At 43.9% G+C, this 72089-nt stretch overlaps 1 protein-coding gene across 1 annotated transcript; it reads left to right on the top strand.

Moving 5' to 3' along the window:
- The first annotated feature begins 35103 nt into the window (after positions 1 to 35103).
- On the top strand, positions 35104 to 55838 carry SOD1 (superoxide dismutase 1). Its single transcript, XM_073617112.1, has 5 exons — positions 35104 to 35264; positions 45489 to 45581; positions 51011 to 51080; positions 53888 to 54002; positions 55571 to 55838. Exons 1-5 carry the CDS (start codon positions 35198 to 35200, stop codon positions 55676 to 55678), a joined length of 453 nt encoding a protein of 150 aa, XP_073473213.1. The 5' UTR covers positions 35104 to 35197; the 3' UTR covers positions 55679 to 55838.
- Positions 55839 to 72089: the final 16251 nt, after the last annotated feature.

Consider the following 72089-nt stretch of genomic DNA (forward strand, 5'->3'; position numbering starts at 1 on the left):
TATTTACCAAGTGATAGTTGCCTCGGCCAATTGATAGGATGTCAATTGATTTCACCCTAATTGTGGAATTGCTGCACCTCTCTCTTCTGTCATAAGATGGCCGGGTATCTGGTGACATTAGATAAGACAAGGGCATTGCAAGGACAGATTAGGAATGAATGGGGTGTCTCGGCCAATGGGCAGGGATTTTCTTGGTCCCTTGGCCTGCTGGGAGAGCCTATTTATTTGGGTGAGGTCAGGTGATCGGGGTTCTGTGCTACCTGGATGGCTGGCTGGGTGGACGTGTGTTGTGCTGCCCTGGGCTGCTAGGCCAGAGCCTGAGGCCTATCCTGGGGACATCTGGCTGTTAGGCTGTCTGAAGGCCTATCCAGAAGCAAGAGAGCAGCATAGGGTTGGGATTGCGGCTTGCAATCCAACCAGAAGTGATGGTTCTGCCAGCCGGAGAACCTGTCATGGTCGAGGTAGAGAGAAAGCTGTCGCCACTAAGGGTCAAATGACGGAGCGGTCACATGTAAACAAACCGGCGTCATCTCATGACGCCGGTTCCTCTACTCCCCTCTCTGTACCGATCGGTACACTGTAAGTGGAGAGGGGGATGGATGGATCCATCCATCCATGCTCAGCCATCCCTAATGCTCTGCAATACCCCACAACACTGTGCAATACTCTGCAATACCCCACAACACTGTGCAATACTCTGCAATACCCCGCAATACTCTGCAATACACTGAAATACTCTGAAATACCCCACAATACTCTGCAATACCCTGAAATAATCTGCAATACCCCGCAATACTCTGCAATACCCCACAATACTGTGCAATACTCTGCAATACCCCACAACACTGTGCAATACTCTGCAATACCCCGCAATACTCTGCAATACCCCACAACACTGTGCAATACTCTGCAATACCCCGAAATACTCTGAAATATCCCACAACACTGTGCAATACTCTGCAATACTCTGCAATACCCCACAACACTGTGCAATACTCTGCAATACCCTGCAATACTCTGCAATACCCCACAACACTGTGCAATACTCTGCAATACCCCGCAATACTCTGCAATACCCCACAACACTGTGCAATACTCTGCAATACCCCGAAATACTCTGAAATATCCCACAACACTGTGCAATACTCTGCAATACTCTGCAATACCCCACAACACTGTGCAATACTCTGCAATACCCTGCAATACTCTGCAATACCCCACAACACTGTGCAATACTCTGCAATACCCCACAATACTCTGCAATACCCCACAACACTGTGCAATACTCTGCAATACCCCACAACACTGTGCAATACTCTGCAATACCCCGAAATAGTCTGCAATACCCCACAACACTGTGCAATACTCTGCAATACCCCACAACACTCTGCAATATCCCACAACACTGTGCAATACTCTGCAATACCGTGCAATACTCTGCAATACCCCGCAATACCCTGCAATACCCCGCAATACCCCGCAATACCCTGCAATACTCTGCCATACCCAGCCATACTCTGCAATACTCGGTGATACCCAGTCATACTCGGCGATACCCTGCAATACCATGCCATACCCAGCCATGCTCAGCCATACTCTGCAATACCCCGCCAAACTCTGCAATACCCCGCCATACTCTGCCATACCCCGCCATACCCTGCCATATCCAGCCATACTCTGCAATACTCGGTGATACTCAGCCATACCCAGCCATGCTCGGCCATACCCAGCCATGCTCGGCCATACCCTGCCATGCTCGGCCATACTCTGCCATGCTCGGCCATACTCGGCCATGCTCAGCCATACTCGGCCATGCTCAGCCATGCTCAGCCATACTCGGCCATGCTCAGCCATGCTCAGCCATACTTGGCTGTACTCGGCCTCTGTATGTGGACAGGCTGTGGAAGTCTCACACATGTGGTATCGCCGTACTCAGGAGGAGTAGGAGAATCTTTATTTTGGGGTGTCATTTTTGGTATGTACATGCTATGTGTTAGAAGTATTGTATAAATGGACAACTTTATGTTAAAAAAACACTTCCTGCCCGCCGGCTGTCATATGACGTCCTTGACTTTGTGTGGGGATATCTGAATGATGGGTGCAGCTACAGGCATCATTCAGATATCAGCTTTTTCAGCCAGCGATTCTCTACACCATAAGAATGATTATAGTGGCTGTTCCACTGCTTGATCATTCTTACGGGAGGTTAGAGGGGGCGTCCCCCCCTCCCGCCGCCCTCCGGTGCTTCTACCGACTCACTACTACGATCGAAGCCAGGATCGTTTTTTTAATTTTTTTTATTTCAGGCTTCCCAGCCTAGAGGTGAGATGTGGGGTCTTATTGACCCCATATCTCACTGTAAAGAGGACCTGTCATGCCATATTCCTATTACAAGGGATGTTTACATTCCTTGTAATAGGAATAAAAGTGGTCAAAAAAATTTATATGGGGAAAAAAGCATCAAACTAAATTAAATAAAGTAAAATGAACAATAAAAAAAAAAAAAAATTTAAAGCGCCCCTGTCCCTGTGTGCTCGCATGCAGAAGCGAACGCATATGTAAGTCCCGCTCACATATGAAAACGGTGTTCAAACCACACATGTGTGGTATTGCTGCGATCGGTAGAGCGAGAGCAATAATTTTGGCCCTAGACCTCCTCTGTAACTCAAAACATGTAACCAGTAAAAATTTTTAAAGCGTCGCCTATGGGGATTTTTAAGTAGCGAAGTTTGGCGCCATTCCACAAGCGCGTGCAATTTTGAAAGGTGACATGTTGGGTATCTATTTACTTGGCGTAATTTCATCTTTCACGTTATGCAAAAACATTGGGCTAACTTTACTGTTCTGTTTTTTTTTAAAGCACAAAACTGTTTTTTTTTTTAAAAAACGCGTTCGAAAAATTGCTGCGCAAATACCGTGCGAGATAAAAAGTTCCAATGACTGCCATTGTATTCTCTAGGGTCTTTGCTAAAAAAACATACATAATGTTTTGGGGTTCTATGTAATTTTCTAGCAAATAAATGATGATTTTTACATGTAGGAGAGAAATATCAGAATTGGCCTTGGCACTTCAGAACGCCTGAAGGTGCTCCCTGCATGTTGGGCCTCTCTATGTGGCCACCCTGTGTAAAAATCTCACACATGTGGTATCGCCATACTCAGGAGTAATAGCATCATGTGTTTTGGGGTGTAATTTGTGGTATGCATATGCTGTGTGTGAGAAATAACCTGCTAATATGACAATTTTGTGAAAAAAAAACAAGAAAAAAAAAAACTTGATTTTGCAAAGAACTGTGGAAAAAAATGACAACTTCAAAAAACTCACCATGCATCTTTCTAAATATCTTGTAATGTCTTCTTTCCAAAAAGGGGTCATTTGGGGGGTATTTGTACTTTTCTGGCATGTTAGGGTCTCAAGAATATAGATAGGCTGTCAGTAATCCAGGTGTGATCAATTTTCAGATATTGGCACCATAGCTTTTGGACTTTCACAAAGACCAAATAATATCCTCCGATTTGGGTTATTTTTACCAAAGATATGTAGAGGTATAAATTTTGGCCAAAATATATGAAGAAAAATTACTAATTTGCAAAATATTATAACAGAATGAAGAAAAATGCATTTTTTTACAGATTTTTCAGTCTTTTTTCTTTTATAGATTAAAAAAATAAAGAACCCAGCGGTGATTAAATACCACCAAAAGAAAGCTCTATTTGTGTGAAAAAAAAGGACAAAAAATTCATATGGATACAGTGTTGCATGACTGAGTAATTGTCATTCAAAATGTGAGAGCACCAAAAGCTGAAAATTGGTCTGGTTTAAGTGCCCAGTGGTCAAGTGGTTAAAAAAACGGGAGGAGTTTCATTTAAGAAAAGGTTGATGTTCAAAGGTACAGCCATAAGGGGAATATGGGCTGTACTAGGATGCGATTTACTACATATAGGCATACCCCACTTTTAAGTACATAATGGGGTTTATTTACTAAAGCTGGAAAATGCTAAATCAGGCTCACTTCTACATAGAAACCAATGAGCTTCCAGGTTTTATTACCAAAGCATAATTGAACAAGCTGGGGTTAGAAGCTCATTGGTTTCTATGCAGAAGTGAGCCTGATTTTACACTTTCCATCTTTAGTAAATAAACCCCATTGTGTACTTAAAAGTGGGGTATGCCTGTATCCAACATGTCTCATAATCTGATTTTTGTGCATTTGCATCTTTGAACTTCATCAGTAACATTTCAGCTAGAACTGCTGGGAGGACCTTCTTCCAATTGGTATATGTACCTCCAGTGGCCTTCCTGATCTTATCCTTAATGGTTCTGTTCATCCTTTCCACTATACCTGAACTTTGAGGATGATAAGGTATGTGAAACTTCCAGTCAATTTTGAGCATTTTTACTAGATCTTGGCAGACTTTGACCACAAATGCAGGACCATTGTCTGAGTTGATCTGAAGCAGGCCTCCCCATCTGGGAATTGTTTCCTTTGTAAGAATTCTCACCACTGTTTGTGCATCTTCCTTTGTTGTGACAAACATTTCTATCCATCTTGAGAACATGTCCACTATTACAAGCAGGTATTCTTGTCTCTTACCTAACTTAGGCATGTGTGTGAAATCAATTTGTAAATGAGTGAATGGTGTGGATGGATAGATTAAGTGTTCATGTTTTGCCTTGTGAGGGTTCCTGGGATTATTCCAGATGCATGTGATGCATCTGGAAACATATGCCTTAACTAAGGAGGGAAGACCAGGGATGAAAAAATCTCTATCCAAGAGTTCACTTGTAACCTGCCACCCTTTGTGACCTACCCCATGGTATTGTGCAATGAACAAAGGAACACTTGCTACATGAATACATGGTCTCCCCTCATGGCAGACAAGCTCAGATTCTGAGCTTTTCTGTACACCTACTGCATTCCATTGTTGAATGTCTTTGTCTGTAGCATATGTTTGGAGATCATGCAATGTTTGATTTAGGAGTGCAGGTGAGAGCAATGGCATTTGGATGTCTGCTGGCTGTGTGGATGCTGCCTCTCTTGCTGCTTTGTCAGCTAAAGCATTTCCTTTGGCTATGTCATCTTGACCTGTATGTGCCTTATAGTGCAATATAGCAATGGATTTTGGTAGTTGTATGGCTTCTAACAGCCTTGTGACAAGCGTGGAATGTGAGATGGATTTTCCATCTTCTCCTGTGTAGCCCCTTCTTTTCCAAAATCAAAAGTGCCCATTTTGAAGGCTTATATGCAAGTAATTGGGCATACAATGGTTATAGGGGTCCGGGTCCTGTCCTGGGGGACATGTGACAATAAAAAACGTAATTTTTAAATGAGCAGTGATTTTTTTATTTTTAAAGTGAAAGCATAAAAATAAAAAATAAAACTTCCAATATAGTGCCTGGGGGGTCCCCTTAGTCTACCTGTAAAGTGGCAGATCTGTACCATGTCTAGAATCTGCTGCAGCAATAATTGCATTTAGAAAGCGAAAATGACATTTTCCCTGCAAGCTGCCTTTATTTTGCTTAGCAACAGCTGGGGAGCCAATGTGAATGATGAGGCCACAATGTAGTGCACTGGGAACAAGATTAGAGATTTTTTCGATACATTTTGGTGTCACTTTGACTTTGGATAGAAGTAACGGGTGCGTAAAAATTGGTCTTTGGGTGTCGGTGGTGCCTTCCCACAGTAACCCTATAGAGGTAATTGTGATGAAAGCAAGAATTGGCCTTGCTGTAAACAATTGCAATGATATGCACCTGTCAAACAGGTGCAGAAAAATTGGTCTTTGGGTGTTAATTGTGCCCATGAAACCTATACCAAAAACTTTCTTCCAGTTGAAATGATTGAACACCCTCAAAGCTAGGCAGCCTTGAAGTCCTGCAGAGATTCCACATCCTAAAAAGACTTAATCAGTGACATCAGCATCAGGGGCTTCATAGCTGGTAATCCAGGACTGATTCATTTTTATAAAAGTCAAACTGTCCACGGAGTCTGTGGACAGACACGTTCTATGATCAGTAACGAAACCTCCTGCAGCACTGAATGCCCACTCTGAAAGCACACTGGATGCAGGGCAGCCCAACAACTCAGTGGCATACTGGGCAAGTTCTGGCCAGTGGTCTATTCTCATGACCCAGTAAGTCAGTGGATCATCAGCTGGAAAGCTTTCCATTTCTGTTTTGGCCCCAAGGTAATCATCCAACATGTGATACAGACACTGCCGATGGGATGTGGAAGCTGACAGCCCTGGGCGATGAGGACTAAAAAAATTCTGAAATGACTCACTTAGGCGGACGCCTTCTCCAACAGAGGACTCAAAACAACATTTTCCACCACACTGTAACCTACTGGAGTCAGGAAAAACATTCAATAAAATTGTCAGGGACATGTCGGTGGTCGTCGGGCTAACATGCGTGCACGTAGGTGCACGAGAGGCTTTTCCAGAGCAGTTCAGCTGAATTCCCCACTGGGGGGGCGCTGGCACGCTCCCGCGCGCGCCCGCTCGCGCCCGTGCACGTGCCCGGTCGCGCGTGCCCGTTCTGCTAGCGCTGTTTGGCACCAAAGTCCCTTTAAAAGGGTGTCAGTTACTTCCATCAGGTGCTGTTCGTCTGTAGCTCTGCACCTGAGTTCCTGTATCCTGCCTGTTGTTACTATTTGCTATTGACCCGGCTACGTCTGACCATTCTACTGTCTCCTACCCTACCCGGCCTGCCTGACCTTGCTGATATCTTGTGACCCGTTGCCGAACATCTGCCTGCCTGACTATTCTGTGATCATCCTTTCTGCCATATACCTGCCTGATCTCCTGCCAATACGGACTGTTTGACTCACCACCTGCTCTTCCAGCTCCAGGTTCTGCTGCTGCAATATCCTTCACCTGCCGGCTTACGGATCCGCTTCAGCTTACTTGCATCCGCAGTACAGCCACCCCAGAGGAAGTCTCTTCAGCTCCTGTGTTGGCCATCGCAAGGACCTGCATCAGGCACTCCTACCCACTGTGCTCAGGAGACCACTGTTCCCACTCCAGTGGCTCCTGAACCAGTGCTTAAGAGAGGTCTCCTTCTACCATTCGGGCTCAACTACCAGGTACCTAACAGTACAAACAGCCATGACTGAGCCCGCAGGAGAGACCTCTCCTATCAAGGAGATCTGTACGCACTTAGCGGCACTCACACAAGCTGTAAAGACTTTGCAAGACAGTTACACCAGACAGGAGGGTCAAGTCCTGAACCTCAGTGGCCCAGGAGGTGCGTCTCCTGCCTCAGCAGCGGCTCCAGTACAAGCTGCTGTACCTCCCTCTGTGGTTATGCTTCCACCCGAACCGCGGGTCCCCATTCCTGAGAGGTTTTCTGGTGACCGAACGAAGTTCCTGGCTTTCCGCAGCGCCTGTCAGTTATACTTCGCCTTACAGCCACTGACTTTTTCTTTAGAGGCTACTAAAGTGGGATTTGTTACATCCCTCCTACAAGGGGAACCGCAAATCTGGGCCCACCGCCTGCTTGAAACTAACTCTGTGCAGATCCAGTCCTTGCCCTCTTTCTTTGAAGCCATGGCTCAGTTGTACGAGGATCCCCAGCGGACTGCCACCGCTGAGTCAGCTTTGTTATCGCTCCAGCAAGGCCGCAGACTGGCCGAGGACTATGTCACGGACTTTCAACGCTGGAGCGCGGACACACAATGGAACAATGCAGCTTTACGCCATCAATTTTGCATGGGGTTATCAGAGAGTTTCAAGGATGAGCTCGCCCGGATAGGAATGCCTGATACCCTTGAAGAACTTATTGCTTTAACAATTCAGATCGACCGACGTCTTCGTGAACGCCGGTCTGAACGTTCCTCCCAGCAAACGTGCCCCATGTGGATGACTGCAAGAGTTCCGGTGCCCACCTCCCGATACCTGCCTTCTACCTGCTCCAACCCGGCCACTCCAACACCTGATGTTCCTGAACCGATGCAGCTGTGACTAATGCGTTCTACTCTACTCCCAGAAGAGCGGGCATGTAGACGCCAGCCAAACCTCTGCCTCTACTGTGGTGGGGCAGGCCACTATGTGAACAACTGCCCGGCCAAGACCCGTAAGTGTGTTTCCTCTACTCCGGCCAGTCTTTCCGCATTAACTGCCAATGCCACTCAACTTGCTCTCCCTCTCTCGTTACAGCTCCAGGGAAGAACAATCCAGGTCAACACCATTATTGATTCTGGGGCTTGCAGCCGCTTTATTGACTCTGCCTTTGCTGCTCAACAAGATCTTCCCCTGAAAGACAAGACACACAGACTCTCAGTTTTCCTGGCCGATGGGTCCCACATAAAGTCAGGACAAGTCTCTCAAGAAACCCTTCCTCTGTCTGCCACCTGTTCATCTCAGCATAAAGAGATCCTGACTCTGGATGTCATCTCCTCTCCACTGTTCCCGATCATCTTGGGCATGCCCTGGCTTCAGGCCCATAACCCCCACGTTAATTGGACTACCGGTGAAGTCAAGTTTCTATCACACTATTGTCAGAGACATTGTTTACCTGAACCCTCCAAACCGGCTGCCACCTTACTTTGCATGGATGTGGATCCAGATCAGCTCCAAGCCATACCAGAGGCTTATCGGGAATTTGCAGATGTATTCAGCAAAAAGGGAGCGGACTCCCTGCCACCCCATCGCCCCTATGATTGCCCAATCGAGCTGCTCCCTGGGGCCGAGATTCCCTTCGGGCACATCTTTCCGCTATCTGAGAAGGAACAAGAGGCACTTAAAGTATACGTTAATGAAAACCTCAAAAAGGGCTTTATTCGACCTTCTACCTCCCCAGCTGGGGCCGGAATATTTTTTGTTTCTAAAAAAGATCAGACTCTTCGTCCATGTGTGGACTATCGGGAGTTAAACAAGGTCACGGTTAAAAACCGCTATCCGTTGCCCCTGATACCTGAATTATTTCAGAAGTTGAGGTCTGCCATCATCTTCACTAAGTTGGATCTAAGAGGGGCCTACAACCTGGTCCGCATTCGGGCCGGGTATGAATGGAAGACGGCTTTCTGGACCCGTTTCGGACACTATGAGTCTTTAGTCATGCCCTTCGGCCTATGCAATGCCCCTGCCACATTTCAGCATCTGGTCAACGATGTATTCAGAGATTTCCTGGACATCTTTGTGATCGTTTACTTGGATGATATTTAAATTTTCTCTAATTCACTTAACCAACATCGGGAACATGTTTGCAAAGTCTTGGGCCGTCTTCGTTGACACGGACTTTATGCTAAAGCAGAGAAGTGCGAATTCGAACAAAAGGACATTCAGTTTTTGGGGCTAGTGATCTCCCCCACCGGCATTAAAATGGATCCTCAAAAAGTGTCCGCTGTGCTAGATTGGCCAGCTCCCCTGGACAAGAAGGGCGTGCAGCGCTTCATCGGATTCACAAATTTCTATAGAAAATTTATTAAAGGATTCTCTGCCATTATTTCACCCATCAAGCAGTTAACCAAGCAGAACTGTCGTTTTCACTGGAGCTCAGAGGCTCAGGAGGCCTTTGAAGAATTGAAAAGGCGTTTCACTTCAGCCCCAATCCTCAGCCATCCTGACCCATCCCTACCTTTTATTCTGGAGGTGGATGCTTCCGAAGTGGCCATGGGTGCAGTCATCTCTCAACGGCAGGGTAACAAGGATCTGATGCATCCCGTGGGATTTTTCTCCAGGAAACTCTCGCCGGCTGAGCGAAATTATGATGTGGGTGATCGGGAGTTACTGGCCATCTAGGCAGCATTAGAAGAGTGGAGGTACCTGTTAGAGGGCGCAGTCCACCCGGTTCTAATATATACTGATCACAAGAACTTCGAATATTTAAGATCTGCTAAGAGACTGAAACCTCGACAAGCCCGGTGGGCCCTGTTTTTTACACGTTTCTGTTTTCATATTACCTACCGGCCAGGAACTAAGAACGTAAAACCAGACGCGCTATCACGCATGTTTGATCATCCCAAAGAACCTTCCGTACCCGACACCATTCTGCCAGCAAATAGTTTCTTACTCCTTCAGACGGACCTCCTGTGCTTGATCAGAGAAGCATCACCAGAACTTTCAAGTCTTCAGGGACTCACTTTAGCATCTCGAGATGGGTTATTGTGGAAAGGAAGCCAAATATTCATACCAGAAGACTTCCGAGTCAAGGTGCTGACTTTATTGCATGATCATCCACTTGCAGGACATTTTGGGGTTCGTAAGACCCTTGAACTCGTGCAACGCACGTTTTGGTGGCCTAACCTGAAAGAATTTTGCAGGAAGTACGTCAGCTATTGTTCTGTTTGCATTCAAAATAAAACTTCCAGGAACCGAGCTTGGGGACTGTTGAGGCCGTTGCCCATACCAGATAGGCCCTGGAGGATGATAGCAATGGACTTTATAGTTGAATTACCATGCTCGGAAGGATGTTTGGCGATCTTTGTGGTCGTCGATCGTCTGTCTAAAATGGCCCACTTCCTGCCCTTAAAGGGGACACCTTCTGCTGTGGAGACGGCCCGTGTGTTCATAAAAGAGATCGTCAGGCTGCACGGAGTTCCTGCAAATATAGTGTCCGATAGGGGGGTGCAGTTTACTTCATGCTTCTGGAAAGCCCTATGTGAGATCCTGAAAATTGAATTAGCCCTGTCCTCAGCATACCACCCCCAAACGAATGGGCAAACCGAAAGGACAAATCAGACGCTAGAGCAATACATTAGGTGTTTTACCTCATTTGTACAAGACGATTGGGTGTCCCTACTGCCTCTAGCGGAATTCGATTATAATAATGCTAGCCACTCTGCCACGGGTCAGTCCCCGTTCTTTGCCAATTATGGTTTTCATGTATCTTTCTTACCAGATTTTCTTCCAGAATCCCCAGTTCCAGCAGTCCAGGACACAGTACAGTTCCTCAGTCACAACAACCAGATGTTACAGGAAGCGGTATCCAAGGCACAAGCAGACAGTAAGAGGATCTTCGATCAAAAGAGAAGAGGAGATCTAAATCTGCAGATTGGTGATAAGGTATGGCTGTCTACCAATAATATTAAACTAGCTTGTCCTTCCAAAAAGCTTGCTCCTAAGTTTATTGGGCCTTTCCCGGTGAAAAAGAAGATTAACGAAGTGTCTTATGAACTGTGTTTACTTGATTCACTTAAAATCCATCCTGTATTCCATGTGTCGTTGTTGAAGCCTGCTGTAGCCGACCCCTTCCCTAATAGGGGCACCAGGGTCCCTGAACCTGTCTTGGTGGACGGAAACGAGGAATATGAGGTAGAGGCCATCCTCGATTGCAGAAAAAGATTGGGGCAGGTACAGTTTTTGATCAAATGGAAAGGGTATGGTCCGGAGAATAATTCATGGGAACCTAATAGCAATATTCACGCTAAACGTTTGATCCATGCCTATTTTTCTGCTCATCCCGAAAAGAGGAGTTATCTGGGCATCCGGAGGCTGCCCGCTGGGAGGGGGCAATGTCAGGGACATGTCGGTGGTCGTCGGGCTAACATGCGTGCACGTAGGTGCACGAGAGGCTTTTCCAGAGCAGTTCAGCTGAATTCCCCACTGGGGGGGCCCTGGCGCGCTCCCGCGCGCGCCCGTTCACGCGCCCGTTCGCACGCCCGTTCGCGCTAGTGCTGTTTGGCGCCAAAGTCCCTTTAAAAGGGTGTCAGTTACTTTCATCAGGTACTGTTCGTCTGCAGCTCTGCACCTGAGTTCCTGTATCCTGCCTGTTGTTACTATTTGCTATTGACCCGGCTACGTCTGACCATTCTACTGTCTCCTACCCTACCCGTCCTGCCTGGCCTTGCTGATATCTTGTGACCCGTTGCCGAACATCTGCCTGCCTGACTATTCTGTGATCATCCTTTCTGCCATATACCTGCCTGATCTCCTGTTTGACTCTGCTTTGCTTGTGTCCTGTGACGCTGCTCACCACCTGCTCTTCCAGCTCCAGGTTCTGCTGCTGCAATATCCTTCACCTGCCGGCTTACGGATCCGCTTCAGCTTACCTGCATCCGCAGTACAGCCACCCCAGAGGAAGTCTCTTCAGCTCCTGTGTTGGCCATCGCAAGGACCTGCATCAGGCACTCCTACCCACTGTGCTCAGGAGACCACTGTTCCCACTCCAGTGGCTCCTGAACCAGCGCTTAAGAGAGGTCTCCTTCTACCAGTCAGGCTCAACTACCAGGTACCTAACAAAAATCCTCTTCAACATGTCCTCAAGAGATTTTATCTTCTGCACTCTCTGTGGGAACAGGATGAATTCTGAGACTTTCCCCTTATAACGGTGGTCAAGGAGGGTTTCCAACCAGTAATCATCCTTCTCCTTTATGCAACGTATTCTTGGGTCCTTTCGCAGGCTTTGAAGCATGAGGTTGCCCATGCGCCTCAAATTTGCAGAGGCTTGAGAAGCACACTCCTCGGGATCACTCAGGATGACAGCAGCTGGAATTTCCTCCTCCCAGCCACATACTACTCCCAAGGGTCCTGGCGCTGGAAAGCCATCGCTTAAAGATTGACGCATGTCTTCCTCTTCTTCTAAGCCTATGAAAGTGCCAGAATCCTCATCCTCCTCCCCTCTCTCCTCCTTTGTGTTCTGTGACATAGGAATGATGGTGTCTGGATCAAGTGGGCCTTGAGAGGAAAGGAAGTCCTCCTCTTCCTCCTGCTGCTCTGCCTCCAGTGCCCTGTCCATAATGCCACACAGAGTCTGCTCCAGCAGGAACACAACAGGGATTGTGTCACTGATGCATGCACTGTCACTGCTCACCATCCTTGTGGCCTCCTCAAATGGTGACAATACAGTTCATGCATCCTTAATGCTCAGCCATTGGTGTGGGGAAAAAAGCCAAGGCGGCCAGAGCCCGTTGTCGTGCCGTACTGGCACAGGTCCTCGTTGACGGCCCTCTGCTGCATGTATAGCCGCTGCAGCATTGCCAAAGTCGAGTTCCACCTGGTGGGCATGTCACAAATCAGGCGGTTTATGGGAAGGTGGAATTCCCACTGAATTTCAGCCAACTGAGCACTGCCTGTGTGTGTATGACCGCCTGAAATGGCTACAGACTCTTTTGGCGTGTTTTAGTACATCTTGCAACCCTGGGTACGTACTTAGGAAACGCTGCACCACCAAATTGAGGACATGTGCCAGGCATGGCATGTGTCAACTTTCCCTGTCTAAGGGCTGACAGGAGGTTTGAGCCATTATCAGACACCACCATTCCTGGCTCCAGCTGTCATGGTGTGAACCACCTCTGGGCCTGTCCCTGCAGAGCTGCAAGAATCTTTGCTTCGGTTTGGTTCCTGTCCCCTAAACACACCAGCTGAAGCACTGCATGGCACCTTTTAGCCTGACTCATGGAATAACCCTTTGAACGCTTAGGGGGTACCGGATGTTCATAGGACAATTCTACAGAGGAGGGCGTGAAGGTGGCAGAGGAGGAGGGGGTAGAGCTTACAGGTCTGGCATCATCACCACCAGCAGTATGGAGACGTGGGGGTACAACAAGCTGCAGCACCGAGCCCTGTCCTGCATCCTTTTGAGTTGCAAGCAGCATTACCCAGTGTGCTGTGAACTAAATATATCGTCCCTGCCCATGCTTGCTGGACCACGTGTCAGCAGTAAGGTGGATTTTACAGCTGACTGCCTTGCCCAACGATGCCAGAACATTCCCTTCCATGTGATGGTAGAGAGATGGAACGGCCTTACGTGAAAAGTAGTAGCGACTAGGAACCTGCCATTGTGGTACAGCACATTGTGCGAATTCACGGAAGGGGGCAGAATCCACCAGGCTGAAAAGCAGAAGTTGGAGAGCCAACAGCTTTGACAAGCTTGCATTTAGACGCTGGGCATGTGGGTGGCAGGAACTGTATTTTTTTCCGCTGCAGCAGGTGGGGCAGAGAAATTTTCCGGCTACAGTCTACAGTTGGTGGTGTACTGCTGGCAGATGTGCTGCTAGAACCTGGGACACCCTGTGCTATACCATCATCCCTGTCAGTGGAGGTTGCTGAGAGGTAATGACTCGGTATAGCAGGGGCAGACTGAAGTGGGTAAGGAGGAGGAGGAGGACAGATTTGTGCCCCTTTTGTGTGGCTTTTAGGTGCTCTTGCCAATGGGCTGAGTGGTTGGACGTTAAATGCCTTGTTAGGCATGTGATACCCAAATGGTTGGTGTTTTTGCCATGTTTGATGTGCCTGAGACACAGTTTGCAGATAGCAGCAGTGCGATCTGCTGCAGATGTGCTGAAAAAGGCCCACACAGCTGAGCTGTGGGGAGTGGACCAGTAGATAACAGCTGCAGAATGTGATGGAATAGGGTGGCTTCTCTCTACTCTTTCTTGATGTCGGCCTCCTTGGGGTTGTGCCGCCTCACCTTCAGTTTCCTCCTCTGCTCTCTCTGGCACCCAAGTCGCATCAGTGACCTCATCGTCATCATCATCATCTCCATCTCCATCTCCTCCATTTTCATCATTACCACTGGAGACAACTTGGCAATACGCTGTGGCTTGGGGAACATGAATGCCAATTTGTCTACCAGTGTTCCTCCCTCTCTCTAGGCTCATGTTCCTGTCATCCTCAACCTCAGAACCAACATCTGAATCCAGTAATGGCTGGGCATCATTAAAGTGCAAGTGGTTGATGCGGTGGTCAAATAACTCAGCTGACTCCTCAATGGCTGATGTTGGGGCTATGGCAGGAAAAGATGTGGACAAGGAGGCAGGTTTATCCACTCTGGCAACTGCAGGGGACTGCATACTTGTCTCTGCATGACAGAGAATGAGGAGGATGGGGAAGGTTTAGTAAGCCAGTCCACCACCTCCTCTGCATGCTGTGGCTGGATAGCACGGGCAAACTCACTAAACAGAGGAAATGATGCCCTGCCTGAGGAGTGACCACCATGTCCACCTTTGCCTGTGGACTCATTTGTTGCTGGCCCCCTTACAGTGCCAATGGAATGTCTGTCTCTCCTTGTTGTCCTCCCAGACATTATTGGGATGGAGGGGGCGGTGCTTATAAGCAAATGTAAAGAAGAAGTTGAAATCTGTACGTAGATGCACTTTAATAAATGTAAAGAGATGTTTGGTGCACTGTAATTTGAGTACTCAAACTACACAGACACACTCCGCAAATACACTATAATATAATGCGCCAAATGTACAGTGACGCACAGAACTATATGGTGTTAAACTGGCAGTAACGCACGCAAAACGATATGGTGTTAAACTGGCAGTAACGCACACAAAACGATATGGCATTAAACTGTCAGTAACGCACGCAAAACTATATGGTGTTAAACTGGTAGTAACGCACACAGAAGTAAATGGCGTTAAACTGGCAGTAACACATAAAATTATATGGCGTTAAACTGGCAGTAACGCACACAGAACTGTATGGTGTTAAAATGGCAGTAATGCACACAAAACTATATGGCGTTAAACTGGCAGTAATGCACACAGAACTATATGGCATTAAACTAGCAGTAACGCACACAGAACTATATGGCGTTAAACTGTCAGTAACGCATGCAAAACTATATGGCGTTAAACTGGCAGTAACGCAAACAGAAGTAAATGATGTTAAACTGGCAGTAACGCACAAAACTATATGGCGGTAAACTGGCAGTAACGCACACAGAACTGTATGGCGTTAAAATGGCAGTAATGCACACAAAATTATATGGCGTTAAACTGGCAGTAACGCACACAGAACTATATGGCGTTAAACTGGCAGTAACGCACAAAACTATATGGCGTTAAACTGGCAGTAACACACACAGAACTATATGGTGTTAAACTAGCAGTAACGCAAACACAGAAATATATGGGGTTAAACTGGCAGTAATGCACACAGAACTATATGACGTTAAACTGGCAGTAACGCACACAGAACTATATGGCGTTAAACTGGCAGTAACGCACACAGAACTATATCGCGTTAAACTGGCAGTAACACACACAGAATTATATGGCGTTAAACTGGCAGTAAAGCACAAATCTATAGGGCATTAAACTGGCAGTAACGCACGCAAAACAATATGGCGTTAAACTGGTAGTAATGCACACAAAACGATATGGCGTTAAACTGGCAGTAACGCATGTAAAACTATATGGCGTTAAACTGGCAGTAACACACAGAAGTAAATGGAGTTAAACTGGCAGTAACGCCCCAAACTATATGGCGTTAAACTGGCAGTAACACACACAAAACTATATGGCGTTAAACTGCCAGTAATGCACACGGAACTATATGGCGTTAAACTGGCAGTAACGCACGCAAAATGATATGGCATTAAACTGGCAGTAACACACACAGAACTATATGGTGTTAAACTGGCAGTAACGCACGCAAAACAATATGGTGTTAAACTGGCAGTAATGCACACAGAAGTAAATGGCGTTAAACTGGCAGTAACGCAATCAAATAGACGTGTAGCACCCTCTACCATAGGTAGGTGCTAGAGTGAGGATTTTGTAAGGGAAACTGCCAGTGCAGGTAAATTTGGGCAAGCCTATGCTTCAGGCTAGGCCTGCTTATTTTGATATGGAGGGTAGGGAGTGGTTAGTGCAGCAGTGGGTGTGACCACCTGTGCTTTACTTCTAAGCCGCCTCTCCTGCTTCCAGGAAGAATGATCTGAAAGACGGGAGGGCCAGGGACTGGAGTGGCAGGCAGCTCATGTGAGGAGCTCTGACCAATCTCCAACTGGAATTGGCAGGGGGCAGGCCTCCCATATAAGCTGAGGTAACAGCCCACTGAGGGAGAAGTTATTGGCCAGGAGACGTGTAGAATGGAGTACTAGGCAGCAGCAGGGGCCCCATCCCTATCTGGGGGGGGGTGCGAGGCCTAGCGGAGGAACCCGGGAGAGCTGGGAGGGAGCTTCACCTTTACACGGTCATGGATGAAGTGTTCTGGAAAAGGGGCTGGAGAAGCTGTTGGAACGTATGTTCAGTTAAAGTTTTCCATCATGGATTCGGGGCAGAAGAAGGTCGGTGAGTGGACCACAGTGGAGTTCTGGATGAGGCATGCCAAGGGAACTGGGTGCAAGGCCAGAGGAGAGACTGTGGGGAAAGTGTCAAATCGCTGTGACCTGAGGGTGCAGGATTTGCAGGCTGGACTAGCTGGGAGCAGTAGTCCACCAATCAGCACATGCTACTAAATTACTAGGCTGCCGGGGAGAGGTACTGCAGACCTCTGGCCTAGTAACAGTGCAACCAATTGTAGCCAGCGACTGAGACTGTTCAGAGTGGTCTCTTTTGTCAAAAGAGGATGATGTGACAGGAAGAGTAATGATCTACAGTGGAAGTTTGTGCAGGAGGGTGGAAGTCCTGGGAGCAACAGTCTGTAGGAGATACTTAGAGGAGGAGAAATTGTCTGCATGGTGTTATGCAGGGGAAGCGCCTGTAGATATTATGTGTATATCAGTACTTCACGGCTCAACCTTTCGTTCTAATTCTAAAATATGATGGCAAAGCAATTGTTCTATGGGTATCCCATATTTCCTTTCCCTCAACCACGTTTATATTCCCCAATAAACAAAAAAAACAACGCAAATGACTGTTCAGTGTCTCAGAAGTGATAGATGGAGGTCTGGCAGCAGGGTGACATGGTGGATGTTAGTTACTAGTAGCAACCAAGCGCTACAGACGTGTTCAACTACACTGATGCTATGTGAACTGTCCCTACTCTAGCTATACACTAATGTAAAGATTACTGACACGGTCTCACTACACTACAGTGAAACTATCTGAGCTGTTCCTACTCTAGCTGCACACTGTGCAAAGCTCAACGATGGTCCTCCTCACTACACTCACACTATCCCTAGACTGACACTAAACTAATATTCTACACTGACAATTGAAGCAAAATAGCACAGTATAGCACATTAACTAATAGCACTGAACAGAGCCCTGTTCTATCTCTCTCCACGCTGAAATCACATTGAAAATGGCTGCCATTGAAAAAATACTTTTATACTGTGGGGCGGGAATGAGCCATGATTGGACAAAGTCATGATGACAATCAAGTGTCCAATCCTGACTCTGACAGTGCTCTGTGCCCTGATTGGCTTTCACTACTTCAGCCAATCAGGGCTTGTAATGCACTGTTTAGCACCACAATGCATTGTGGTCAGTTTGGGGGCTGAACAAATGGTTGAACTACGCGTTTGTCCGGCTGTTCGTTGAACGTCCTAACAGCTAAAGTTCGGCCCGAACTTTTGCTCGGGCCGCCCCCGTTCGCCCATTCCTACTCACCATACGACAATCTTCATACAACAGAATACAACCTCAGAAGTGATGTAATGTGTAGAATAGTTTTGTATGTCTTCTTTCGTTTCTGAGCATGCTGTTAGAAAAGTTTTAAATGTTTATTGTGTGACTATTAGAAAAACTATTAGAAAAACAATAACCCTGAGACTTTTCTTAAGATGACTTCTGAGCACATTGTTATATTAACTTGCTATATTGTTTGCTTTAACTAACTCTATAGTAAGTTGTAGGATGATTAGGCTTAACCATATATGGTAGAACAAGAATGTACAGGAAACACTAATTAGCGAAATAAAGTACCATTTTGTACCAGGCATGCTATCTGTGTTTCCTCAGCCAATAGAAGCGTTATAGCTATATTATTGTAGGTATTAGGAGGGGGGATGTACATCTCTTTGTATGATTCTTACTGCATCTTTTGGCTTATAAGCATCATCCATTTGTGTGACACATCTGAAATAAATTATCAGCTTTTCAATACATCTGGAGTTCAACTGATTACAAGAGGAGAGTAATCCTAAGATTTTTTGTCCTCCGAGCCAGAACCAATAAGTGCATTTTGGGTCAGATGGTCCAGACAAAAATTTCGGTGAGTATTCGACCTCAAAGCTCACTGAGAATTAAAAGTCCCCCCCACTCGAGGTGCGCATGCGCGGGACTCCCGAGAAGACGCACTAATCGAGAGCTCCGCACCGCTCCGGCCCTTCTTCTCCCCCAGAGCTCTCAGATCGAGCAGAACCGGCACTAATCCTTCCCCTGGGCTCACCGAACCCCCCCAGCTCACTTTTATATGCCGAGCAGGACGCAGAAGAGCGAGGTGAGCCGTCAATTGATCTTTAATCAGGCGGCCCCTGACCCGTCCAAGATGGCGACCGCAGCTTCTCTGAGGGACGGCATGGAAGTCACTGAACACTCACCCCCCTCCCAGCAGCGCGCTGACATGCTGGCAGCAACTGTAAGTCACAGCATCGCTCAAGGGATCCCCCCTGCTAACACAGACTCCTTCCTTAACAGGACCCTGGGCGATATCATTCACCCACCCAGGCTCCATTCTCCTCTAGGCCTAGCAGGGCCCATCCCTCCCTCAGCCTTACAGCAGCCCCAGACCCAGGACATGCAGCTCTTGCTACAGAGCTTTTCAGACATGCTGGCAGCAGGCCTAGCTCAAAATGCTACACAGATTACAGCCGTTATCAAGGCTGATCTACAAAATTTGGGCTCCCGCATAGATGTGATTGAGCAGGTGGTGGACAACACTGCTGCACGCACCAACCAGAACACGGCCTGTATTCAGTCTTTACAAGACCAGCTAGATACTGCCCTATCTAAAATAGACAATTTGGAAAACACAAATAGACGTTACAATTTCCGTATACGTGGAATACCCGAAACAGTAACGGATATACCGAATACCGTCCAATTATTCATCAAAGACCTCATTCCAGACATCCAAAGTCACAGACTTGAACTGGACAGGGCACACAGAGCCCTCCAGCTTCCCCGCCAAGATGGCCTCCCAAGGGACATTGTAGTCAAGCCCCATTTTTATGGTGTAAAGGAGGAGGTCATGAGAAGATCCCACAACATGGATAACCTGTCTTTTCAAGGGCATAAGATTCAAATCTTTGCGGACATCTCGCCAGCCAGGGTTCAAAAACGAAGATCGCTCAAGCCACTGTTGGTAATACTAGCCCAAAACTCCATCAAATATCGCTGGTCATTCCCTTTCCGCCATCAATTTCACTTCAAAGATGTTCCCTACCACTTCTCCAACTTCCAGGACGGGGAGCACCTGCTCCTGCAACTAGGTCTGATCTCACAGACCCTGGCTCCTCTGCATGAATCACTTACCCCGGGTTCTTCCAAGAGCCCCCCCCCCCGGGCAGCCCCTTTACTCCACTGTGGAACAAGCAGCTACCAAAGCGGCTACGGGACTCTCGCTCCACAAGATGAACGTTCCTCCTCACGTCTGGAATGGAATTTCTTCCTCCAACCTACCTGTTGGACCGAGGACCATGTATTTTTTTTTTTGAGTAGGGGCGTCCCTACATTAAACTAACCTTGGCAACCTTCTCAAGCCGGTCTATGCCCACAGTTAGGCCCCTCTAGCCCTATTTATGGCTATGGGGGATCCCTTTTCGGGCTACACTGTATTCTTCCGACGAGGACATCTACCTCACAGCATGTCACAGTAGACTATACAAAGGATACCCTTGTAAAGTCGAAAAAGGAAAGACTATACCTTTTTTTTTTTTTTTTTAACCCCCCCCCACAGTGACTTTCCCCTTCTTTTATTGCATTTTGATCTCGGTTACCTAATTTGTACCTATTGACCTACAAACAACTTGCAATTTAGTTTACACTCCATCCTGGTGACCGATACCACATTTTTTCGCCTTTCATTGGGGGATCCAGACGGCCGGAGCGGCCCTGCATTCCACCCTCTCTGTTGTGACTCGAGGGGACACAGTACCCCTCTGGTGACATCAGGTAGACAACCCTATTTGAGGTTGCCCTCTCCCCCTTTTTTTCCGGGCTCCCCCGCCTAGGGGAATCCGGACTAGGACTAGTAATACTAGTCCGAGTTTTGATTACTTCTTATATATACTGTTTCCTAGTTTTGACCTCATTAACTGTTGGTTTTGCACTTAATGTTTGCGGTATTATTCTGCCTGATTAATCTACTTGTCCTACATTCTTCTCATTCCCTTCTTCTCTCTCCCTTTCCTTTCTCCTCCTCTCCTGTGTCTCCTCCCCACTCCCCTCCCTCTCTATCCCATTCTCTCCAGGAACCCTCGCGGAACATACCTACCTACCCAGCCCTCAGGAAGAATTTTGAATTTATTCCTCTTCAAAGCTGCTGTCCACTTCCGGATGGTGCAGGTAAGCCCCCTTTGCTTCATATCGCTCCAAACTCCTTGCACCCATGGCTGACCCGACTACCCAGACACATTCGTTAAAAATAGCCTCGCATAATGTCCAGGGACTCAACTCCCCCTCTAAACGCCGCAAGGCATTTCAGGGCTACCACTCTAGGGGTCTCGATATTGTTCTACTCCAGGAAACCCATTTCCCAGCCAGTTATAACCCCACCTTTCTACACCGCACGTTCCCGACTTTTTTCCTGGCGAATGCTGACACCAAAAAAAGGGGTGTCGCCATGCTCCTATCTAAAAGTACCCCCTTCACACTCACACACACGATCAAAGACCCAGAGGGCAGGTATAGTTTAATAAAAGGAACTATAGGGGGGATTTTGTACTCTATCATTTCATATTACGCTCCTAACCAAAGACAGGCACGCTTCTTCACCTCTATGCTGTCGACTCTAGCCCCGCATTTGGAAGGCAAGGTGATCATGGGTGGTGACTCCAACATCACTTTTGATCAACTGCTGGATAAGTCCTCCCATGGGAGATCTCGGCTTAAGAATCCGCCCACTCAAAGCCTCAGAATTGCCCGCCTTTTACATGATATGGGCCTGATAGACGTGTGGAGGGAACTAAACCCCACGGCAAAGGACTATACCCATTTCTCAGCACCTCATAATACCTACGCCAGAATTGATCATATATTCCTCCCAAATTCAGATATCCACACAGCATCCCACGCCTCCATACAGGAAGTCCCCTGGTCAGACCACTCCTTAGTGACACTTAAAATCTCCTGCTCCCTTTCACCCTCTGGGCTTCCACAGTGGCGCCTAAGTAAATCTCTACTGTCCAACCCTGTCCACTGCATAATTCTAGAAAAAGAAATCAGGGAATTTTTCCGTCTTAATGATACAGGAGACATCTCTCCTAGTGTGCTATGGGGAGCACACAAGGCTGTCCTTAGAGGGAAAATGATCCAACTGGCGTCTCAACTCAAAAAAGAAAGGAAAGCGGATATTTTGCAAATGGAAAGGGAATTCCATTCCCTCAGTAAATCCCATAAAGCTAACCCATCTTCCACAACCCTAACCAAGCTAGAAGCCTCCCGAGTAGCGCTTAATCTGGCCCTTACATCCAATGCAGACAAACATCTGACCTGGCTCAGTGGCAGATTCTATATCCAAGCAAATAAAATTGGTCCCCAGTTGGCTACTAAACTATCCCCTAAAATAAAAACCTTCTCGCTGCCCAAGATCAGATCCCAGTCGGGAACTCTCACCCAAAATCCCCAAAAGATCTTGGAAACCTTTTCTGGCTTTTTATTCTAAGCTTTACTCAGCCCCCGACCCTCACAACTCAGACTCTATTGATTCCTTCTTGAATAGCCTTGATATTCCTACACTCTCAGACTCCCATAGGTCCATCATGGAATCCCCCTTCAGAGTGGAGGAAATTCATGAAGTCATAAAGAACCTCAAAACAGGATCAGCCCCAGGCCCCGATGGCTTCTCCGCACATTATTATAAAGCTTTTTCAGACGCCCTCTCTCCTTATCTGGCCCGCCTCTTTAACTCACTTCTCGCGGGGTCCCCCTGGAACCGTCAGCAAACTTGGCATACATATCAGTAATCCCCAAACAGGGCAAGGACCCCAGTGACGTTTGCAACTATAGGCCAATCTCGTTGATTAATAATGATTTAAAGATTATGACGAAAATTCTGGCAAACAGACTGGCTTCCTTCATTGCTAACTATATCCACAAGGACCAGGTGGGGTTTATCCCCGGAAGACAGGGGCCGGACCAGATCAGGAGAGCGGTAGACTTAATTTCCACTATGCAATCATCATGGGATGGGGGTCCTTCTCAACCAGGATATGTCCTTTCAATAGACCTCCAAAAGGCCTTCAACACGGTCACCTGGCCATACCTCTTTACTGTTTTACGGAAATGGGGCTTTGGCCCGGACTTCATTACCACCATATCCTCCCTTTACTCCTCCCCTAAAGCACGTATTAAAATACAAGGTCACCTGTCCGAAGAAGTCTCTATCTTGCAGGGGACTAGACAAGGCTGCCCTCTTTCGCCGATCCTATTCACAATAGCGATAGCAACCTTGGCTCTGGCCATAAGACAAAACCCTGACATCCATGGAGTGCAATGTGGCCAGAAGACACATAAATGCGCTCTCTTTGCCGACGATGTCCTCCTGTTTGTCACTTCCCCCCTAATTTCCACCCCCAACATTCTACAACTACTTAACTCATTTGGCGGCATCTCTGGACTCCAGGTTAACATGGCTAAATCAATGGCTCTGAATATTTCCACCCCCCATGAGCTGGTGGAGAGGCTCAAGACCCATTTTCCCTTCACCTGGTGCGACTCCGCCCTACCCTACTTAGGTGTTTTTTTATCAGCAAAAATAGAACGTCTCTACCACCACAATTACCCCCCAATGCTCAAGAAACTCTCCGATGATCTTGCGCATTGGGCCCGGTATAAAATGTCCCTTGGATAGGTAGACTAAATTCGGTCAAAATGACATTACTTCCTAGGATCCTATATCTCTTTCGCTCCCTACCTATCGCAATCCGGAAACACACACTAGACAAACTACAGGCTTCAATCACCAGATTTATCTGGGGGGGGGGAGGGACATTGCTTTTTCCAAACCGGTGCTACCCGTCCAAAGAAAAAAGGGGGCCTAGGGCTCCCTAATTTATGGTGGTATTATCAAGCTGCCCAACTCTGCCAATTCTCAGCTATTTACTCTAAAGGCCCTAGGCCTGATTGGGTTGATATTGAACGCCAGGCCACTCCCAACCACACTCTAGACTTCCTGGTTTGGAGACCACAAAAGGACAGACCCCCGATTCTTTCCCCCTCCTTGTCTCACTCAATGGCCCTGTGTGACACACTATATAAAAAACATTACCTCACCTCCCCATGGTTGCCCCTGGCACACATTTTCCACAACCCACAATTCCAGCCGGGCATGAACATCGAGGCCTTTAAGTGGTGGCTCGACAAGGGCCTTTACAGAATAGGGCAATTCTTCATTAATTCTGGTCCCATTTCACTTAAGTACTGCATCTCTAAATTGGAGATGCCAGCATCAGAAACTTTCCGCTATTACCAATTATCACACTTTTTGCGGGGGTCTGGAAAAGCTCGCCAACCCCACTATCGGTTACTCCCTACGAATTCTGGTGCTCCTCAGCCATGGGTGTAAGGGGAGGAATTTCCCTAATATACTCTGCACTAGCGGAGCCCCGGGAGAAAGCGAATTATATGTTGCAATGGGAGCAGGATCTGCAACTCGACTGGGACATGGATACCTGGCATACTTGTGTCTCCCGATCCTTTAAGGGCATGCTTAGTTCCTCTCTGATGGAGGCGGATCTTAAAGTCATGACCAGGTGGTACCTGGTACCTACCCGAATTACTAAATTTTATCCACATTCATCGCCCCTCTGCTTCAGAGGTTGTGGCCATATAGGTTCCCTACTTCACACATTTTGGGAGTGTCCTAAAATTAGAGAATTTTGGAATGGAATTTTTTATCTCATCCGCAAAACCACAGGCTTTGCAGTCCAACAAAGCCCCACCATAGCTCTACTAAATGACAACATCCCGAAAGTACCTAAATTGTCTCGGTCTCTGATTCACTTCATTCTGCTTGGGGCCAAGATCACGCTAGCTCACGCCTGGAAAAAACCTTCAGTCTCCCTTCGCCAGGCCAAACAGAAAATTTCCTGGATTATGACACAGGAGAAGGTCGCGAGCAGAATTTTAGACACCTCTGATAAATTCAGACTTATTTGAGAGCCCTGGGCTCGTTTCTTGGGCATACCACCTCTTACCTGAATCTGCATAAGGTCTAGGTATTCCCCAGGCTCTGGTCAGCTCCGGGCCCACCTCTTCTTCCGCGAGGGTTCTTGCTCCTAATCTTCTCCTACCTCTTCCTCTCTTCCCCCACTTTACCCCTCTGTTCTTCCTTCTTCTCCCCCTTTCCTCCTACTGGCTTTTTTCTAAAATCCCACTCAATGTGAGACGCAAAGGTTGAGAGTAATGTACCTTGCAGAATTCTCCTTCACTCTTTTTACTTCCATTAATCACATGTTAAGGCTGTACAGTCTAAGAATGGAAAAATCCACAACAGAGTGGTTTAGCATGTACCATCTCTAATTTTTGGGAATAACCCCTGTATAAGTGATACTATCTTTTACTATATTGTTGGGCTCATATCATTGTTAATTATTATGACAGAATTCTTGTTTTTTTTTTTTTAACGACAGGTGGGCCGTGAGTTCAGGACGGGACCAGGGAAGGTCTTTTTGATCCCCCAGCGCTCCGCTCGGTTGGTCTGCGCACAGCAGGTTCCCATTTGGGGTGCGTGGCCTACCCTTGAGGAGCCCTGGTACCTGCGAGCTTTAGATTCCCTGTCCTGACCTCCGGTTGCCACTATCTAGGAGATAGAGTAGTTAATGATGCCCTTGAGACTATAAGTGTTTTTGCCTTTATTTTGAAGATGACTCTGTGGCAGGTACATGCACACCTTGATTCTAATGTTATTGACATTGTTGTGTTACCTCGTTTGGTCTCTGCCAATTTGATACCTTTGTACTGTTATTTATTTTCCAATAAACAGTATTTAAAATGAAAAAAAAAAAAAATAAAAGTCCCCCCACTCAACGTTAGTGATGAAATAGGGGTGGGGGCCTGAGACCCAGATCCACTGTCTGGTTTCGACCTTCGTGATCCAGTCCTCCTGGTGTTTGAGAGGTAAGATAATTTAACTTATTCTTAATTCTCTCTAAGAGTCTTTTCTTCTCTTTCTGTTTGATTCTGGTTTAATGTGTTGTAATTGCCGACACTGGTATTGATTGTATAATATCTTAATAATCCAGTGTGCGAAGACAGAGACACTTGGGAGCGTTGTCTAAGGTAAAAAATTGCATTACCCACTGTCCAGGACAGATAAAAAAAAGAGGTATACCGAACGTCAGAGGGTGAATGCCTGACGTCGTCGTCGGAGATGGATTGCCCGACGATGTAAGCGCTTAAGTGATCTAGAAAGATCACAAGACTAACTTTTTTCTGTGTGTTTAGTTTCTCCTTTCTCATGTTTAACATTTCTGTTGATGCTGTAACCTTATTGAAAAACAAAAAAAACAACAGCACTGCAGAGACAAGTTAATTATTTTTTGATTCCACTATAGTGTGGGGAGTGATGATATTTTTACACTTCTTGTATTCCTATTGTTACCGTGGGCCGAGGGTCACTATACCAGTGTTTTATAGGTAAATGAGAGACCTGTCGGGTGCTGACAATGGGGAAAAGTCTCTGTAAAAGAATGTTTTGTGCCTGCTTATGAGGCTGCTGTGTTCCTAATGTGCCAAGTGGGAGACTGGAACTCCTCTTTAAGGACACAGGGCTTTTTAGGGAAGTTTGGATTCAATAGTAAAAGTGTCAGGATTTGATGGATAAATTTAAATTGTTAGGACCCAAAGATCAAAAAAGGTATGAATTGATAATAGGAGTTTAAATAAACCAGCATAAAATCTTTCTTCACATCTCATGTTCTGTGTGCCTGTAAAACTCGTGTTGTAGCCTGCTTGCCTATCAGTGACAGATTGGGAGCTGGCAGAGAAGCAGAAAAATTTGCAAAGGCTTGAAGAGATACTTGGTTTAATTGTCTTATGGCTTCGCTCTGTAAGGCAGCCAACACCTTGCTAGCCGATGTATTAAGCAGATAAATATGTAAATACCAGGTGACATTGCACTATATGGCCCATGGGGATTGGACCGGAGCCGGCGTCTTGGATTACTGCACCGTCTCAGGTACCACTGGACAACATTGTCTGGGAGACTGTGCTACATCTGGGCTGCCTGCTCGGGAACAACCCTCGGTCGGACTCATAGGAACCAAACAGTTGGAGCTGCAACTTCAGGTAAAGGTGATCCAATAGCCATATCACTGATGGGTCTAGTAAAAGAATTAGACCAGACGCAAGTGTTATCTAAATGTTTAACAAATATTTGAGAAGCAGAAAAATAGCTAAGTATGGCTGAGTAAAAAAATAAATAAATAAGTGCAAGAAATCATCACAGGGAGATTAAAGCCTGCAGTTTTTCTTCACCCCCTCCCCTTGTGGAGAGAGTGAAGTGCTCCTCAGTTTCAAATTCCTGTGTGGGAGATTGTGTCTGTAAAAAAAGTTAACTCTTGACCAGCTATGACAATACAGAAGGGTTATATTGTAAATATTGAAACTGAGCATAAAAAAAGGGAAAGGTACACTGATAACACCAGGGTGCTTTATTATTTTAGCATGCCATGGTGTTAAAGGAAGCACATGGCAGAAATTGTTGATGGTTTTGAGGAGGTAGATGGGAGACATGAAGGTGGATTACATTGTGGAGTGAACAGAATATTGTGGAGTTGTCAAGTGGCTTGATGAATGTGAGAAAAGGAAAGGCTGAGAATGTTTTGATTACTTTAAATGTGTCCAGTCCAGAGACAGTATGTGACTGAGTGCTAATTTTACTGCCATAAGGAAATAGGGATTTGAATGGGCTTTTCTAAGAGAAGCGTGCAGTAGTTTTGAAGCCCAGAGAGAGGAGAGAAGGGAATACAACAGATTTGATGCTTTTATAGCACAAAAATGATGGTCAAGAAGCTGTTTCTCAGAAACAAGAAAATGCAGATTGCCTGACAGACAAAGCAGAAGAGAGAGGGAGATGATGATGGATGACTAGTAGGGAAACATTAACCCTTTGAGCACACAGAGGTTAATTTGTGCATCTGTGAAAATATTAGGATTTTCGGTAGGAAAGAAGGTCCGAATAATAGTCTTAAGTAAATATTTCTTGGATATGTTACTTTTAGAACTCCCAGATTTTCAACTGTAAAGTGTTAATGATGCAATGCTGTTTATATTCGGTACATTTATAAAGTTAAAAGGCTAAGTTCTGAATCAGAATATGTGTTTGGGTTAAATAAAAAAAATGTTTTGGGACCCTGTGGATTTCACTTGGGACCAAAGAATAAGGGGAACAATACAAAAGGGGATTCATGTTTTATTTAATTCTGCTAAAATATCAGGGTCTGAGAAAAATGTTTTTATATATATTAAATATATATGTCAAATAATGTAAATGTCGCTAGGAAACATTTTATGTCTGCATACTTGGTGGACTTATGGACTTTATTTGAATAAATGAAAGAATATTGTTTTTAACAACTCCAAAGTAAGGAAGGCTTTCTTTGGTAGTTTGATCTGTGATCCTGCGCTCATTCATGTTAGATAAAGAGTATCTATTTTCCCCAGCCCCAATTCAAGTGCAGATATGACACCCCCCCCCCCCTCCTCCTTCTACACAACTGAAGAATGAGGCGAGTTCCTTTTTATGGGGTGGGTGTCTAGTGATTACATGAATGGGTACAAAATTGAACCTTTAGAGGTATTTTAGAGTTTAGTACATTAAATTAAGGTATGAAATAATGTAGACTACACAGTCCTTAGAGACAAAGAAACAATATTGGAAAACAAAAGGTTGCACAAGTATAGATAACATCTACATGTCACCTGATTGATAACCGGTATTGCCAAAATCCTTATTTAGGTATGCAGCAGTAGTGACACATGGAGTAACACATGTGTCAAACAGGGGGATGACTGAGATGTTAAATAAGGTATGTACAGCCTATGGCTTCACTAACTACTAAAAAAACTTTTTCCTCTCAATGGATTATATGTGCATAATACAATGCTTAGGGAGGCATAAGACCACGGAAAGGGAAGTTCCCCACACTGCAATATCCATTCCAACACATTTGCATGGATTTTATTGAATTGTACAAATGTGAAAGGAAGAAATATTGTTTGCTAATCATAGACACCCTGACCAAATGGGTGGAGAATTCCCGACAGGAAGTGCAGATGCACAGACAGTGATAATGGACCCTATTTTGTAAATAAAACTATACAACATTTGACAGAAGTGATGGGAATTCAAGTGAAATACCATTGTGCCTATCATCCCCAATCAGCTGGATTGGTGGAAAGACATAATGGCATTCTAAAAGCAAACTGAGGAAAGCTATGGAAGAAACAGGTAAAAATTGGATGTACTGTCTATTAGTAGCTGTGACCAGTATGCATATCACACCCACAATGAAGGTTTAAGCCCATTTGAAATGATACATGGAAGGCCATATAAGATACCCTTACAACCAAATGAAACACCTACTGAGGAGTCTGAGCACACACTAGCAGAATACATGTCTAGGCTGTTAAGACAAAGACTTACTAATGATTTTTGTTCTGTCCTATAAGGTCCAATTCGAGAAGATGAAAAGGTGCAAGTGGGAGATTGGGTCTTAACAAAAAGTAATAAAAAAAAGCAGTGGTACTCCCCGAGGTGGGATGGTCCTGTCAAAGTCCTCCTAACTACCCCTACTGCGATAAGGATTGCAGAGAGGTCTACCTGGATTCACCAGTCCCATTGCAAAAAGGTTTTACAGGTAGAGTAGGGCCAGTTGGCTACAAGAGGTTCAGAAAGTCCGGCTACAAAGGGAGGTCTCACACAAGGTGGGACTTGTCTCAAACCGGTGAAGTCTCCCTCCCCTTCCAACTCCCCTACCCTATCCGCTGGAACTCTGTAGCTGGTTAGGATAAAAGGGACAGTAATTATCCTTGGGTTACTGGTGACTCTAGGAGAGGCATCCATAAGAGGGGTTATACATTATGGAAGAGCAGAGGAACCTTTGGGTTGGGAAAGAACAGGAAAAGCATTGAATCTAACCTTTATAGAGGGAATAACTAGCACTATACTGGTAGACTTCTGTCAGATTGCAGATTGTGGGGATACAACTGGGGCTAGAGGACTTCTATGGGCAGATAAATATATTTGCTGGCTCTGGAATAGGGCAGGATGTCAAGCATGGGATCAAGCCCTGTGGACCACAGCACATCAAGATTGGGGGTATAATCTACCAGGGCCTAAAAAGAATGGAATAAAAGAAAGATTAAATTACAGAAGCGGCCAACTCCCCCTACACACAGTAAGAACTGTAAACAATTATTGATAACATTAAAGGAGTCGAGGAAGGAAGATCAGTGGTTGTACTCTATGGGAGCATGGGTGTCAGGAACTGACCCCTCAGGCAAATTTTTCCTCAAGGTATTACCACCTAATAAAACCTGACAACAGGAAAAGGTAGATTATGGGAGTTTAGACGTGGCGCTATTTCCCTTTAAATTAAATATATATATGTATATGTATATATATGTAAAATATTAGGGGAGGTATGCCTCAAATAAAATGAACTGTGATACATCCTCTGTCTGTTGGTTTCAAAATGTGTTTGAAAAAATAAATAAAAATATATATATAAGTGCCAAACATCTAAACAAATGCAACTAACTTATGTATTAAACCTCTGATGCAGTAAACCACGTTTGTGTTGCACCCCCTGGGGGCAAGAATTAAAAAATAACCTATACAAGTGAGAGTGTTACACCCCCTGTTGATGAATATCAGAGTGTGTGTGTTGAAGGTGCTGAACTTCAGATAGGTTGTCCAACTGGTGTGCTACACCCTCTGGAGTCCGCAAACTAAAATCTATGATCTACAATATCTGGAACTGTAGAAATGCAGTGATCTAATCCCTAGTTGGCAAAGTGATAAATATGGATGTCTGCTGTATCAAAAATCTGGTATGTGAATAAAAATCCAATTATGCCATTAGATAACCTTAAAGCAGAAGTGAAAAATAAATAAAAAAATAATAAACAACAAAAATGTGAATGCACAATTTAATATACGTCTCTGTGTTACACCACAGTAAGACCACATTCAAAACCAAAACAAATGATGAAATTATTGCAAACACTAAATTATTAGTAGATAAGTCCATACAATAAATAAAGTGATGTGCTTAAAAAAAAAAAAGTGTCCAGTGCTTCATCAAAATTTGGTGCTGATTATCCTTTCAAGTGACAGTGGTGCCAGGTGATATTATCCATGTTGATAATGTGATTGCACTCACCAGATGACATTACCCCCCCAGGGGTGTTATGCCTTCACAGTGTGAGCCACTGTGCAGCCCTCTGGAGTTCTGCTGGGCAATCTGAGAAACGTTTTGCTGGCTTTTCCACCGAGATGTCACATAGGGGAAAAAGTAATGCCCATAGTGTGATATTGTTTAAAAAGGCTTTATTTAATAAAAAGTTAAGGAGATATACTCACATGATAAAACAAGAGCCGGCGCTGTGTAAACAACAATCGCCGCTCAGACCGGAAGTGACACCATACTAAAATAGAAGTTCTGAGTAAAACTATAAGGTTTACTAACCTAACAGTAGAAGATGCCATAGCTTTGGAGACAGGATACCAGGGAAAAAATTAGTGGTTAGGCCCCTTTCACACTGGGGCGGTAGGGGGCGTCGGCGGTAAAACAGCGCTATTTTTAGCGCTGTTTTACCGCGGTATTCGCCCGCTAGCGGTGCGGTTTTAACCCCCCGCTGGCGGCCGGAAAAGGGTTAAAACCCCTCGTATAGCGCGGCTATAGCCGCGGTATTACCGTGGTATAGCCGCGCTGTCCCATTGATTTCAATGGGCAGGAGCGGTGAAGGAGCGGTGAATACACCGCTCCTTCCCCGCTCCAAAGATGCGGCTAGCAGGAGATTTTTTTCTTTTCCTGCCAGCACATCGCTTCAGTGTGAAAGCCCTCGGGCTTTCACACTGAACAAACAGCGGAGGCTGTTTAGGGGCGGTTTGCAGGCGCTATTTTTAGCGCAATAACGCCTGCAAACCGCCCCGTGTGAAAGGGGTCTAAGAATGGTTGAGGTACACGGTTAAAACTTTAAAAAAAAAAGGAAAACTGTTTAGTTTGTGCCAGAGCAAGACTACATTTAGCAACTATTCCTTTTCCTCTAGATCACAATACAGATCCAGAAGGTTTAAAATGTATGTTGTGATTGTATAATAAGAGCTATAAACCTGAAACAAATTCTACCTGTCACACGTTGAGTTTGTTGTTTCCCCAGTACAGAGACCTCAGATACCTCCAGCGGTTACTGCTTATCCAGGCAACTTTACTTGTTTTGCACTCCGAGGGAACCGTAGCGGGGTGGATCTTGGGTCGCTACCCGATGACTATTGTGTGGAGAGGATTAACATGGGCAATGGTGACTGGGTTGAACATGACATTCAGAGAGCTGATGTCTGGTGGATGTGTGGGGATAACAAACTGTGAGCTAGGATACTGGCCAATGCCCGAGGGGATTGCGCTATGGTCCAGCTGGCTATGCCCCTGAGGATATTGTCAGAACACCCGTGGACTAAGAGTCACCAACGGTATCGGAGGGACACCTCTCCCATAGGGTCATTTGACTCTCGGATCTACGAAGATGAGATTGGGGTTCATCGCGGGGTGCCGGATGAGTTTAGGGCCAGGAATCAGGTGACAGCTGGGTTTGAGTCTCTTCTCTGGTGGGTGACTATAGATAAAAATGTTGACTGGATTAACTATATATATAACCAACAACGATTTGTAAACTATACTAGGGACGCTGTGAAGGGCCTAACAGAACAGTTGGCCACCACATCTCTAATGGCATGGCAGAACCGAATGGCCTTAGATATGGTCCTAGTTGAAAGAGGAGGGGTATGCAAAAGGTTTGGTAGCATGTGTTGCACCTTTATCTCTAATAATACAGCTCCTGGAGGGACCGTGACCAGAGCCTTGGAAGGACTGACTGCTCTATCGAATGAATTAACAGAAAACTCAGGTATTAATGATCCATTAACAAACTGGCTTGAAGGATGGTTCGGTAAGTGGACTGGACTTATCACATCATGTTTGATCTCAATTGCTGTGGCTTTGGCTGTTTTGGTCACTTGCGGATGCTGCTGCATTCCCTTTATTCGAGGACTTTCACAAAAACTGATTGAAACCGCAGTCTCAAGAACGATGTATCAAGCCCTTCCTACCTCTGAGGAGACCTATGTGGACATTGAAGCTCAACTTAATGACATACAGACCGAAAGTGTACAACACTGGGACTATCATCGAAATGTGTTGAGATAAAATAGTCACACAAGAGGAGGGAATGTTAGAAAAGTTTTAAGTGTTTATTGTGTGACTATTAGAAAAACTATTAGAAAAACAATAACCCTGAGACTTTTCTTAAGATGACTTCTGAGCACATTGTTGTATTAACTTGCTATATCGTTTGCTTTAACTAACTCCATAGTAAGTTGTAGGATGATTAGGCTTAACCATATATGGTAGAACAAGAATGTATACAAAATGTACACAAAAACACTAATTAGCAAAATAAAGTACCATTTTGTACCAGGCACGCTATCTGTGTTTCCTCAGCCAATAGAAGCGTTATAGCTATATTATTGTAGGTATTAGGAGGGGGGATGCACATCTCTTTGTGTGATTCTTACTGCATCTTTTGGCTTGTAAGCATCATCCATTTGTGTGACACATCTGAAATAAATTGTCTGCTTTTCAATACATCTGGAGTTCCACTGATCACAAGAGGAGAGTAATCCTAACACATGCGTAGTCTTGCTCTCACGATTTTTTTTCGTATGAAAACTGTACTGATGAAACGAAAATCAGACATTGAATTCATGTATGACAAAATTATATAGTTTGCACATCCAGCTTTTCTCTGACAAAGAAGTGAAATCGGCTGTCGAAAGCACCATACTAACCATCCGAAAATCGGCAGACAGCTCGTCGCCCAAATTTTTCCATCAGGTTTTCGTATCGTGTGTACGGGCCTTTATTAGTCATGAAGTTTAACCACTTCCGGCCCGGCCCATAGCAAAATGACGGCTGGGCGGTGGTTCAGTTATCCTGACTGGATGTTTTATGACGTCTTTCAGGATAACAGTTGGTGCGCGCCCGTGGGGGCACGCCAGTGGGGGCACGCAGCGCAGTGATTAATGGTGCAGCGTCTCAGTCTTATACACCGCAACACCGATCTCGGTAAAGAGCCTCTGACGGAGGCTCTTCACCACGTGATGAGCCGTGTCCAATCACGGCTGATCACAGTGTAAACAGGAAAAGCCGTTAATCGTCTGACAGACGCGAGTAGAGGAGAGCCGATTGGCTGCTCTCCTGACAGGGGGGTCTGCGCTAATTGATTATCAGTGCAGCCCCCCTGCGGATGTCCGCCCAGGACCACCAGGTATGCAAGTTAGTGCCCAGACATGATGCCAATCAGTGCCCATCAGCAATGCCTATCAATGCCATCTAACAGGGTCCATCAGTGCCACCTATAAGTACTCATCAGTGCAGCCTTTCAGTGCTCATCAATGTCACCTATGAGTGCCCATCTGTGCCATCTATCAATGCCCATCAGTGCCACCTCATTGGTGCCACCTCATCAGTGCCGCCTTATCAGTGCCCGTCAGTGAAGGAAAAAACTTACTTATTTACAGCTTTCTTTTTTAACAGAAACTTTTTATTTTTTTCAAAATTTTAGGTCTTTTTGTTATTTGCTTAGCAAAAAAAAAAAAAAAAACACACCGAGGTGATCAAATACCACCAAAAGAAAGCTCTATTTGTGGGAACAAAATGATAAAAATTCTGTTTGGGTACAGTGATGGATGACTGCACAATTGTCATTTAAAAAGTGACATAGTTGAAAATTGGCCTGGGCAAGAATTGCCTGGTATTGAAGTGGTTGAAAACTTGAAGATTTCATAGGAGTGGGCTAGAAATCCTTGAAATGCCTGTATGACCTCACAGTGTGACCACAGACACACATGAACATGTATGACACTTTTTATTTAGTGTTTACGATTGGTGAGACGTTCATGTTTGATAACCCCTCCCCCCCCCTCTTAAGCCGCTCACTCTGACAGACAACTGTCAGTCTCCACAACGGGTCACCTCACGTGCCCCCTCCCCCCCCCCGGGCGTGGTTCCATTGGTTCGTGCCCCTCGGGAGCTGCGTTTCCATTGGTTGGTACTCCCCGCCGTCTCCGGTGACGTCAGGGTGCTTATATAACAGCGGGACACCCTCCTCTCTTCCTACCGAGCTCTGCAGACATGAAGGCGATCTGTGTGTTGAAGGGAAGCTCTGAGGTGACCGGCGTGGTCCGCTTCGAGCAGGCAAGTATCGCCCTCTGTGCCCGGAGTGTGAGCTCACCTCTGTCCGCTGCGTGTCACGGCCTGTCCGGCCTGCTGCGTCATGTGTGGGGTTGTAGGCCCCGGGTCGGTGTACATTGGGGGCCACTGACGGGTGGAGGGAACTGTCACGTGTTCCACTTATGGTGTCAGTAGTGCTGCGTTGCCTGGCGACGGCGGCGTTGCTGGTATCTGTGGTTCACCTGCGTGTAAGGGCTTGCTGAGATTGTGCTCTTCCATATAGGGGATTGCTGGGATTTGTAGTTCTCTAAAGAAGAAGTTGGCTAGGTCTCTAGTGGCCAACCCCCAAAATAACTGCATACATTTTAGCTTAGGATAGAGGGTGTGTTTTTTTTTTTTTTTTTTTTTTTTTTTTTTTTTTCTTCTCATATGGAGGTCAGGCTACGTTAGTAACAAAACTTTGGAGTGCGATTAGCGGCGATACAAAATGGCTGCAAATTGCGTGTAACTTTAACGGGAATGCAGTGATTCCTGTCTGACTTGCATGCCATTGTCCTCACATTGCGTTCAGCTTAAGCGTTTGTTTACACACCAGAATCACACAGGCCTGCGTTCCCTTGTAGTGTTTTTGTTTTGTTGTTTTTTTGTTTTTGCAGCGCATTCATTTGAATGTGCTGGTATTAAACTGGAATGTACAAAGTCCATGCACTACAAAAAAAACAAAAAAAAACAAAAAAAAAAAACAGCCGCCCCCAAATGCACGTTACTGCGGTACCATGAGTCCGGCTCCAGCAAACACACAGGATTTGCGATCTGCATTTTGGTACCATTGATATATTGGCACCTGCAGCAGGCCGCAAAGGTGTGTGTGTGTGTGTATATGTGTGTGTATGTATATATATATATATATATATATATATATATATATATATATATATATATATTATATATATATATATATATATATATATATTATATATTTTTTTTTTTTTTCCCTCACCAAAACATGCTTAAAGGGGTTGTAAACTCAAGGTTTTTTTACCTTTTATGTATTAAGGTGTAAGACCTCCTGTGATTCAGGAGCCCCCTCTCCCCTCTTCCCTCTCCCCTGGGTTTCCAGTGACGGGGATGAACACACCAGCTCCAGCTGGTGTCTCTGGTCCTGATTGGATAGATTGATAGTAGCACAGCCATTGGCTCCTGCTGCTGTTAATCAAATCGAATGATCTGGGGGTCGGGGCCTGGGTCTGCTGGCTGTCAATAGACGCAGGACAAGGGAGCGCCCCGCACGGGTGCCCCAAGGGAGAGCGGCTCTCTAGAAGAGGATCGGCGCTGAGGGACCCCAGAAGAGGATGATCAGGGCCACTCTGTGCAAAACCAACTGCACGGAGGAGGCATGTTTTTTATAAAAAAAAAAAATAAACTTTAGATGCCCTTTAATTTATGTGCTGGAAAGTGATCTGGGAAAACCTTTCTTCGGTCTTCTCCTCCTCCCCATGGTAATCACTCACCCAGAGTATACACTGTAACCGGGGGCTTGGATGGATTTTACAGACTGCACCCTGTAAAATGTTTAATCCATCTGCAGCAGATTTGGTAGTTATGGTGGGTGTTGGTCACTTTGGCCTGTTGGGTACCTGGTCCCTGGCACTGGGGTTCCTTCTGCTAGTTGGTATGAAGTTACTGGTACCAGTGGCACCTCCCCTGTCTGCAGAAGAGTTAAGATTGACTTTCTAACACACACACTTTCCCTCAAGGTGTTTTTCTTTTACAGGGTGCTTATGTCTTGATCTTACTGTAGCCAGGGGGTCACTTTGGGACGTTCTGTCAGAGGATGATCTTTGAACTTGATGTGACACTTGCCTGCTTTCCAGACTCCCTTTTATTGCACATTGAGAGAGAATTCTGGATGTGTTTACCTGCACTCAGGCACTTGCATAAGCTTCTGCATACACCTTTTGTAATCCGGGGCTGCAGGTTGCATAACCTGGACTGCTTTGTATTTCCTAATCCTCCCTCAGCAAGGAGTCGGCCTCCACCTACTTCAATGTTCTGCTTCAGTTTGCAGAAAGCTTTCACCTGGGAGCCAAACACTTGTAGACTATTTTAGTCCTAAAAGGGTTGCTGTTGACACATTTCTTCTCTGGGTTTGTGTGCTATATGTTAGAAGGTGGCTTCTCTGCCCTTCGCTGCCCCTAGTAGCAGAAGGATTTTATCTCCTTACTGTGAAGGGGGATTACAGAGGACCCTGGCTAGGCCTCTAAGCTTTGCAGAGACCGTAACTTGTCACATGCTGCTCTTTGGACTTTACGTTAAACAAAACTGGGTCAAAGGGACAAAACCAACAGGCAAGAAACACAGGAAGGATCAGATGTGAAAAGCCAAGCTTAGTGTAGCGGTCTCCTATGTGGATCTGCTAAAATGCCTTTTCGTGAATGTGACACGTGTCTATGTTAAAGCTGAATTAAAGTAGGAGTTCAGGCTAAACTAAAATCTGTAAATTGACAGGCATCCACTATCTAAGACTAACCGATCTAACCCTGTAAAGAAGAAATTGCTATACATGCCTTTTCTGAATCTGCTCCGGTCCCATGCTGAGCTGCTGGTGGTGGGTGCAATAGAGGCAGCTGACAATGGGAGCCCCATAAGTTTATGGGTGACGTCACGTCCCGTTAATTTCCCAGCCGTTGTCTGTCTCCTGTACAGAGCTTCTGCTGCTGGAAACTGGACCGCCTAGGAACTTAGAAAAGGTATGTATAGCAATTTTTGCGTTTATAGGGCTAGATAGGTTAGTCTTGGCTTGTAGATTTAGGCCCCTTTCACACTGGGGCGGTGGGGGAGTCGGCGGTACAACAGCGCGGTTTTAACCCCCGCTGGCGGCCGAAAAAGGGTTAAATCCGCTCGTACAGCGCGGCTATAGCTGCGCTGTCCCATTGATTTCAATGGGCAGGAGCGGTGAATACACCGCTCCTTCCCCTCTCCAAAGAAGCGGCTCGCAGGACTTTTTTTACCGTCCTGCGAGCGCACCGCTTCAGTGTGAAAGCCCTCGGGCTTTCACACTGAACAAACAGCGGAGCCTGTTTAGGGGCGGTTTTCAGGCGGTATTTTTAGCGCAATACCGCCTGAAAACCGCTCCAGTGTGAAAGGGGCCTTAGAGATTTTAATTTTAGGGTGAACTTCCATTTTAAAAGTAGTATGAATTTTGCTTTTTGCTTACCTAAGTGGATGTAGCATCGATCTGCCCCCCCCGCTGACTCATACATGGAGAACCGAGCAATCAAACACTGCTGTCAGAGGGCTGAGAACCGTTAGTCACTGGCTCTCTGCTCTAAAACCCAACACCCCCCCCCCTCTCTACGCTCACTGGGCTGTGGCGGGAGTGGGAGTGGGCGCCTCAGGCTTAGAGGCTGGGTTGGGTGCCGGTCCAGGCATGTGGGCAGATCACGACATATGGTCGCAATCCTTCTCAAGCCTTGACTGGTTCTGATGTCAGCAGGCTTCCGCCCACTGTCTGCTGAAAACGGGTCACAGGAGTGCAGAAGGAACTAAAAAAACCTTCAGCCTTTAGAACCACTTTAAGGGGGCAGATTTGAACCACTCCAAGTGCTATACATGCACTTGGTCCCCTGGGGTGTTGAAGGATTAAAACAAGTCAATGCTAGTTCATGAAGATGTCAACATTAGGAATTGACTGCCCAGATAAGTTAAGGTAAGGCTCACACTGTTGTGGTTTCCCTGAGCCCACACATTTGTGTGGGCACAGCAGCCCATTCATTTGAATGGGCTGTGATTATCTATGGAAATCGCAGGGAAAAGGTCTCTGTACCTCTTCTTCTAAAATCATAGATGCAGGGAAACTGCATAATGTTATGTGGTTTCCAGTGCATTAATTCCTAATGGCACCCCCACACGGCAGTGCATTTTTGTGCAGGAAAGTGTGTAATTGCACGGTCATACGCCTGCATATAGTGTGAATCTAGCCTAATTTTAGAGCACAAGAGTTAAATGGTTGCGGTGTTCCAGTGACCTGCAGATGTATTAAAAGGGGTTGTAAACCCTCATTTGTTTAGAAAAGTCATACTTGCCTCCACTGTGCAGTTCGTTTTGCACAGAGTGGCCTTGAACCTCCTCTTGTGGGGTTCCCCAGCGGCGCTGGTGGCTCCTCCCTGCATCAAGTGTCCATGTTGAGGAAGCACCCTCCTTGGTGGACACCTGTGCGTGCACGCTGTCCCGCATCTGTGTCCATTCACACAGAATGCAGGACTGGGCCCCACTGCGCTATCATTGGATTTGATTTACGGCAGCAGGAGCCAATGGCTGCACTGCTATCAATCAGGACACAAGACACCAGCTACAGATGGTGTGGTTGTTCCCAGCCAGAGAAAAGATCCATGTCAGGTAATTAAAACGGGGGGGGGGGGGGGCTGCAGCACTACAGAAGATTTTTCACCTTAATGCATAGAATGCATTAAGGTGAAAAACAATGAGGGTGTACAACTCTTTCAATGGCATGTTGTAAAGGATTCCATAATAGGTTAATGAGTGTCGTGTTCTATGGCAGAGTTGAATTTGCTATGTAATGATGACTTGGCTGTTTGTTTTTTTTTTTTTTTTTTTTTTTTTTTTTTTTTTTCTTTCGTGGCTTGTGCATTGGGAAATGCTTTCTATTAGAGTTCTGTATGTTTGCTTTGAAGGACAAGTTCACCTTTTAAAAAAAAATGCACACTTTTTGCAGGTTAAAGTGCTTTTATTTTTATTGGCAGTCTGGAAAGCCTTGCACCCACTGTCAGCACATCACGGGTGCTAGGCAGGGTTCCTGCGGACTGTCAGTGTATCTGTCTGCTCATAGCGGCAGGCAGTTACACAATGACAGGAATCGTCAAACGACCTAGGGCGTTCACCAGCGCTCTGGTAGTTCATTGAAAACTACAAGCTGACAGGTTTATTTAACTATATAAAGGAAAAAACTGAACCCCGCACTGAGGACCCAGGCGAGTTAACTGCTAAAATAAAGTGTGAAATTGAAGACTTGCCTGCATGTAAGAAGATTTCCGCTGCTGACTTCATGTTCTGTCAGATTAGGAGACCTATTGAACGGCCGTATTGGAATGGATAGCACATGCAATAAGCAATTTTGTTCGCAAAATCACTTCTGTTGCATTTTCTGATGGGTAGTGATATTCTGATAGAACACTGGCTGCTGGAACCCAAGAGGAAGGGGCAGGCCCCGGCTGGTTTGTATTTCTGGTCTTTGCAGGCCGAAAGACTGGGAAGATTTAAAACAGCTGGATGTCCACTGTGCCCTCTGCAAGCATGGAACTGGTGTTGGTGGGAGCAGGCCCAGTTGAGCATGGGCTCCTGTTCCTTTTTGTCCTTCTTTTTTTTTTTTTTTTTTTTTTTTTTTTTAATATATATTTTTTGCAGTCGAAAAATATCTCTCCCATGGGATTTGTTGCATAGAAATCACACAATTACAAAGTGGTGTATAAAAAGTAAGAACTTTTATTGAACAGGTTTTAAAGTTGGCTGGTCTAGACACTTCATGTCCTGATCTTGTACCATTCCTATAATATACATATACTGCAGGGATACATGAAGTTATAAAAAAAATGCATATCCACCAAGTCAACCCAAAACGTTTCAACTTGTATAAAGTCTTCATCAAGGGATAGGGAAGTGGAAGCAATCCTACATTCATAAAATAAATGCATAATGAAATTTACATTAAATTTTAACAGATTGTACATTATTTTGCTATTTTCATGATAATCAAAGCAAGTATAATGCACTTAGAAAGATATGAACTTGACTGGATGTCCAGACCGACAAATGGCTGTGGTGCAGACCACACGGGTCTCAGCCCAACCCAGACCTCAAGCCCCACAGAAGATCAATGGCTATAAAGCAGAAGGCAACAGGCGGCTTGCTTGCATTCACTGAAATGAATCAAAAGATATATACTCTTTAGCTGATCCATAACCTTTTTTGAAAGGTATTATAATTTATAGATTCTTATAGGCGTTTGTTATTTAAGTATTTGTAGTAGTGTATATAAATTTAAAACAATATGGATAGAGGGCACAATATTCTATCAATTCAGAGCCCTCCTTTTTGGACTGTCCTCGGCTCTGAGGATCTTCACCAAGATCATGGTAAAGGCCTTGGCACCTCTGATGCGGGGGACAGCAGTCATGTACAAGCTCTCGCTGTTTACCAGCTCCAAGGAACAGTTGATTGATTTAGAAGATGGGGTCCATATCAACATTGGGCCTCCTTATGTCCTCCATTCCAACAGTTCAATAAGCTTGCCTGCATTCAAAGCAATTTGGAGTCCTTGGAAAAACATATCACAATTTCCTCTTGGGTCAGCAGGTATTTGAGAAGCATTGTGTCCTGTCTTTTTGTTCTAATCCTCAGAATGAGAAAGAAAGTTCTTTCCACTCTTTTAGATGTCAGACGTTGTCTGCTTTATTTGGATGGGGTGAAGGAGTTCAGGAAATCCAATCACCTTTTTTAGTTAGTTTTTTCAGACAGAAAAAGGGTCAGCAAGCTTCCGAAGCAAGATGGATCGAGCAGACCATTACTATAGCCTATGAGTAATCCGGTAGAACGGCTCCCCCAAGCCTCAAGGCACATTCTACTCGGGCTCTGGCGACCTCTTGGGCAGAAAGAGCTGGAGCATCGGCAGAGCAGCTACGTGGTCAAGCCAGAGCACCTTCCTGAGGCACTACAGGGTGGAGTTGCTGTCTCCTCAGGATCTGGCCTTTGGTAGAAAAGTTCTACAGGCTGTTGTCCTGCCCTAAGGTAGGCCTGAGCTACTCGGGGTGCCATCCTGGAAGACGACTTGAGGAAATAACCTGTTACACTTACCGGTAAGAGTATTTCTGGGACGGCAGGCCTACTTCCCACCCATTCTATTGGTGTGGTTGTACTAATATATGAATTAAAGTTCCCAGAAATAGTTACCAGTAAATGTAAAAGGTTCCTTTTTTTTTTTTTTTTTTTTTTTTTTTGCTATAATATCCCAATTTTTTTCCCCTCAGTTTAGGCCAATATGCGTTTTACATATTCTTGGTAAAAAAAAAATCACAATAAGCATATATTGATTTGCGCAAAAGTTATAGCGTCTACAAATGGGATTTATGGCCCCCCCCCCCCCCTTCAGGACTGCGATATTGCAGTGGACAAATCGGACACTTGACACATTTTTTTTGGATCAGTGCTATAAAAATGCACTGATTACTGTATAATTGACACTGGCAGGGAAGGGGTTAACTGTGTTCCCTAGGTGTGTTCTAACTGTAGGGGGATGGGACTGACTAGGAGAGTGAGATCGGTGTCCATACTTAGTATGAACACATGATCTGTCTCTACTCCCCTGAAAGAACTGGAATTTGTGTCTTTACACACATTCTCGTTCTGTAACAAGCAATCGTGGGTGCCCGGCAGTCATCATGCCTGCTGGGCACTTGCATCGGCTCCAGGTACACGCTTCAGGGGCACGTGCTGGCAGAGGCATCTTAAAGAGCCAACCTACAGCTACGACGGCTCGTGCAGGGGAGCCAACCTGCCGCACTATAACTGTGGCGGCTGGTCCAGAAGCAGTTAAAAAAAAATATCATCTCTACAAAAACTTGTGGCAAAAAATAAATCTTCCATGGACTCAACATGCCTCTCAGCAAATACCTTGGTGTTTACATTTCCAAAAGTCATTTGAGGAGTGTTTGAACTGTCCTGGCATTTTAGGGCCTCTAAAAACAGTGTATGGCCAGCGTTAGTAGTGTCTACCACACTCCTAATGTTGGACGTGCAATTTAGCTTCCTCCATTCACATCAATCGATGTGGATAAAAATCTCTGCCAGAAGAAATTATATGCTGAAGCATAGGAACTACTGCCCACTGACCCCATGCATCTAATGCAATAAACTCGGTGTTTTTTGTTTTCTCATCTGCAGAAAAATCTACTGCTGCAGGCACTGACTGATGTATGTATTCTGAGTGTGTAGCCCCATACTACTGTCAGAGTACACAGATCAGTTCTGCAGCTGATTGCCATTTCTACAAAGCAAACGGTTAAAACACAGTAATGTAATAAAATGACTTTAAAGTGTTACCAAACTCAAAGCAGTAAAAGTGTCTATGCAGTAAAGCATACTTGCTATGGAACCTAATGGGTGTATTTTCCACATTGTGCAAGAAGGCTGTTTGATCCTGTCTTCTCTGATCCTCCCCTTCCACAGTCCCCAATCTGCTGATAGAACAATAGAACAGAGCCCTAGGAGGCACTCTACACATGCAAAATTTGGTGTGTGTGTTTTTTTTTTTTTGTTTGTGATCAGCACTGTCCAGACAGAGGGTCAGGGGTCCTGCAGCCTCCTAGGACAGTCAGAACAAACTCCTACAAGCTTCGACAAGTGGATCGACCACTTCAAAAAACACTTGGTAGGCTGTGTACTGAAGAAGCTGTCAGAAGGGGAGGGGGGAAAAAAGGATGGTAACTGAGTACCTAGGCACCAAGGGCCATAAGATAAAGGACCAGGAGAGGATGCCAAGGGCTGTGTAAATTTGGGTAGAGTACAATTCCTACTCTTCTAGGATGAGCCCCATTAAATTAGTGGGTACTATGTCCAACTGGTTAGGTAATGTGACACGGTGCACTTCTTGTGACATGTATGCATTCCTTGAGCATCCAGTTGAGGGTGAATACTGCTGCACAAAATGTAATCGGGTTGCTTCCTTGGAAGCCCAGGTCCTGAATCGAGGGGAGCAGCTGGCAACACTGAGCCCAGGTTCACACCTATGCAAATTAGATGCAGCTTACACCGCATCTAATTCGCAGGACATTTTAAAATGCATTCATATGAATGCATCTGGTTCACATATGTGCGTTGCATTCGCACTGCGCAAAAAACGTGTGCTTTTTTGGGCATTGCGGTGCGAACTACAAGCCTGTTATCTCCTATGGGAATGCATCTGATTCGCAGATACATTGCGTTCTGAACAAGGATTTTCTACTTCTCCTCACTACACCTCCCCCTCTCCCTGCTCTCTGATCCTGAGCTAAAATGCAATGATTCCGTTGAACAGGAGATTTATATCTCCCCAGTGAAACCTGAGCTTCAATTCGCACTGCACATGTGTGAAACCGGGCTGAAGCATCTTCAACCTGAAAGCGTGTTTGGAACATACCCATCAGGTTCTTGAAGGGGCCAGCACAGAGGCAGGTGGAGATACAGGGGTGCAGGCACACAAGCAGAGAAGTTGGGTGACAGGCGGGGTAGAGGGGGGGGGAAAAGCATTAGGGAGGCCAGCTCTGAGTTGGAACATTCCATTAAGTACGCCCTGTTGTGTGATGTGGAGACAAGTCAAGTGGTGGCATTGCTGGAGCAGAGCGATTCCCCTAGCTGCCAGGGGAAAAAACTCCAGACCAGATGTAATGCTAGACAGCAATGAGCAAGGTTCAGCAGGTAATATTGGGGGCATTAGTGGCAGGGTGACTAGTATACCTAAACACAAGGTAAGTTGTCAATTCCCAATTGCAGCCTCAACAACAAACTAAAGTGGCATGCTTGCATAAGTTGACCATGTACAAATAGTACCCCTTTTAACAAGTCTGACTTCAAGTCCATACTATCTTGCCACTGCTCCCCATGTAATCTGGGCATTCAGGGGGGCTCCCCCCCCCCCCCCAGTAAAAGGCCAGTAAAATGTACCAGGGTATATAAAAATCTGCACGATTTTAGGAAAGGTAATCTAAGAGGGGACAAATCAAGTTACAGTTCCTAACCTCGCTGCAAAATTGAAATGTGCTCCAGCGTGCTCATATTTGTGCACTATGGTGTTCTGTAAAGAACTGTGGGGTATTCACAATGAATTACAACGCACTAGTTTAAATGTTCTATATTACAAGGATACTGATGGTTCAGTGCTGTAAGAGCTAGGGTACATTGGTTTTGCCTTGTTCCACCTATGCAAAGCGATCTGACTGACCTTAGTTGAACTTTAAAGCCCATGTACAACAGTCCTAATGGTCTTTGTGTTTTGACTCACTGATTTAAAAGGGTTCTTTTGTAAACTTTACCTCTCCAGGCCAGACAGTTTAGTTGAGTGGTGACCCTGTCACTTGTTAGTAGAGATGGTATAGTGCTCACCAGTGATAGTTTCTCAGTTGTGTATTCATGTCCCATTTCTGATGTGTTATGTATGCTTTGTGGGTTGCATCTTAATCATATTTTCTTTCAATGTAGGAAGAAGATGGACCAGTAACCGTTACCGGTCAAATCACTGGCCTGACTGATGGGAAGCATGGCTTTCATATCCACACATATGGAGATAACACTAATGGTATGTGCGGTTACTTGGATATCACTCTGCCTGCTGTGATTGCTTGCCATTGCTGGATGACTTTCATAATGGGATTTTGGCTTTTACTTGCATATTTACACTGCAGTTTAGTGTGAATGACCAAGGGAAACTCTATAGGTCCATTAATACCTACATGTGTGCTGCATGCGCGCTGAACAGTGAATCATTTTCTAAGCAAGGTTGGTGGAACGGTGTATCAGTTTAAATTTGTGTGGGGTGTTTTTTTTTTTTTTTTTTTTTTTGAGATATGAACAGTTCATACCTGATGATGAGGTTAGTAGTACCTGAATGTATCTGTATTCTGTGCATGTTAAGTGTACAAGCTAAAGAAACAGAGGGGGAGAGACCCCCCCCCCCCCCCCCCCAGCCTTTAAAGTTACCTTACAGATTTACCCACCTCATCAGCACTTTTTCTGCACTTTGCAGTAGGAGGCAAACCTTTCCAGTTAGCCATACTGCCATTTTGGTTTATTCTGTGCCCAGAGTATTCACATCTTGCACCTTGGGGGCATCCAGGTCACAGGGTGCTTTGAGGTCTTCTGAACTAGTTTCCCTGCTATCTGCAAAAGTTCACAAGACCCTTCAGACATCTGGTTGAGTAATCCAAAAATCTGCTCTCCAACCTTCCCTTTGCATGGAATACTTAGGCCTTATTCTAGACACAGCCCAAGCAAAGGTATTCCAGAAAACCAAGCCCACTCCCTCAGACCTTGAGCTGAAAGAAGCTCCCCTCGTTGAGCTTCTCCATAAGTCCTGGGTCTCATGGTGGCCTCCTTTTGGGAATTTGGAACAACCTTATTCCACACAAGGCCTCTCCCAACCAACAGATGTTGGCATGGAACAGAAATACCCTCTTGTCAGTAAAATTCCATTCTCTCACTGATCAGTCAACTCCAGTCATGTTGATTAGAAGACAGATTTATTACAAATGTACCGATACATAGGGGTGAGCTCTGTACACAGCAAGGAGTTTCAGCAGAGTCACACAGGAACCCTTTTACACATTTCATTTTATAGCAGTATTTGGCAAGCTGCCATTGGCTAAGGCACACTGGTGACTCATGGTGCATCGTCAGCTTTATTTGTCAAATCCAGCATGTCTTTACACAATATTTCCTATTATGGTAAACTTTTGCTAGTTCTTGAAATATTGCATAAACAATAAGTCAGCGCCATTTTAGCTAGAAAAAGAGCATATAAGGAACAAGGCAAATGTCGCTATCACCTGTAATTCTTTGCATATTTCTTATCACCTCTCCACCTGCATGTGCCCCTACCCAGCCAGGCAAGTAACTGTTAGCTTGATCTCCAATCCAGCCTTGGCAGTGGGGAATTGGTCTTCACCATACCACTTGAAGCTGATAACAGATGCTAGTTTCTCAGGCTGGGGAGGATTGTTAAATCTTGGCATTTGGGGAACGTGTTCACCTGAGGAGGCCAAACTTCTCAACATCTTGGTGCTCAGAGCAAATAAAATGTTGGTTGTACCCTAATGAGAGGTATAGAGGAAACAGCCTAGTATTGCATAGTGTAAATTCATCGATCCGGGGAGAAATGCAGACTGTGGTCTAGAGAATCGGTGTTGGAGGATAAAGAGACCAGCACACGATGAATAGGGATTAGTCGTCAATGCAGGTGGAGGGGCCATCTGTCCCAAATTTTGTTGTACTTAGACAGCGTGTGTGTGTTGGTTGTGTTTGGTTTTTTTGTGTGGGTGTTTTTTTTTTTTATTTATTTATTTTTTTTTTTTAATATGGGAGGGTGGAGTTGACGGCCTTGATCCACTTGGGGGTGTTGCTTTGATCCAGGTTTTAGCTATTTGCATCCTGACCAAGAACAGTGTTTCCTGCAGAAATATATTAAGATACTTTTCCTCCTTGGGGCTGGAGAGGAGGCCTAGCAAACTTTGGCAGGGGCATATGGTCAGGGGGATCCCATATGGTCATGGATGAACTTCACCTGCGACCAGTATCCTTGGAGGGAGGGGTAGGACCATAGTAGGTGGTAGAATGTTCCCTCTGGGTCTTCACTTTTTGGGGCGGGCTGGTCTATGATCCGGTTTGTATTTGGATAAGCGAGTTGGGTAGTACCTGTGGAGAATGTAAAGGTGGGTGAGGCGGTTGGACAATTTAGGGGACACTTATCTACAAGAGGCCAGTGCCTCTTCCCAGTCCTTATCCACCATGTCTCCCATCTGGATTTCAGATGGGCTGGAGCTGTGGCTGCCGGTAACATGAGGTGGTTGTAGAATACGGAGATTTGTTTTTTAGGATCACGGCCATTGATCGCTTCCACCAGGTACAGTGTTTCAAAGCTGGGGATTGAGTCATGAATTGGGAGTGGCTGAGTTGGAGATAATGGAAGAACATATGATTGGGCACATCGAACCTGTCTTTTAACGCTTGACATGACCTGAACGAGAAATATGACATCTATCTATAGATGATGGTCGGATACAGTTAGCAGTTCGGGCAGAAGTGGGTTGTCCAACAGTGGTGTGTGTGATGCATGGGGAGCCTTGGTGGTGGACATAGCCAATTGCCAGATTTTGCAATGGTATGCAGCTCCTGTTGACTCTCAGTTGTCACATAACAGCACCTGGAAGGGACGGGGCACTGGGCTGGAGATCGAGGCGCAGACAAGTGTGGAGTACCTGTCTCTATCCATTTGGTTGTAGTAAGTGGGATAACTGAGGCAACATAGTACAGGGCCAAATCTGGAAGGGCAGTGCCACCATGTAGACTGGACACTTCAGAGCGTGCCATCATAATTTGTGTCGGGATGGGCCCTAGACAAGTGTTAAGATTAGATTCCATAGATTTAAAGATGCAGGTAGGGATGTACAGGGGGCATACCAAAAATGGTAGAGCAGTTTGGTAAGGAGAATCATTTTCACCAGGTTAATGCACCCCAGGTCTGGGTTTTGGTTTTCAAGAGGTCATATAGGGGTTCTAAATTGAGGCTTGTGTATTCTGTGAGGGATTTGGAAATTTGTACTCCTAAATACTTAATCTTGCTTGCTCTGACCAGGGGGAGCATGGCTTGGTCTGCTGTGGGGGCTTCTACATCCAGTGGAAGGATCTGGGACTTGGACCAATTGATCTGTAGTCCAGATTACTCCCAAAATTGCTTTATAGGCTGCAAAGTCACTTGAAGGGAAGGGCCAGCATCCTCCAGGTAGTGAAGCATGTCGTCTGCATAGACTGAGGACCTCAGACACCCATCCCACGTGGAGTCCTTTACCGCTTCAGCCCCAGAAGATTTTAAACCCTTCCTGACCAGAGCACTGATTTGGCAATGCGTCGCTTTAACTGACAATTGCTCGGTCATGCGACGCTGCACCCAAACAATTTTTTTTTTTTTTTTTTTTTTTTTTATCGGGACTTATGGTGACATTATGGCAGAGACATCGGACAATTTTGACACCTTTTTGGGACCATAGGCATTAATACAGCGATCAGTGCTATAAACTGCATTGATTACTGTAAAAATGTCACTGGCAGTGAAGCAGTTAACACTAGGGGGCAATCAAGGGGTTAATTATGTTCCCTGTTTGTGTTTTTCTAACTGCAAGGGGTGGGACTTTGTAGGGGAAGAGATTGCATTTCATACTCTGTATGAACAGACGATCTGTCACTTCTCCCCACGAGAACAGGGAACTGTTTACACACAGATCCAGGTTCTCTGTCAGCAGTGATCGTGGGAGCCTGGCGGTGATCGTGACTGCTGGGCATAACGTTGCTTCGCCCTGCCATTCTGCTGCAGTACAACGGTGGCTGGTCGGCAAGTGGTTAATGCCTGGGTGTGATGGCAAGGTGGTTCTACAGCCAGGGTGTACAGTAGTGGGGAGATGGGGCAGCCCTGGCAAGTGCCAGGGGAAAGGGCGAACGGGTCTGAAATCCTACCATTAACTTGGATTCGGGCAGCGGGAGCCTGTAGAGGAGTTGGGGCCGAAGCCAAAACTGCAGAGACATTCCCACAGGTAACTCCATTCCACTGAGTCAAACCAAACACCTTGGTGGTGTCCAGGCTGACCACTACGCTGGATCCAATGTTGTGTCGACTGAAGATTCATGAAGAGCCTCTGGGGATTAAACACTATCTTCTTGTTGGGCATGAACCCCGTCTGGTCAGGGTGTATTAGGATGAGAATCACTTTGTTTAGCCGCAGGGCAAGAATTTTGGCTATTTCAACATCTAATTGTAGGAGGCAGATGGGGCGGTATTACTCGGAGTGGATCTTTCCCTGGTTTGGGCATTAAAACCACCAGAGCTTCTCCCATGGATGTTGGGAGGGTGGCTGAGTCAAATATGTGGGTATATGTGGGGGGGGGGGGGGGGGGGGGATAAGGACCTCGCTGAATTGGTCGTAGGGGTAGTCCGTAGGAAACCCGGTGCTTTTGAGGGTGGGAGGTGTGCCATTGCCTCTGCTATGCAGTCAATTGTAATGGGAGCCTCGAGCAGTTTAACCTGGGTGAGGGTGGGAAAGTCCATGTCCTGAAGGATTTCAGTTGGGTTGTCGGAGTGACAGGCAGTGGAGGTATATAGGTTAGAGTAAAACCGCCTACTCATCCGCTACTTGAGAGGGGTCTGATCATATCCCCAGAGGCCCACTGAAGCATAACTACTGGGGTCTATGGTCAAGATGGGCCATGTAAGCGAGCAATTTGCCTGCGTGTTCACTGTGCTCAGATACGTTGTTTACTAAAAAAAAAATTCAGTTTGGCCTTTTCAAAGTGTAAATGGTCAGTGAGCCTAGATTGCAGTCTCACGAGGGAGGCATTGGCTGCTGACGGGTCACTGATAAGTCCAAGGGATCTCAGATATTCCTCCGCTTGTTGAAGTGCAATCTTGGAGGAGGTCTTGTGTCTAATGCATGAGGAGAGGATCATGCGGGCATGTTTGACAGTTTCCCACACCGACTCTGTCCCCTGATTGGTATGAAAAAAGTGGAACCATTCACGCCAGATACTGTCCAGGTCCAACATGGTAGTGAGCCAAAAGGGGTTCAGCTTCCACATACGGACCATAGGGTGAGTAGGCATGCGTAGGCACACCCAGTATGGGGAGTAATCAGAGCACTCTTGACACCAAACCCCACGTCCAGCAGGTCAGGCAAAAAAGCAGGCAAGACTAGGAGCAGGTCAATGCGGGACGTGGGGGGGGGGTAAAGCAAGAGTAGGCAACTGCTAATTAGCAGTTATTCAGTTGCAGCTGGCTGTTGGGCTGACAGCACACACTTTTTGGCACAATAGCCCTTGGATTTACTGACCATATAGTACCAAGGCCTGACTCCTTTAACTTGCCAAAATCATGTAATCAGCGAGGTGTATGGTTAGCTTAAACCCGTTTGTTCTGTATAGCTGGTTTATTGGATCTGTTTTATAATGTGTGTTTTGTGTCTACAGGCTGTGTAAGTGCTGGTCCACATTTCAACCCCCAAGGCAAGACCCATGGAGGTCCAGATGATGAAGTGAGGTAAATATACTTTTTATACAGTTTTTTTACTGGAAGTCATTCAAAATCAAAGTAACAGTAAATGTTAGATGTAAAATAAGAAATTACTTAGTAGTAATCAGTGTTTGCCACACTTCTAGAAAAATCAGATGGCGTAAGGGGTGTCTTTAAAAAAAAAAAAAAAAAAAAAAAATCTATCTCTCCAACATTAGAGGAAGCCTAGATGGTAGATATATATTTTTTTTTTACTGATCAAGGCTAACATGGCATCTCAGCAAAGGCTAACATGTACAATGAGCTGTGCACATTACTGCATGCTGGTGTCTAATCAGTGTTGTGTCTGTCATTACGTCAGCACGAGGACAGATCAAGTTATATGCTGCCTCTGGGCCTGGCAGACTGTGCACTGTTGCATGGAGATGTGATTATAAAACCAAACAAGGAGAGGTGGTGGCATTAGGACCGGGGAAGCCAAACTTCATTAGTTTGCTCAAATTGGCAACTAAAATCCTAAATATTACAACCCTATAGAGGTCATAGTTGATTGAATACAAGTGCAAATAAAGATGACTAGTGCGCTTAATATATTGTGCAGAAATGTTATCAGGCATTAATAATTGATGCTACTACAGTTGGCAGCATCTGGGTGATGTCGCTTCCAGCTGCTACCAAGACTTGAAGTCCTGGTGAGAGGACCGCAGTATATGTTTTCCTAATGTGTGATTCCTTATGAAATATGAGTGTAATATTTAAAGGGGTTGTAAAGGTAATTTTTTTTTTTTTTTTAAAATAACAAACATATCATACTTGCCTTCACTGTGCAGCTCGTTCTGCACAGAGTGGCCCCGAACCTGGTCTTCTGGGGTCCCTCGGCGGCTGTTTCAGCTCCTCCCCGCAAGCATTTACCACCTTAATGCGAGCTCCCTCGCATGGTGGTGAGTGCTTGCGGGCGCGCTCCCGTGATGCAGCCGGCGGCTATAGCCGCTCGCTGTATCACTCGGCCCCGCCCCCCGGCGCGCAGCGTCATCGGATGTGATTGACAGCAGCGTGAGCCAATGGCTGCGCTGCTTTCAATCCATCCACTGCAGCCAATCAGCGACCAGGCTGAGCTGCAATGAGGACGAGCAGCGAAGATTCGAGGCGTCAGGTAAGTAAAACGGGGGGCCTGGGGGCGGCGGTACTGTCAAGTTTTTTCACCTTAATGCATAGAATGCATTAAGGTGAAAAATTTTTTATCTTTACAACCCCTTTAAATTGACTGTTATATTGATTAATGGCCCATACACATGATCCAAATATCATACGACAGATCGTACGACTGCTTTCGCTTGATAGTCGGAAGTAGAAATTGAATAGCTAAAGTCACAAATCCGAAGTGATGTCATGTGTTGTAATGTATTTATTGTATTTTTGGACGACAACTATACTGACTAAACAAATCGTATGAGGAAAATTTTCGGGTATGTCCGATCGAATAATATCTGAACGGTCGTGATCTGCTGTCGGAAGTGTACACACGATCTGAAAATCGTACGATTCTTCCTCGGACGACCGTTTTCATACGATATTTGGATCGTGTGTACGGGCCGTTACACTATGGGAAGCAATCTAATTCTGGTTTACTGTGGAGAGGATTGTGGACATTTGAGGATTGTCCAACTAAGTTCTTATAGACCAGGGATATGCAATTAGCGGACCTCCAGCTGTTGCAAAACTACAAGTCCCATCATGCCTTTGCCTCTGGGTGTCATGCTTGTGCTGTCAGTCTTGCTATGCCTCATGGGACTTGTAGTTCTGGAACAGCTGGAGGTCTGCAAATTGCATATCCCTGCTATAGACCTGTGAGTAGGTCTACACTCAAGGTGAGTGACCATTCTGCATATACAGTAGGTGGAGTCAGTTCACTGACTAATCGGACTAGTCGAGCATGGATTGTGCGTTCAGTGTACTAGTTAACATGATTTGCACTTGTTTTAGGAGTCAACTATAATGTACTATGACTATAATTTATATATCTATATCTCTTATTTTAGTTGCTAATTTGAGCAAGTGCACCAATGGTTTCACTTTTTGTTCACAAGCATACATGTCTTTAAAAACAAAAACAAACACATGATGCATAGTAACTTTTTCATTAAAAATCCCTCTTGGTTTGCTACAAGGGTGGTCTTTGTAGCACATACAATCCATCTCGCTTTGCATACTCCAGCAGTCCCGTTTTTTTATTGCAGAGTCCCATGAGGCATTGCAAGACTAATGGCTGCAACTACTTAGAGGCATGATGGGATTTGTAGTTCTGCAATAGCTGAAGGGCTGAATTTTGCCTACCCCTGCCTTGGGTTAACTTCTGTGAGCTAGTTTTTCTTTTACCACTTGGTGACTTTGCTTGGTTTTCTACCTGGCATTTTTGGAATGGTTTAACATCGACCAATAGAATAAATTAACCAGTGGATGGGCAGAAACCTAACTCCTGCCAGTTGCAAAGTTTATTCAGCTTTGTTTTTTTTAGAATTTCATATGTACTTTGAGATGGTTTGCCACAGCTGCGAACCTACCTCAAGCTCAGGTAAGTGCTCCTACCTCAACCTAAGGACATTGACATGACCTTCAGGTTTATGGAACGCTACCCATTTCAATCACTGTCCTTTAATGTGGTTAGATTGTGCCTACAGGTCCAGCTGCCTTATCTTGCCTATGGGGGGGAACAAACGGCCGGCCTAAACTGTACAGAGAACATTTTCTGTGAATGAAGCCTTTACTCCTGGGTGCTTCTTGCATGTTCAACTATGTAGGTGTCCTTTTTGAGCTGAGCTGTCTTTGTCTTTCAGGCATGTTGGAGACCTTGGAAATGTAACATCAGCTGGTGGCGTTGCTGATATTAATATTAAAGATAAACTAATTAGTTTAAAAGGAGAGCATTCTATCATTGGACGCACAGCAGTGGTAAGTGATACTGCACCTCAAACACTACAGGGTGCAGATACAAACAATATGTACATTGCCTGCAGCAACTTGGGTTTAAAGAGTGTAAACCTTCATACACTATCCTATACCCACAATCAATCTAGAGCACCCCAGGGTTCCTTCTGGGTGTGGGTTTTTTTTTTTTTCTTCCCCAGGGGTGCCTTGGAAAGATGCACAAATTGTCATCAAGCCAGTTGGTGGGTCAAAGCTACTGGTTTACTGTGCAGCATTACAACCTTGGATTGCTGGCCCATATGGTATCCAAATGCTGAAGTCAGTGGTTGATGAAGATGTTGGATGCCTGAGGTTGTCCTTGTTTTCCCCTCTCCGCCAGCACTGGGGCCATGTTGGCTGAGAGAAGGGAAACTGGTTACTAGTCAGTAGCAGTGTGCAAAGGGGTATTTTGCTTTGTAAGCATATATTGTCTCTTATGTTGGGTGTCCTACATGTGTGGGTGTTGCTGCATTGTGTAAAACCTAGTTTACATTTTTTTGAATGGGGTGAGGTTGTACAAAATTGTGAAGGGTGCCTCAATTGAGGTTGAGAATCACTCTTCTGAAGGAAGGCAAACAGAAGCATGGTCCAGTTTGCTACAGCAGGGGGAAAATCCTTCATGATTCCATGGGAGGCAATTTGATATTTTCTGGTTAAACTACACTTTTTTTTTTTTTTTTCCCCTGCATCCACAGGTTGTTTATCGCACACAATCCAGTGGCTGCAGCCACCTGGATTGTGTGTGAAACTGACAAGCGGGCTCCTGCCTGTCACATGACAGCATTTGGGTGGCTCCACTGCTGCCCGATCGCTCACACACCCCTGATACCGGTGGCTCACCATGCTTACCAGACTCCGCTTGCCCATCAGCCTGGGAGCTCCATAATGGGTTGCCGGTGGCTGCAGGGGAAGAGGGACGCACGTCCACTCCTCCCCTTTGTGTGACCTGGAAAGCGATGTTACTTTGGAGTCAAGCTCTCAGTGTTATCAGCTAGCTCAGTCACGAAATGATTTGCAATGTGATTTGCATTGCAAAACATTTTAGTGAAGCACAGGGTAAACATGCAGGGTCTTTTAGACCCTGCATATCTCCAATAGAGTACCTGGCACCTAAAATATCACTTGGACTTTTTGTGAGGAGAAAAAAATCCTCGCATCTTTATTCTAAGCAAAAAAATTGTGATTTTTGATTTTGGCCAGGATCATGCTGCTCTAATGTACACCAGTCTTTCACTATTGAATTGTGTTAAGACTCTTCCCTGAAGTGAAAGTCCCTTAGGGCCAATTCACCTTATTCGGTATGGTGCTTGTCATGTAATAATACTTTCTAGTTTGCAAACCAATATTTTTTATTTGTATGCTAATCTCCATATGCCTTATTGATAACAAGTTTTGCTCTGAGTTTAGTTTTGGGTGTGGATTGGAGAAAAAGGTTGTAGTGGAAAGTCTTTAAAACAATCTATCAAAGTTGGCAAACCTATAAAAAAAAAAAAAAACCGTACTCCTTATTTTATATTCAATGTTATATACTTTTTTTTTTTTTTTTTTTTTAGGTCCATGAGAAGGAAGATGACTTGGGAAAAGGTGGAGACAATGAGAGCCTGATAACTGGCAATGCTGGTGGGCGTTTGGCCTGTGGAGTCATTGGAATTTGCCAGTGAAATGGAATTGTATGTCATTGTTTCAGTTTAACCACTGCATATTACACTTGTTCTGTTTTTGTCTGCAGTATGGTTCTGTCATTCAGTTCTAGTAAATCTCAAGTGCTGTTAGCAACTGGTGCATTGCAAAATTTTATATAAAAACACTGGTAACATTAAACTTTGTGGGGTGTGTGTTTTTTTTTTTTTTTTTGTTTTTTTTTTGAATTGGTGAGAAAAAAAACCTTAGCAACAACTGAAAGGACCCAGAACCAAAAAAAGGTCCCAAGCATTGCCTAGGGCAGGGATATGCAATTAGCAGACCTCTAGATGGTGCAGAACTAAAAGTCCCATGAGGCATGACACCATGGGACCTAAAGTTTTTTTGCAACAGCTGGAGGTCTGATAATTGCATACATCTCCTACTGCAGATGTACAGCTGAATCTAGGCAAAGGAGTGCTTGGCACCTTACATAAGGTGTACTCCTGTTCAGGAAGAATTGCAGACAACCTTTAAACGGTATCACTCAAAATTACTTTTCCAGTAACAACTTTTTATGTCTGTTAGATGCTTTTACAGGAAGACCCATGTGAAAATATACTATTGAGTTCAGTAAAAGTGTACTATCTTCTGGCTGTGACATGTCTAAAAAGAATATTAGGTCTCTGGTGGTATGGGAATTAGTCCCCTGTCCCCAAACTCTGCAACTAGAATGAAAAAGAGAATCTGATGGTCCTCCTTACAAAGCACTAATGGCTTTCTTTTGTTTTATAAAATACTGAATGTGGTACACAGGCATCTCTACATGCTGCAGTGGCAGAGGATCTTGGGAGGAATGATTGCTGGAAACTGTCAAAAAAACAAGGGGTATAATGTTTGAGACTTGCAGTATCTCAGTGAGTACACTCCTCACATTTTTGTAAATGGTTTCTTTTCATGTGACAACACTGAAGAAATGACACTTTTCTACAATGTAAAGTAGTGAGTGTATAGCTTGTATAACAGTGTAAACTTGCTCTGTCCCCTCAAAATAACAACACACAGCCATTAATGTCTAGACCGTTGTAAACAAAAGTGAGTACACCTCTAAGTGAAAATGTCCAAATTGGGCCCAAAGTGTCAATATTTTGTGTGGCCACCATTATATTCTACATGTCACAAAGCTAAAATCATCTCACCACTGGTTTCTTGAACATGAAAATGAGGACACTGGGGGGGCAGGAGGCTGAGCCTAGCGGAGCAGACATGCATTGTTAGAGCTCCACACCGCTGAGAAGAGAAGGACAAAGCGGAGCCTGCAGGCTCAAAAGGTATCCATTTGAACCTTTTTGCCCCAGGGAACAAACTGTGAAAGTTTGGGCAGGAAATATGGTACTGGGAGGAAACCGTGGCAGAAATAAAAATCACCTCACAAAGAGCTCACAGGCACTCACTGCAGCTGAAGCAGCTCCAGTCACCTCACAAGATACAGCATCAGGGCGCTCACACAGACAGAAAATGTCACAGCAAGACTCTCCATTTGAGTCAGATACAGAACAAATCCTCTCACAAACTTCTCCACAAGCCTCCTCAGTATCCCCAGTAATATTATTACAATTTGAAAAGATGCTTCATAAGGCTTTAAAACAAACCTCAGACCAAATAACAAAAAGCCTAACCAAAGAAATAAGAGAGCTGGGAAACCGCACCACAGCCTTAGAAATAAAAATGGATGAAATTGAAATTACAACCCAAGAAAATATAACAGAATTGGAACAATTAAAAAAAGAGAATTTAATACTTCAAACTAAGCTCGAAGATTACGAAAATAGAGCCAGACGTTCAAACTTGCGCATAAGGGGAATACCTGAAACTGTGACAGACCTGCAATCTACTATTACTGCTCTATTACAAGAACTAAAGCCAGATATCCCTATTGAACGTTTAGAACTGGACAGAGTACACAGAGCCCTCACAGCCAAAAAGAAAGATGGACCCCCACGTGATATAATCACAAAATTTCATTATTACAGAACGAAAGAACAAATACTAATTGCTGCAAGAGAAAAAAAGGAACTTAATTTTCAAGGACACAATTATCAAATTTTTGCTGACCTATCCCAACTTACTATTACTAAAAGACGATCCATGAAACCCCAACTAATGGAACTGCAACGCCACAACATTATGTATCAATGGGGCTTCCCCTTTTCAGTCAGATTTAACTACCAAGGTACAATTTACAGAAGCAGATGAACTACAACAAACCCTTTTAAAATTAAATCTGACAGAACCCACAAGCAGCAACACTCCCACACGCAGAAGAATGGCGTCATCTTCACCTTCAGGCAGCACCCAGAAAATTTCAGAACAAAATGGAAATCATCATTCTCACAAAAGAGGCCGTTATGCCACATCATCCATGGACCAAGAAGATTCAATGGACTGACATCCTAATTCCTGATATCTCTTCATTTATTATACTAAGAGATGGTTCTCTATAAAAAACCTATATTTATAACTGAATGTAACTGCATTTTGATAGTCACACACTGTGTGGGATCATGTTACATTCCAGTTATATTTCTTATTACTTCTGATTCATATAGCCTTAGAATATATAAGTGAATTAAGGAAATTCTTGTTCAGTTATATATTATCAGGTAATAACAATAGATTTATTACTTTTTAGGACAAATATGTTCAATAATCCAGAAGTAATGGAAGCTTTTTCTTTCTTTTCTTAAAACAAATATATTATTACCTAACTAGTTCCTAGAATTATGTTTTTGTTTATTCTAATCTGAAGCAATACAACCTCAATTTTATGAGTTAACATATCTAAACAGTTACATATGAATAAAATTGTAATTGTTTACTCTAAAAGGGTTAAAATCCCAAAATAATTCAAACTATCTTCATCAATACCAAAGTTATTAACAGTACCTTTCTAACTGAATTATTTAGCCTAGGGCAAGACTAACCATATACAACCACCCTGGAATAAATAATTTCAACAAAAACTATATTCTGCACTCCAATTAATGAAACATCATTTTGATGTCTTTTGACATAGCACTTCTCTCCTGTAAGCGGAAGATCCGTGTACCCCCATTAGCCCTCCTCATTCTCCCAACCATATTATGTGGGAGTGTGACGAAGGCACTTATTCCCCTGAGAGAGATATTTATTCTCTTTCACGGGTAAATTGTGATTACTTGCAAAAAATAATTTATACAATGTATCATCTAATCTCATATGTTTTTTGTTTACTCTTTACTCCAGAATTCACTGGTTTCTTTTCTATCTATTCATCTCTTCAGTCCACACAGGTTGATCTGCGCAGTCAGCTCTGCATAACAAAAAGTAAGTCAAAACTATTTGATCTATTGCCATGGCACCACTGAATATACTTTCCCTGAATGTTCAGGGAATAAATGTCCCTCAAAAAAGGACCAAAGCCTTCCGTACTTTCCATAACAAGAAGGCTCACATAGTATGCCTCCAAGAAACACACTTCACCAAAGATTCTACTCCAAAATATATTTCTCCTTTTTATCAACAAATTTACACGGCTTCTGCCTGTACCAAGCAAAGGGGAACTCTAATTGCATTTCACCGATCCACACCATTCACCTTATCATCAGAAATTAAAGACCCAGAAGGTAGATACCTGATACTCATGGGTTATATAATGGATACAGCAATCACGGTGATTTCCTACTACGCTCCTAACAAACAACCTACACCATTCCTCTCACATATATTACAAATGATTAATACACACAAAATAGGAACAGTGATAATGTGTGGGGATTCGAACCAGGTCCTCCTCCCATTTCTAGATAAATCACCTTTTACACCATCCAAAATAACCTCTAGATTACCTTTTTCTCAACTTCTTTCCAAATACAATCTGGTAGATTCATGGAGAGAAAGTAACCCAATGAAAAAGAAATTCACTTATTTCTCGCACCCTCATCAAACCTTCACCAGAATAGATCATATTTTTCTAACAATAGGAATGATACCAGAAATTATTGCATCAGATATAATTCCGATTCCGTGGTCTGACCATAATGCAGTATACACTACTATAGCCTCAGCCATACCAAAAGCGCATGACCCAACGTGGTACTTACCGGACATAATGCTCAAACACCCACTACATCAGATGGCCATTGAACAAGCTTTAAAGGAATACATATCAATTAATAATACAACAGACATCTCCCCAATAACACTGTGGGAAGCTCATAAGCCTGTCTTGCGTGGTACAATACAACGACAAATAGCACTATTTAAACGGGAACGCAAAAATCTAGCAAAAAAACTAGAACTCAATTTTAATGCAGCCTACATATCATTTCAAGATAATCCATCTCAGAGTACAAAATCTCATCTGGAAAAATCTAGATTGGAATACGATCTATTTCTCACTGAGTCAGTTGATAAATCCCTCAAACGCTCCAAACACAATTTCTACATGAATACAAACAAACCAGGTACATATTTGGCTCGGGCATTAAATTCAACTAACAAATCTTTCAAACCAATACGTTTGAAATTATCAAAAAATGTTTACACTTGTAATCCAGTTAAAATAGTCCATAAATTTCACTCACATCTCGCAACTTTATACAAGACAAACAATGAATTTAATCCTACAGAAGCTGAATCCTTCTTCTCAAAAATAACCTTACCTGAGTTATCTCAGAATCAAAAAAGCAGTTTGGATGAGCCTATAACTATAGATGAAGTTGCTAACGCCATAAAAGACCTAAAACTTAACAAAAGACCAGGCCCAGACGGCTACTCGGTTTTATACTATAAAACATTCTCAGAAATACTCTCTCCCATTCTCACTGAAACTTTTAACAAACTTCTAGATGGACATTCTTTTCGGCAAGAAACACTAATGGCAATTGTTTGTATGATCCCAAAACCCCTTTCTGATGATACTTCCTGTGTGAATTATCGGCCTATCTCTCTGTTAAACCTCGATATTAAATTATTAGCAAAAATAATAGCAAAACGCCTCAATAGCATTATAGGAAAATTAATACATAGAGATCAAGTAGGCTTCATGCCAAATAGACAGGCAGGCGATAATATACGCAGGGCAGTGTTATTGGCACATATTGCTAAAAAACGGAAAATCCCTTTATGTTTTCTATCTCTCGATATTAAGAGGGCATTTGACACAGTATCCTGGCAATATATGCAATATTCATTACAAAAATGGGGTTTTGGACCCCACTTTTTAACATGGATCAAAGCATTATATAATAAACCCAAAGCCTATATAAAATATGCTGGATACAAATCTGAAGCCTTTAATATCGAAAGAGGTACCCGACAGGGTTGCCCATTATCTCCCTTATTATTTGCCCTTATACTCGAACCCATGGCCCAATACATCAGAACAAACCAAACTATAACTGGCATTGAAGTAGGAGGTATTACACACAAATTATGTATACTTGCAGACGATATATTACTTTTTCTATCATCACCACAGGTCTCTGGTCCTAACTTAATACCAGCTCTTGATGGATTTGCAGCCCTATCCGGCCTTATGATTAATCCTAAGAAATGCCTAGTGCTTAATATTTCACTCACAAACATGGAATTGATCCCGGCTAGGGCTGCACTCCCATTCACATGGGCAGAAAAATCAATCCCATATCTTGGAATTCATTTAACAGCATCTCATTCTGACTTATTCTCAACCAATTATCCTCCTGTATTAAGACAGATCACAAATCTAATAAAACAATGGTCGCAACTTCCTTTATCCTGGATTGGGAAGATTAATGCAATCAAAATGACTATTCTACCCAAATTGCTTTATCTATTCAGAGTCCTCCCTATTCCAATTCCTTCCTATTTTTTGAGAATAGTACAAAAAAGAGCAACTTCGTTTATATGGGGCTCTTCTAAACCACGTATACCTATACACACACTACATCTTCCCAAAAATAAAGGAGGCCTGGGATACCCTAATTTTACTAACTACTACAGAGCAGCACATTTGGCCAGTCTGTCCAAATACCATGCAAAACAGGAAATCCCATTATGGGTATTTATAGAGGCTTCAGAAAATGACCCTCTATTAATATCAAATTTATTATGGCTTGATCCTAAAGACCGCTTTAAAATTCATAATCCCATAACTAAACACTTCTTATCTCTCTGGGATAAACTAAAAACCAAATATCAGTTACAATCTCCACACAATCCTCTCCTTTCTTTTATCAGAAATCCGGCCTTTTATCCGGCATGGATCTACCCAAATTCTTTTAAAGCTTGGACAACATCAGGCATTCAGACACTAAATGACTTCATAGCATCTAAATCATTCCTTTCATTCCCATCGCTTAGAGAAAAATATGATCTACCAAACTCTGAGATATTTAGATATCTCCAAATCAAAAATTTCTATACACCATTCCTAAAGGGGGATACACCATTATCCCAATTATCCATTTTTGAATCAATCTGTACAAAAGATCCATTTGCTAAAGGTACAATTTCATCACTTTATAATCAATTATATGGAGTAGCAAATCTTAATAGACCCTCTTACGTTCAGAGGTGGGAGGAGGACCTGGGACGAACTTTAGAAGACACGGACTGGTCTAACATATGGCTCACATCTAAGTCATCTTCACCCAACATCTTAGCACTGGAGACAAATTATAAAGTCCTAACTCGCTGGTACCTTGTACCCGCTAGAGTGGCAAAATATTCACCTAATACCTCAACTCTTTGTTTTCGAGGATGCCCAGAAATAGGCACATATTTACACATATTGTGGACGTGCCCAGTAATCCAAACCTTCTGGAAGGAAGTCTTCGTGATTGCATCTAAAATATTTAAAAAAATAATACAACCAGATCCATATTTAACTTTACTTAATCTAAAACCGGAATGGTTAACACTCTCTCAATTCAAACTTATGATCCAACTAATAACGGCTGCAAAACAAACAGTGGCCAAGGCATGGAAATCTCCTACATTGGTACTAGCAGAAACAATTCACAGAATGAATAATACAATGTCCCATGCTAAGATGGTAGCCATCGATCAAAATCAAATTCCAAAATTTGAAAAACTTTGGCATCCTTGGATAAAACAACAGTTCCTGTCAAACTTCAATGACTCTGTCCTGTTGCCATGGTAACAGATTAAATGACTTACAGAGACACCCATTCTAAGGCTTCAAAGAGAACTAAAAAGAATAATAAACTGACGAGCGGGACAACCTTGTGGACCATACCTCTGCCTTTCAACCCTTTTTCTTCTTTCTCTTTCCTTTTCTCCACCTTACGATTAAAGCTCATTATCAGAATTTATTTGACCTATATACACTCTACTTGTAAACAATATGTATAGTAGGTATAAATCATTTAAATACATACAAAAGTAACTAAGGAAATGATATATATCTTTAATTTAGGTTTACGTGAACCCAATGTTTAATATTTGAAATTTCGTGATATTTACCTATATAAACCCTACTGTAAAACAATGAGCTTACTTTATAGATCCTTGTAAACTTACTTTATGTATCTTTATAACATTGTATACTCAATAAACTTCTTTTGACAAGGAAAATGAGGACACTGTACTCCAATGACCTCCACAGTCACCAGATCTCAATCCAATAGACAAGTGGTTCTCAACCTCAGTCTTCAAGTACCCCCAACAGGCCATGTTTTGGGAATTTTGGATAAAATGGCTGTCAAAATACCAAGCCATTGACTGAGATTTAAAGAATCTGGGCAAGATAAAGGAAAACCTGCAAACATAACCTGTTGGGGGTACTTGAAGACTAAGGTTGAGAACCACTGCACTAGAGCACGTTTTTGGGATGTGGTTGAATGGGAGATTCGTATTATGGATGTGCAGCTGACGAATCTACAGCAACTACGTAATGCTATCATGTCACTATGGACCAAAATCTGAGTAATCTATGCCACCGAGAATTAAGGCTGTTCTGAAGGCAAAAGGGGGTCCAACCCAGTACTAGCAAGGTGTACCTAATAATAAAGTGGCCAGTGAGTGTATCGCAAAAGGAATGTAAGGCACATGATTTGACTATTAGATGGTATTGTCCCAACACATCATCAATTTTGTGACTGCAATAGTTCATATGTCAGGTTAAAATCACAACTAACTACTCTTTATAGCCCTAAACCTACAAAAAAAATACACATACTCACTGTAGCTATATGTCTGAATGCCTTTAAAATATGGCAGGGGGGTTGAACCATTCTTGCAGAACTTGGTGCTTTAAATTAGGGATGTTTAATTCTATTTAAAAAAAGGCTTATGGGGAACCTTACTGCCCACCTTTCAGCAGCTCAATATCTGGTGAGCAACTCTTTCAGCACATGGAGGTTTGTGCTTTGTGCCCAGTATATGAGCCTGCATAGAATAGCACTTCTACCCCAATCCTTTACCCATTTTTTCTTTTTTGTCCCAAACCATTTCCTTCTAGATAGCAATAACATCGCAATATTGATATGGTGATGTTTCAATCTTTAATTCTGCCCTATGACCCAAGGTTTCAGGGATATCATTGTCCTACATAATCCTGCTGTTCAGACACTTATTTAGAAAAGTTTGGGGACACACGTAGAGAAGATAAGCTTTGAGATTAAAGAGGAGTAATTATCAAAAATACAACACAAATAATAGGCAAGTTCTCAGAAAGCTTTACTAGTCTTACAGTGCCATAAAGAACCCAATTCCTTTCTATAATCCTTAAGCAATGCGGGGAAAAGGGGGGCAAGTGGGACTTTATATGAAGCACACAGTCTCGGGGAAAACCAACTATCAATAGTATAATTAATTATGCTTATTTTGGTACAGAAAGAACATGGATGACATGATAACAAAAAAAAAATTTTAAATTAATGGGTTACATTACCACTATTATATTGTTTTTATCATGTTCTCTATGGTCTATACTATTGATAGTTGGTTTTCCCTGAGACTGTGTGCTTCATATAAAGTCCCACTTGTCCCCTTTTCACCGCATTTCTCATTAGATAGGGATGGAGGTACATGACTCAATTGGTCATAACTTCATATAAAGTCCCAAACAATTGTTTTCTTTTTCAATTTATATAAAACTTGTCACTGGGTGAAGGTTAAATAATGTGAAGGATCTGGGGTTTGGTACCAGTGGAAAAGTTGGGGGGAGGGTACAGATTGAATTTTTATTTGCCTGTGCCCAGATGACAGGTTTCAGGCGATTGTATATTAGCAAAGAGGGAAAAGATGGGAATCCTGCCTAAATTGAACACAAAGTAGCACTCACCGTGTATATGGCAGGGGGTGTAATCAAAATACTGAAACAAAAAGACTATAACAAGCCCTAAAGAGTTGAACTACACAGTTTTATTAGTTATAAAAATCAAAATACAAAAAGGCAATAAATAATCCCTAAATCCCCTATACTAGATCAGAGAAGGAAGTCCCACAAAGTGGGAGCCTACCAACCTGGCTATAGCCTCCCAAATTATGACCTGTAAACAGATGGTCCATGCAGTATATATGGAAATCTGCAGTCCATGGAACCCTCCCACCCCCGATATAGAGCACTCCCCTTCTATACATATATATATATATATACTCCCAGCTACCTAAAGGTGGCTGAACTGTGGAGTTCCTGAGAAGACAGCGTGATTCTGCAAACGCAGAAATATTCACGTTGTTTCCTAAAGTGAAATGACACAGTAGCCAATCACAAGAAGTACAAAAAAATACCCAGTTAGTCTGTCAGTCAAAAATGTCATGGAAAAAATTAACAAAAACTATAAACTATAATAGTCCAAACAAAAAGCATGTGGGGGGAAGGAGAACGCTGTACTCCTTATGATAATAGTTAGCCTTAAGTATGGACAATTCCCATTGATATCATCCTCTAGTCCGAATAGAAAAATGTTATGAGATACTGAACATTATTGGTGAATCGCTGAATGCTGTAAGATATATAGTCTTTTTGTTTTTTTATTTTCAATTCTTTTTGATTGTATATTAGTGTCCTTATTACAAACACAATTGAGTATCGTCCATGACATTCTGTGCACCAACATTAACAATCTGATAAAACTTTGTATTAGTAGTGCTTTGACCTTGAACAGGGTACAACCCAAAAGCTGGTTCTGAATATTTGGATGTTAGCGCACATACAGTATCTCACAAAAGTGAGTACGCCCCTCACGCTTTTGTAAATATTTTATTATATCTTTTCATGTGACAACACTGAAGAAATGACACTTTTCTACAATGTAAAGTAGTGAGTGTACAGCTTGTATAACAGTGTAAATTTGCTGTCCCCTCAAAATAACTCAACACACAGCCATTAATGTCTAAACCGCTGGCAACAAAAGTGAGTACACCCCTAAGTGAAAATGTCCAAATTGGGCCTGATTACCCATCTTCCCTCCCTGGTGTCATGTGACTCATTCGTGTTACAAGGACTCAGGTGTGAATGGGGAGGTGTTATCACTCTCTCATACTAGTCACTGGAAGTTCAACATGGCTCCTCATGGCAAAGAACTGAGGATCTGAAAAAAAAGAATGGCTGCTCTACATCATGGGTGCTCAACCTCTGGCTCTCCAGCTGTTGCAGAACTACAAGTCCCATCATCCTGAAACTGAGCTGCAGCACGGTGGCCAAGACCATACAGGGGTTTAACAGGACAGGTTCCACTCAGAACAGGCCTTGCCATGGTCGACCAAAGAAGTTGAGTACACGTGCTCAGCGTCATATCCAGAGGTTGTCTTTGGGAAATAGACATATGAGTGCTGCCAGCATTGCTGCAGAGGTTGAAGGGGTGGGAGGGTCAGCCTGTCAGTACTCGGACCATACGCCGCACACTGCATCATTGGTCTGCATGGCTCTCGTCCCAGAATTTGGTTCAAATGCTGTCAAGCATGTGTGGTGATAACCAGGTGAGGAGTACAAACACAAGTGGTTTTTTTTTCCTCCTTCCCAACTAAAGGAAAGGAGAAGGGAGAGTAAAGAGGAAGGAAAACAGGAAAAAATGTTTTTGATCCTGCCATTAATTGAATCCCCCTTTTTCATTAATTGTATCTTTTTTCTTTGTTTCTGCTATTAACTGAATCCCTCTTTTTTGATCCTGTTATAAATTGAATTCCTTTTTCCTGAGTCTGTCATAAATTTCATCCCCCCCCCCCCCCTTTTTTTTTTTTTTTTGATCCTGCCATTAATTGAATCCCTCTTTTCTCAAGAATTGTATCTGTTTTTTGATCCTGCCATAAATTCAATCCCCCTTTTTTATGATTCTGCTATAAATTTAATCCCCTTCTTTTTTGATCCTGCCATAAATTGCATCCTTCTTCTTTGATCCTGCCATAATTCCATCCCTCTTTCTTCATTCATTGTATCTTTTTTGATCCTGCCATAGATTCAATCCCCTTTTTTGTGATCCTGCCATTAATCTAATCCCCCTCTTTGATCCTGCCATAAATTGCATCCTTTTTTGATCCCGCCATAAATTGAATCCCCCCTTTTTTTTTCTCTTCCTTCTTTTGATCCTGCCATTAATCTTGACTTTAGATTTTGTTGCTACCACATAGCATTTTATTTGAACACTTTGTACATTTTCCTTTCCTTTAAGGAATATATTTCTCCCTTGGAGTAATAAGGTCTTAATATCTCATGTAGCATTTTCTCTACACACTACTTTTTGGCTCAACAAAATAACTTTTTATATTGCCTTTCTTCCCTCTCCCTCTTCTCATGCTGGCTAAAAACAGGTGTAGTCACTAACCACTTGAATAATTGGTGGTATCAATTAAATATGTTAATTTTCTGTGACACCAACCTGATAGGCCAATTTTGTAGAGATGGAGTTTGCATGTGTGTATGCGAGTGTATATATATATTTTGCCATATCTGTTTTAAACTAGCTACGACTAAGGCTATTGCCGAAACGCGTCAGCTTTATTGTTTTATTGTCACTCTGATGTACCAATAAACGTCACTTCAAGGATTACAGTTTTGCCGGCTCTCCTTATTACTGTTACAAACACAAGTGTGTCTTGCCTACAGTCAAGCATGGTGGTGGGAGTGTCATGGTCTGAGGCTGCATGAGTGCTGCCAGCACTGGGGAGCTACAGTTCATTGAGGGAACCATGAATGCCAACATGCATGAGGAAGGACATCTGGTTACAAAGGATGGGGAGATGGCGAAGGTATTGAATTTATTCTCAGTCTTCACGAGTGAATCGGGGGGCTTCAGTAACCAAAACTGCAGTGTTTATCCTCATGACACAACACAGGAAGCACCTACATGGTTAACAGAGGACAGAATTAAAATTAGACTTGAGAAACTTAACATTAATAAATCACCGGGACCAGATGGCTTGCATCCGAGGGTACTTAGGGAACTCAGTCAAGTGATTGCCAGACCGTTGTTCCTAAGTTTTACAGTCTACTGACTGGAATAGTACCAGCTGATTGGAGAAAAGCCAATGTAGCACCAATATTTAAAAAGGGCCCAAAATACATCCCTGGGAATTACAGACCAGTTAGCCTAACATCAATAGTATGTAAACGCTTGGAGGGGATGATAAGGGACTATATACAAGATTGTAGTAATGAGAACGGTATCATTAGCAGTAATCGGCATGGATTCATGAAGAATTGTTCTTGCCAAACCAATCTATTAACCTTCTATGAGGAGGTGAGTTGCCATCTAGATAAAGGAAGGCCCGTAAACGTGGTGTATCTGGATTTTGCAAAAGCATTTGACACAGTTCCCCATAAACGTTTACTGAACAAAATAAGGTCTGTTGGCATAGACCATAGGGTGAGTACATGGATTGAAAACTGGCTACAAGGACGAGTTCAGTTATAATCACTCCCTAGGACACACTTAACCCCTTCACCGCCCCCTAGTGGTTAACTGCCAGTGTCATTTACACAGTAATCAATGCATTTTTATAGCACTGATCGCTGTATAAATGACAATGGTCTCAAAATAGTGTCAAAAGTGTCCAATCTGTCCTCATAATGTCGCAGTCCCGATAAAAATCGCAGATCACCGCCATTACTAATAAAAAAAAATAAAAATGCCATAAAACTATCCCCTATTTTGTAGACGCTATAAATTTTGTGCAAACCAATCAATATACGCTTATTGCAATTTTTTTTAACAAAAATATGTAGAAGAATACATATCGCCCTAAACTGAGGAAACAATAGTTTTTTTTATATATTTTTGGGGGATATTTATTATAGCAAAAAGTAAAAAATATTGTATTTTTTTCAAAATTGTCGCTGTTTTTTTGTTTATAGCGCAAAAAATAAAAAACGCAGAGGCGATCAAATACCACCAAAAGGAAGCTCTATTTGTGGCAAAAAAAGGACGTCAATTTTGTTTGGGTGCAACATCGCATGACCGTAAATTTGTCAGTTAAAGCGACGCAGTGCCGAATCACAAAAAGTGCATTGGTCAGGAAGGGGGTAAATCCTTCCGGGGCTGAAGTGGTTAAGTTCCCGTTCTTCCCCATTATGATGCTCCATTTGAAATTCAGCAAGTTGTCTTCACCACGTCAAGATTCCTAAATGCATTGAGTTGCTGCCATGTGATTGGCTGATTAGCAATTTGTATTACCAAGCAATTGAACAGGTGTACCTAATAAAGTGGCCAGTGAGTATATTCATTGTGCTGTGAGGGGTCATTTTTTGTTTTTCTACACGTTATTGAATTTCAAGTCACAGATATAGATAGATATATATAACAGGTGACACCAATACAAGATTTCCTCATGCTTCCTGTTTTGTGACAACTAATTTAATGTCCCCAACAGTGATGGCTCTAATCCTTCTCCAAAACATGTTTGCTTCAGCACTACTTCAAGTATAGAACACAATATCTCTGTTCCTTGGTGGGTCAGTGCAGATGGAACAGATTTCTGAAAAAATGCTGCATGTGAATAATTGTGGAAAGGATGAGGAATTTGGTTTGTATTAGTGAGCTACAGTTGCGCAGCTGCTGTTTAACCACTTCAGCCCCGGAAGATTTGGCTGCTCAATGACCAGGACATTTTTTGCGATACGGCACTGCGTCGCTTTAGCTGACAATTGCTCAGTCATGCGACATTGCACTCAAACAAAATTGACATCCTTTTTTTCCCACAAATAGAGCTTTCTTTTGGTGGTATTTGATCATCTCTACGGTTATTATTTTTTGCGCTAAAAACAAAAAAAGAGCGACAATTTGGAAAAAAAACACAATATTTTGTACTTTTTGCTATAATAAATATCCCCAAATTTTTTTTAAAAGAGCAAATTTTTTACTCAGTTTAGGCCGATATGTATTCTTCTACATACTTTTGGTAATAAAAATCGCAATAAGCGTATACTGATTGGTTTGCCCAAAAGTTATAGCATCTACAAAATAGAGGAAAGAGTTATGTCATTTTTATTTATTTTTTTTTACTAGTAATGGCGGTGATCAGCGATTTTTAATTGGGACTGCAACATTATGGCGGACAGATCGGACACTTTTTTTGGGACCATTGACCATTATACAGAGATCAATGCTATAAAAATGCATTGATTACTGTGTAAATGTCACTGGCAGGGAAGGGGTTAACACTAGGGGGCGATGAAGGGATTAACTGTGTTCCCTAGTGTGTGTTCTAACAGTAGGGGGATGGGAGTGACTGAAGGAGATGACAGATCATTGTTCCTAGCTAGTAGGAACTCACGATCTGCCTCTCCTCTCACAGAACAGAGATTTGTGTATTTACACACATACATGTCCCTGTTCTGCCTCTCGTGCCCGCGATCGGGCGTGGCCGGCAGTCATCACGACCGACGGCCACGCAAATCGGCACCCCCGCAGTGCAGTGGGCGCACGCCTGATATCCCGCTTAAAGGGAACAATGTACAGCCATGACGGTGCAGTATAATGGCGCCAGCTGGTCGGCAAGCGGTTAATGCTTAAAGCTGAACTCCCTGGAATTCAGCCACTTTCTAAGATGTTCCGGCTTAAGTCCAACAAGATGCATTAAAGCTGGCCATTTTATTGAGCACCAGGAATACAGGCAGTCTGGGTTACAAACAAGCTAGGCTCTGTAGGTTTGTATTTGTATGTAATTTGTTTGAATTTGTATGTAAGTTGGAACAGGTACATTTTTTAAATGTAACTCCAGCTCAAAAAATATTTTTTAAGTTTTTTTTTTTTGTTTTGTTTTTTTGGATAGGATCACTTTCTGTCCCTATGACAATTGGATTAGAAGGGAAGCTTTCTCATAGCAGCAGCTCTGCCTGTCCCTTCCCACTACTGTTCATTCACATAAGGCTTTGTATTGTGCATGGGCTAATATAATACAGATTGCTGTGACTGGGCAGAAGGAGGGGCAGGCAGAGCATGTGCATACAGCTCTAGAAGTTGAGATGAGAAGGTCCAGCTCCAGAAGTATAGTTATAGCTATGCTCATGGGACTTGGTAAAATTGTAAAGGAGATTTGTCAACAGGTAGCATGCACCTTGTTGGACCTAACCTATAGTAATCCAGCACATTCTAAAAAGTGGCTACATTGCTAGAGTTTGGATACCCGCATGTCAGTCCGACTGCAGGGGCGATTTCAGAGACATTGGTGCAGATTTCTGAAGCCAAAAGTAGTACAGAAACTACTTTTGGGAATTGGTGCGGCGTCGCACTGATTCGGACGGTGCCATTGCCAGCAATAGCTGCTGAATCGGCATGTCAAATCGCATGCCAAATCTCTTCAATGTGAACCTAGGCAAAAAAGCAGAATTTGGGGGGGGGGGGGGGGCGTGTCAGGATGTGAGCCGAGGCGGACGTGATAGCGAGGAGCTCCAATCATCCTGTCTGGATCCTCTGCTATCCTTGCTGCTGGAAGCCTGGTGAGCCTGCACATTCACCCTACTAGCTCCTGCACATTCTCTGCTTCAGCCCCAGCCATTATTTCTGGGTCTGGCCGATCGGTTCTCCTGCAATATCCCAGCCACCACGGGCTCCACATTTCTGTGGCCTGCCGCCATCTTGAGGCCTACTTTACTCCCTGCACCTTACCCGACCTGGGGCCTCGATCCGCTGTGATAGCGGTGTCTCTGCTCCTCCATCCCTGCTTGCAGTCTCCCTGGAGGGAGCTGGTCTGTGGTGTTCCAGCTGGAGGCTGTCGGTTGGACCCACACAGCTGCTGTCATCCTGGCCTCCTTCACAGTAGACTCCTTCCTTCCTTCCTCACTCACAAGGTAGTGCTTTAACGCAGATGATTTAATACTCTGTCTACGGGACCCCGGCCCTTCATTCTCGGAAGCATTACGGATCCTGGACCACTTTGCGGCCCTCTCGGGTCTACGTACCAATTGGGGTAAATCCCTTTTGGGGTTGATCAGGAGGCTAAAAGGTTGGCTGATCCTAATTCACC

The sequence above is a fragment of the Aquarana catesbeiana genome, linkage group LG02 (assembly GCF_042186555.1).
Source record: "Aquarana catesbeiana isolate 2022-GZ linkage group LG02, ASM4218655v1, whole genome shotgun sequence".
Lineage (NCBI taxonomy): Eukaryota > Metazoa > Chordata > Amphibia > Anura > Ranidae > Aquarana > Aquarana catesbeiana.

Excerpts from the sequence above, each read along its gene's own strand:
- SOD1 (XM_073617112.1), top strand. The coding sequence starts at position 35,198 with ATGAAGGCGATCTGTGTGTTGAAGGGAAGCTCTGAGGTGACCGGCGTG. Across the intron at positions 35,265-45,488 it reads GGTCCGCTTCGAGCAGGCAA|AAGATGGACCAGTAACCGTT; the intron begins GTATCGCCCTCT and ends CAATGTAGGAAG. Across the intron at positions 45,582-51,010 it reads ATATGGAGATAACACTAATG|GCTGTGTAAGTGCTGGTCCA; the intron begins GTATGTGCGGTT and ends TTGTGTCTACAG.